We start from the raw sequence: 70,526 nt of genomic DNA, 5'->3' as shown, positions 1-70,526 counted from the left end.
AAGGGTCAGAGACCGATCAGCGCAGTAAATGATAAGAAAGCAGTCGGTGGTACCTCTTTGGGTGAATGTATTGTGCTTTTCCAGCACTGCAGCTGCGTGAAGTCCCAGAAGAGTTGTCTTCAGTGATCACCTGTGTCTGTGACTTTGCCACTGCGCCGATATGCGCCGAGGTACCTCGAGGGAGCTGTCCATCAAAGTGGGGTACAGGACGGGATAGCTTGCATAGCCTAGTGTGTGTGGGGAGGGGCCAAACTGGCGAGGCTTCTGTGCGTGTGCACTTGCCTCTTGTTTATGAAGGGTCAGAGACCGATTAGCGCAGCAAATGAGGAGAAAGCAGTCGGTGGTACCTCTTTGGGTGAATGTATTGTGCTTTTCCAGCACTGCAGCTGCGTAAAGGCCCAGAAGAGTTGTCTCGAGTGACCACGTTTGTCTGTAACTTTGCCACCGCGCCGTTTGGCGCCAAGGTCCCTCGAGTGAGCTGTCCATCACAGTGGTGGAAAGGGCGGGATAGGTTGCATAGCCTAGTGTGTGTGGGGAGGGGTTAAACTGGCGAGGCTTCTGTGCGAGTTCACATGCCTCTTGTTTATGAAGGGTCAGAGACAGATCAGCGCAGTAAATGATAAGAAAGCAGTAGGTGGTACCTCTTTGGGTGAATGTATTGTGCTTTTCAAACACTACAGCTGCGTATAGGCCCAGAAGAGTTGTCTCGAGTGACCACGTGTGTCTGTAACTTTGCCACCGCGCCGTTTGGCGCCAAGGTCCCTTGAGTGAGCTGTCCATCACAGTGGGGGAAAGGGCGGGAAGATGTTGCATAGCCTAGTGTGTGGGGCGGGGCCAAACGGGCGGGGCTTCTGTACAGTTCACATGCCTCTTGTTTATAAAGGGTCAGAGACCATCAGAGCATCAGATGAGGAGAAATCAGCCTCCTGGTCACTGGAAGTACAGGAGGATTGCGCTCGAGAAACTCGTGGATGCCTAGACCTCCATCACGGATTACAGCTAATTGTAGACTGTAGCCTCGACCTTGCTCACTAGGTTCTTGGGCTGATTATAATGTTTTACTGAAGTTTAGCTTCAACCGGGGCACGTGCTGTTTCTTTTGTATCTGTAAGTGCTTCCTGTTGAGGTTTAATTTTTGAAACAGGAGCATCGTGCCAAAATGAATCCTGCCTGCATATTTATCCACGAAGATGCCACCATGTTGTGCCATACCTCTACTCAACTGGAGTACTTTCTACTGGGTAGTCAGTAAGTGCTACCTCGTTGGGTAAATGTATGGTGCTTTTCCTACACTACAGCTGCGTAAAGGCCCAGAAGAGAAGTCTTCAGTGATCACCTGTGTCTGTGACTTTGCCACTGCGCTGATAGGCGCCTAGGTACCTCGAGTGAGCTGTCCATCACAGTGGGGGAAAGGGCGGGATAGGTTGCATAGCCTAGTCAGTGACTTTGCCACTGCGCTGATCGGCGCCGAGGTACCTCGAGTGAGCTGTCCATCACAGTGGGGAAAAGGGCGGGATAGGTTGCATAGCCTAGTCTGTGTGGGGAGGGGTTAAACTGGCGAGGCTTCTGTGCGAGTTCACATGCCTCTTGTTTATGAAGGGTCAGAGACCGATCAGCGCAGTAAATGATAAGAAAGCAGTCGGTGGTACCTCTTTGGGTGAATGTATTGTGCTTTTCCAGCACTGCAGCTGCGTGAAGTCCCAGAAGAGTTGTCTTCAGTGATCACCTGTGTCTGTGACTTTGCCACTGCGCCGATATGCGCCGAGGTACCTCGAGGGAGCTGTCCATCAAAGTGGGGTACAGGACGGGATAGCTTGCATAGCCTAGTGTGTGTGGGGAGGGGCCAAACTGGCGAGGCTTCTGTGCGTGTGCACTTGCCTCTTGTTTATGAAGGGTCAGAGACCGATTAGCGCAGCAAATGAGGAGAAAGCAGTCGGTGGTACCTCTTTGGGTGAATGTATTGTGCTTTTCAAACACTACAGCTGCGTATAGGCCCAGAAGAGTTGTCTCGAGTGACCACGTGTGTCTGTAACTTTGCCACCGCGCCGTTTGGCGCCAAGGTCCCTTGAGTGAGCTGTCCATCACAGTGGGGGAAAGGGCGGGAAGATATTGCATAGCCTAGTGTGTGGGGCGGGGCCAAACGGGCGGGGCTTCTGTGCAGTTCACATGCCTCTTGTTTATAAAGGGTCAGAGACCATCAGAGCATCAGATGAGGAGAAATCAGCCTCCTGGTCACTGGAAGTACAGGAGGATTGCGCTCGAGAAACTCGTGGATGCCTAGACTTCCATCATGGATTACAGCTAATTGTAGACTGTAGCCTCGACCTTGCTCACTAGGTTCTTGGGCGGATTATAATGCGTTACTGAAGTTTAGCTTCATCCGGGGCACGTGCTGTTTCTTTTGTATCTGTAAGTGCTTCCTGTTGAGGTTTAATTTTTGAAACAGGAGCATCGTGCCAAAATTAATCATGCCTGCATATTTATCCACGAAGATGCCACCTTGTTGTGCCATTCCTCTACTCAACTGGAGTACTTTCTACTGGGTAGTCAGTAAGTGCTACTTCGTTGGGTAAATGTATGGTGCTTTTCATACACTACAGCTGCGTAAAGGCCCAGAAGAGAAGTCTTCAGTGATCACCTGTGTCTGTGACTTTGCCACTGCGCTGATAGGCGCCTAGGTACCTCGAGTGAGCTGTCCATCACAGTGGGGGAAAGGGCGGGATAGGTTGCATAGCCTAGTCAGTGACTTTGCCACTGCGCTGATCGGCGCCGAGGTACCTCGAGTGAGCTGTCCATCACAGTGGGGAAAAGGGCGGGATAGGTTGCATAGCCTAGTCTGTGTGGGGAGGGGTTAAACTGGCGAGGCTTCTGTGCGAGTTCACATGCCTCTTGTTTATGAAGGGTCAGAGACCGATCAGCGCAGTAAATGATAAGAAAGCAGTCGGTGGTACCTCTTTGGGTGAATGTATTGTGCTTTTCCAGCACTGCAGCTGCGTGAAGTCCCAGAAGAGTTGTCTTCAGTGATCACCTGTGTCTGTGACTTTGCCACTGCGCCGATATGCGCCGAGGTACCTCGAGGGAGCTGTCCATCAAAGTGGGGTACAGGACGGGATAGCTTGCATAGCCTAGTGTGTGTGGGGAGGGGCCAAACTGGCGAGGCTTCTGTGCGTGTGCACTTGCCTCTTGTTTATGAAGGGTCAGAGACCGATTAGCGCAGCAAATGAGGAGAAAGCAGTCGGTGGTACCTCTTTGGGTGAATGTATTGTGCTTTTCCAGCACTGCAGCTGCGTAAAGGCCCAGAAGAGTTGTCTCGAGTGACCACGTGTGTCTGTAACTTTGCCACCGCGCCGTTTGGCGCCAAGGTCCCTCGAGTGAGCTGTCCATCACAGTGGTGGGAAGGGCGGGATAGGTTGCATAGCCTAGTGTGTGTGGGGAGGGGTTAAACTGGCGAGGCTTCTGTGCGAGTTCACATGCCTCTTGTTTATGAAGGGTCAGAGACAGATCAGCGCAGTAAATGATAAGAAAGCAGTAGGTGGTACCTCTTTGGGTGAATGTATTGTGCTTTTCAAACACTACAGCTGCGTATAGGCCCAGAAGAGTTGTCTCGAGTGACCACGTGTGTCTGTAACTTTGCCACCGCGCCGTTTGGCGCCAAGGTCCCTTGAGTGAGCTGTCCATCACAGTGGGGGAAAGGGCGGGAAGATGTTGCATAGCCTAGTGTGTGGGGCGGGGCCAAACGGGCGGGGCTTCTGTACAGTTCACATGCCTCTTGTTTATAAAGGGTCAGAGACCATCAGAGCATCAGATGAGGAGAAATCAGCCTCCTGGTCACTGGAAGTACAGGAGGATTGCGCTCGAGAAACTCGTGGATGCCTAGACCTCCATCACGGATTACAGCTAATTGTAGACTGTAGCCTCGACCTTGCTCACTAGGTTCTTGGGCTGATTATAATGCGTTACTGAAGTTTAGCTTCATCCGGGGCACGTGCTGTTTCTTTTGTATCTGTAAGTGCTTCCTGTTGAGGTTTAATTTTTGAAACAGGAGCATCGTGCCAAAATTAATCATGCCTGCATATTTATCCACGAAGATGCCACCTTGTTGTGCCATTCCTCTACTCAACTGGAGTACTTTCTACTGGGTAGTCAGTAAGTGCTACCTCGTTGGGTAAATGTATGGTGCTTTTCCTACACTACAGCTGCGTAAAGGCCCAGAAGAGAAGTCTTCAGTGATCACCTGTGTCTGTGACTTTGCCACTGCGCTGATAGGCGCCTAGGTACCTCGAGTGAGCTGTCCATCACAGTGGGGGAAAGGGCGGGATAGGTTGCATAGCCTAGTCAGTGACTTTGCCACTGCGCTGATCGGCGCCGAGGTACCTCGAGTGAGCTGTCCATCACAGTGGGGAAAAGGGCGGGATAGGTTGCATAGCCTAGTCTGTGTGGGGAGGGGTTAAACTGGCGAGGCTTCTGTGCGAGTTCACATGCCTCTTGTTTATGAAGGGTCAGAGACCGATCAGCGCAGTAAATGATAAGAAAGCAGTCGGTGGTACCTCTTTGGGTGAATGTATTGTGCTTTTCCAGCACTGCAGCTGCGTGAAGTCCCAGAAGAGTTGTCTTCAGTGATCACCTGTGTCTGTGACTTTGCCACTGCGCCGATATGCGCCGAGGTACCTCGAGGGAGCTGTCCATCAAAGTGGGGTACAGGACGGAATAGCTTGCATAGCCTAGTGTGTGTGGGGAGGGGCCAAACTGGCGAGGCTTCTGTGCGTGTGCACTTGCCTCTTGTTTATGAAGGGTCAGAGACCGATTAGCGCAGCAAATGAGGAGAAAGCAGTCGGTGGTACCTCTTTGGGTGAATGTATTGTGCTTTTCCAGCACTGCAGCTGCGTAAAGGCCCAGAAGAGTTGTCTCGAGTGACCACGTGTGTCTGTAACTTTGCCACCGCGCCGTTTGGCGCCAAGGTCCCTCGAGTGAGCTGTCCATCACAGTGGTGGGAAGGGCGGGATAGGTTGCATAGCCTAGTGTGTGTGTGGGAAGGGGTTAAACTGGCGAGGCTTCTGTGCGAGTTCACATGCCTCTTGTTTATGAAGGGTCAGAGACAGATCAGCGCAGTAAATGATAAGAAAGCAGTAGGTGGTACCTCTTTGGGTGAATGTATTGTGCTTTTCAAACACTACAGCTGCGTATAGGCCCAGAAGAGTTGTCTCGAGTGACCACGTGTGTCTGTAACTTTGCCACCGCGCCGTTTGGCGCCAAGGTCCCTTGAGTGAGCTGTCCATCACAGTGGGGGAAAGGGCGGGAAGATGTTGCATAGCCTAGTGTGTGGGGCGGGGCCAAACGGGCGGGGCTTCTGTACAGTTCACATGCCTCTTGTTTATAAAGGGTCAGAGACCATCAGAGCATCAGATGAGGAGAAATCAGCCTCCTGGTCACTGGAAGTACAGGAGGATTGCGCTCGAGAAACTCGTGGATGCCTAGACCTCCATCACGGATTACAGCTAATTGTAGACTGTAGCCTCGACCTTGCTCACTAGGTTCTTGGGCTGATTATAATGTTTTACTGAAGTTTAGCTTCAACCGGGGCACGTGCTGTTTCTTTTGTATCTGTAAGTGCTTCCTGTTGAGGTTTAATTTTTGAAACAGGAGCATCGTGCCAAAATGAATCCTGCCTGCATATTTATCCACGAAGATGCCACCATGTTGTGCCATACCTCTACTCATCTGGAGTACTTTCTACTGGGTAGTCAGTAAGTGCTACCTCGTTGGGTAAATGTATGGTGCTTTTCCTACACTACAGCTGCGTAAAGGCCCAGAAGAGAAGTCTTCAGTGATCACCTGTGTCTGTGACTTTGCCACTGCGCTGATAGGCGCCTAGGTACCTCGAGTGAGCTGTCCATCACAGTGGGGGAAAGGGCGGGATAGGTTGCATAGCCTAGTCTGTGTGGGGAGGGGTTAAACTGGCGAGGCTTCTGTGCGAGTTCACATGCCTCTTGTTTATGAAGGGTCAGAGACCGATCAGCTCAGTAAATGATAAGAAAGCAGTCGGTGGTACCTCTTTGGGTGAATGTATTGTGCTTTTCCAGCACTGCAGCTGCGTAAAGGCCCAGAAGAGAAGTCTTCAGTGATCACCTGTGTCTGTGACTTTGCCACTGCGCTGATAGGCGCCTGGGTACCTCGAGTGAGCTGTCCATCACAGTGGGGGAAAGGGCAGAATAGGTTGCATAGCCTAGTCAGTGACTTTGCCACTGCGCTGATAGGCGCCGAGGTACCCCGAGTGAGCTGTCCATCACAGTGGGGGAAAGGGCGGGATAGGTTGCATAGCCTAGTCTGTGTGGGGAGGGGTTAAACTGGCGAGGCTTCTGTGCGAGTTCACATGCCTCTTGTTTATGAAGGGTCAGAGACCGATCAGCTCAGTAAATGATAAGAAAGCAGTCGGTGGTACCTCTTTGGGTGAATGTATTGTGCTTTTCCAGCACTGCAGCTGCGTAAAGGCCAGAAGAGTTGTATTCAGGGATCACCTGTGTCTGTAACGTTGCCACTGCGCCGATAGGCGCCGAGGTACCTCGAGTGAGCTGTCCATCACAGTGGGGGAAAGGGCGGGATAGGTTGCATAGCCTAGTGTGTGTGGGGAGGGGCCAAATTGGCGAGGCTTCTGTGTGTGTGCACTTGCCTCTTGTTTATGAAGGGTCAGAGACCGATTAGCGCAGCAAATGAGGAGAAAACAGTCGGTGGTACCTCTTTGGGTGAATGTATTGTGCTTTTCCAGCACTGCAGCTGCGTATAGGCCCAGAAGAGTTGTCTCGAGTGACCACGTGTGTCTGTAACTTTGCCACCGCGCCGTTTGGCGCCAAGGTCCCTCGAGTGAGCTGTCCATCACAGTGGGGGAAAGGGCGGGAAGATGTTGCATAGCCTAGTGTGTGGGGCGGGGCCAAACGGGCGGGGCTTCTGTGCAGTTCACATGCCTCTTGTTTATAAAGGGTCAGAGACCATCAGAGCATCAGATGAGGAGAAAGCAGTCGGTGGTACCTCTTTGGGTGAATGTATTGTGCTTTTCAAACACTACAGCTGCGTATAGGCCCAGAAGAGTTGTCTCGAGTGACCACGTGTGTCTGTAACTTTGCCACCGCGCCGTTTGGCGCCAAGGTCCCTTGAGTGAGCTGTCCATCACAGTGGGGGAAAGGGCGGGAAGATATTGCATAGCCTAGTGTGTGGGGCGGGGCCAAACGGGCGGGGCTTCTGTGCAGTTCACATGCCTCTTGTTTATAAAGGGTCAGAGACCATCAGAGCATCAGATGAGGAGAAATCAGCCTCCTGGTCACTGGAAGTACAGGAGGATTGCGCTCGAGAAACTCGTGGATGCCTAGACTTCCATCATGGATTACAGCTAATTGTAGACTGTAGCCTCGACCTTGCTCACTAGGTTCTTGGGCTGATTATAATGCGTTACTGAAGTTTAGCTTCATCCGGGGCACGTGCTGTTTCTTTTGTATCTGTAAGTGCTTCCTGTTGAGGTTTAATTTTTGAAACAGGAGCATCGTGCCAAAATGAATCCTGCCTGCATATTTATCCACGAAGATGCCACCATGTTGTGCCATACCTCTACTCAACTGGAGTACTTTCTACTGGGTAGTCAGTAAGTGCTACCTCGTTGGGTAAATGTATGGTGCTTTTCCTACACTACAGCTGCGTAAAGGCCCAGAAGAGAAGTCTTCAGTGATCACCTGTGTCTGTGACTTTGCCACTGCGCTGATAGGCGCCTAGGTACCTCGAGTGAGCTGTCCATCACAGTGGGGGAAAGGGCGGGATAGGTTGCATAGCCTAGTCAGTGACTTTGCCACTGCGCTGATCGGCGCCGAGGTACCTCGAGTGAGCTGTCCATCACAGTGGGGAAAAGGGCGGGATAGGTTGCATAGCCTAGTCTGTGTGGGGAGGGGTTAAACTGGCGAGGCTTCTGTGCGAGTTCACATGCCTCTTGTTTATGAAGGGTCAGAGACCGATCAGCGCAGTAAATGATAAGAAAGCAGTCGGTGGTACCTCTTTGGGTGAATGTATTGTGCTTTTCCAGCACTGCAGCTGCGTGAAGTCCCAGAAGAGTTGTCTTCAGTGATCACCTGTGTCTGTGACTTTGCCACTGCGCCGATATGCGCCGAGGTACCTCGAGGGAGCTGTCCATCAAAGTGGGGTACAGGACGGAATAGCTTGCATAGCCTAGTGTGTGTGGGGAGGGGCCAAACTGGCGAGGCTTCTGTGCGTGTGCACTTGCCTCTTGTTTATGAAGGGTCAGAGACCGATTAGCGCAGCAAATGAGGAGAAAGCAGTCGGTGGTACCTCTTTGGGTGAATGTATTGTGCTTTTCCAGCACTGCAGCTGCGTAAAGGCCCAGAAGAGTTGTCTCGAGTGACCACGTGTGTCTGTAACTTTGCCACCGCGCCGTTTGGCGCCAAGGTCCCTCGAGTGAGCTGTCCATCACAGTGGTGGGAAGGGCGGGATAGGTTGCATAGCCTATGTGTGGTCTGTGTAGTCTGTGTGGGGAGGGGTTAAACTGGCGAGGCTTCTGTGCGTGTTCACTTGCCTTCTGGGCCTCTAAAGGCCCAGAAGAGAAGTCTTCAGTGATCACCTGTGTCTGTGACTTTGCCACTGCGCTGATAGGCGCCTAGGTACCTCGAGTGAGCTGTCCATCACAGTGGGGGAAAGGGCGGGATAGGTTGCATAGCCTAGTCAGTGACTTTGCCACTGCGCTGATCGGCGCCGAGGTACCTCGAGTGAGCTGTCCATCACAGTGGGGAAAAGGGCGGGATAGGTTGCATAGCCTAGTCTGTGTGGGGAGGGGTTAAACTGGCGAGGCTTCTGTGCGAGTTCACATGCCTCTTGTTTATGAAGGGTCAGAGACCGATCAGCGCAGTAAATGATAAGAAAGCAGTCGGTGGTACCTCTTTGGGTGAATGTATTGTGCTTTTCCAGCACTGCAGCTGCGTGAAGTCCCAGAAGAGTTGTCTTCAGTGATCACCTGTGTCTGTGACTTTGCCACTGCGCCGATATGCGCCGAGGTACCTCGAGGGAGCTGTCCATCAAAGTGGGGTACAGGACGGAATAGCTTGCATAGCCTAGTGTGTGTGGGGAGGGGCCAAACTGGCGAGGCTTCTGTGCGTGTGCACTTGCCTCTTGTTTATGAAGGGTCAGAGACCGATTAGCGCAGCAAATGAGGAGAAAGCAGTCGGTGGTACCTCTTTGGGTGAATGTATTGTGCTTTTCCAGCACTGCAGCTGCGTAAAGGCCCAGAAGAGTTGTCTCGAGTGACCACGTGTGTCTGTAACTTTGCCACCGCGCCGTTTGGCGCCAAGGTCCCTCGAGTGAGCTGTCCATCACAGTGGGGGAAAGGGCGGGAAGAGGTTGCATAGCCTAGTGTGTGGGGCGGGGCCAAACGGGCGGGGCTTCTGTACGAGTTCACATGCCTCTTGTTTATAAAGGGTCAGAGACCATCAGAGCATCAGACGAGGAGAAATCAGCCTCCTGGTCACTGGAAGTACAGGAGGATTGCGCTCGAGAAACTCGTGGATGCCTAGACCTCCATCACGGATTACAGCTAATTGTAGACTGTAGCCTCGACCTTGCTCACTAGGTTCTTGGGCTGATTATAATGCGTTACTGAAGTTTAGCTTCATCCGGGGCACCTGCTGTTTCTTTTGTATCTGTAAGTGCTTCCTGTTGAGGTTTAATTTTTGAAACAGGAGCATCGTGCCAAAATGAATCCTGCCTGCATATTTATCCACGAAGATGCCACCATGTTGTGCCATACCTCTACTCAACTGGAGTACTTTCTACTGGGTAGTCAGTAAGTGCTACCTCGTTGGGTAAATGTATGGTGCTTTTCCTACACTGCAGCTGCGTAAAGGCCCAGAAGAGAAGTCTTCAGTGATCACCTGTGTCTGTGACTTTGCCACTGCGCTGATAGGCGCCGAGGTACCTCGAGTGAGCTGTCCATCACAGTGGGGGAATGGGCGGGATAGGTTGCATAGCCTAGTGTGTGTGGGGAGGGGCCAAATTGGCGAGGCTTCTGTGTGTGTGCACTTGCCTCTTGTTTATGAAGGGTCAGAGACCGATTAGCGCAGCAAATGAGGAGAAAGCAGTCAGCAGTCGGTGGTACCTCTTTGGGTGAATGTATTGTGCTTTTCAAACACTACAGCTGCGTATAGGCCCAGAAGAGTTGTCTCGAGTGACCACGTGTGTCTGTAACTTTGCCATCGCGCCGTTTGGCGCCAAGGTCCCTTGAGTGAGCTGTCCATCACAGTGGCGGAAAGGGCGGGAAGATATTGCATAGCCTAGTGTGTGGGGCGGGGCCAAACGGGCGGGGCTTCTGTGCAGTTCACATGCCTCTTGTTTATAAAGGGTCAGAGACCATCAGAGCATCAGATGAGGAGAAAGCAGTCGGTGGTACCTCTTTGGGTGAATGTATTGTGCTTTTCAAACACTACAGCTGCGTATAGGCCCAGAAGAGTTGTCTCGAGTGACCACGTGTGTCTGTAACTTTGCCACCGCGCCGTTTGGCGCCAAGGTCCCTTGAGTGAGCTGTCCATCACAGTGGGGGAAAGGGCGGGAAGATATTGCATAGCCTAGTGTGTGGGGCGGGGCCAAACGGGCGGGGCTTCTGTGCAGTTCACATGCCTCTTGTTTATAAAGGGTCAGAGACCATCAGAGCATCAGATGAGGAGAAATCAGCCTCCTGGTCACTGGAAGTACAGGAGGATTGCGCTCGAGAAACTCGTGGATGCCTAGACTTCCATCATGGATTACAGCTAATTGTAGACTGTAGCCTCGACCTTGCTCACTAGGTTCTTGGGCTGATTATAATGCGTTACTGAAGTTTAGCTTCATCCGGGGCACGTGCTGTTTCTTTTGTATCTGTAAGTGCTTCCTGTTGAGGTTTAATTTTTGAAACAGGAGCATCGTGCCAAAATGAATCCTGCCTGCATATTTATCCACGAAGATGCCACCATGTTGTGCCATACCTCTACTCAACTGGAGTACTTTCTACTGGGTAGTCAGTAAGTGCTACCTCGTTGGGTAAATGTATGGTGCTTTTCCTACACTACAGCTGCGTAAAGGCCCAGAAGAGAAGTCTTCAGTGATCACCTGTGTCTGTGACTTTGCCACTGCGCTGATAGGCGCCTAGGTACCTCGAGTGAGCTGTCCATCACAGTGGGGGAAAGGGCGGGATAGGTTGCATAGCCTAGTCAGTGACTTTGCCACTGCGCTGATCGGCGCCGAGGTACCTCGAGTGAGCTGTCCATCACAGTGGGGAAAAGGGCGGGATAGGTTGCATAGCCTAGTCTGTGTGGGGAGGGGTTAAACTGGCGATGCTTCTGTGCGAGTTCACTTGCCTCTTGTTTATGAAGGGTCAGAGACCGATCAGCGCAGTAAATGATAAGAAAGCAGTCGGTGGTACCTCTTTGGGTGAATGTATTGTGCTTTTCCAGCACTGCAGCTGCGTGAAGTCCCAGAAGAGTTGTCTTCAGTGATCACCTGTGTCTGTGACTTTGCCACTGCGCCGATATGCGCCGAGGTACCTCGAGGGAGCTGTCCATCAAAGTGGGGTACAGGACGGAATAGCTTGCATAGCCTAGTGTGTGTGGGGAGGGGCCAAACTGGCGAGGCTTCTGTGCGTGTGCACTTGCCTCTTGTTTATGAAGGGTCAGAGACCGATTAGCGCAGCAAATGAGGAGAAAGCAGTTGGTGGTACCTCTTTGGGTGAATGTATTGTGCTTTTCCAGCACTGCAGCTGCGTAAAGGCCCAGAAGAGTTGTCTCGAGTGACCACGTGTGTCTGTAACTTTGCCACCGCGCCGTTTGGCGCCAAGGTCCCTCGAGTGAGCTGTCCATCACAGTGGTGGGAAGGGCGGGATAGGTTGCATAGCCTAGTGTGTGTGGGGAGGGGTTAAACTGGCGAGGCTTCTGTGCGAGTTCACATGCCTCTTGTTTATGAAGGGTCAGAGACAGATCAGCGCAGTAAATGATAAGAAAGCAGTAGGTGGTACCTCTTTGGGTGAATGTATTGTGCTTTTCAAACACTACAGCTGCGTATAGGCCCAGCAGAGTTGTCTCGAGTGACCACGTGTGTCTGTAACTTTGCCACCGCGCCGTTTGGCGCCAAGGTCCCTTGAGTGAGCTGTCCATCACAGTGGGGGAAAGGGCGGGAAGATGTTGCATAGCCTAGTGTGTGGGGCGGGGCCAAACGGGCGGGGCTTCTGTACAGTTCACATGCCTCTTGTTTATAAAGGGTCAGAGACCATCAGAGCATCAGATGAGGAGAAATCAGCCTCCTGGTCACTGGAAGTACAGGAGGATTGCGCTCGAGAAACTCGTGGATGCCTAGACCTCCATCACGGATTACAGCTAATTGTAGACTGTAGCCTCGACCTTGCTCACTAGGTTCTTGGGCTGATTATAATGTTTTACTGAAGTTTATCTTCAACCGGGGCACGTGCTGTTTCTTTTGTATCTGTAAGTGCTTCCTGTTGAGGTTTAATTTTTGAAACAGGAGCATCGTGCCAAAATGAATCCTGCCTGCATATTTATCCACGAAGATGCCACCATGTTGTGCCATACCTCTACTCAACTGGAGTACTTTCTACTGGGTAGTCAGTAAGTGCTACCTCGTTGGGTAAATGTATGGTGCTTTTCCTACACTACAGCTGCGTAAAGGCCCAGAAGAGAAGTCTTCAGTGATCACCTGTGTCTGTGACTTTGCCACTGCGCTGATAGGCGCCTAGGTACCTCGAGTGAGCTGTCCATCACAGTGGGGGAAAGGGCGGGATAGGTTGCATAGCCTAGTCTGTGTGGGGAGGGGTTAAACTGGCGAGGCTTCTGTGCGAGTTCACATGCCTCTTGTTTATGAAGGGTCAGAGACCGATCAGCTCAGTAAATGATAAGAAAGCAGTCGGTGGTACCTCTTTGGGTGAATGTATTGTGCTTTTCCAGCACTGCAGCTGCGTAAAGGCCCAGAAGAGAAGTCTTCAGTGATCACCTGTGTCTGTGACTTTGCCACTGCGCTGATAGGCGCCTGGGTACCTCGAGTGAGCTGTCCATCACAGTGGGGGAAAGGGCAGAATAGGTTGCATAGCCTAGTCAGTGACTTTGCCACTGCGCTGATAGGCGCCGAGGTACCCCGAGTGAGCTGTCCATCACAGTGGGGGAAAGGGCGGGATAGGTTGCATAGCCTAGTCTGTGTGGGGAGGGGTTAAACTGGCGAGGCTTCTGTGCGAGTTCACATGCCTCTTGTTTATGAAGGGTCAGAGACCGATCAGCTCAGTAAATGATAAGAAAGCAGTCGGTAGTACCTCTTTGGGTGAATGTATTGTGCTTTTCCAGCACTGCAGCTGCGTAAAGGCCAGAAGAGTTGTATTCAGGGATCACCTGTGTCTGTAACGTTGCCACTGCGCCGATAGGCGCCGAGGTACCTCGAGTGAGCTGTCCATCACAGTGGGGGAAAGGGCGGGATAGGTTGCATAGCCTAGTGTGTGTGGGGAGGGGCCAAATTGGCGAGGCTTCTGTGTGTGTGCACTTGCCTCTTGTTTATGAAGGGTCAGAGACCGATTAGCGCAGCAAATGAGGAGAAAGCAGTCGGTGGTACCTCTTTGGGTGAATGTATTGTGCTTTTCAAACACTACAGCTGCGTATAGGCCCAGAAGAGTTGTCTCGAGTGACCACGTGTGTCTGTAACTTTGCCACCGCGCCGTTTGGCGCCAAGGTCCCTTGAGTGAGCTGTCCATCAGAGTGGGGGAAAGGGCGGGAAGATATTGCATAGCCTAGTGTGTGGGGCGGGGCCAAACGGGCGGGGCTTCTGTGCAGTTCACATGCCTCTTGTTTATAAAGGGTCAGAGACCATCAGAGCATCAGATGAGGAGAAATCAGCCTCCTGGTCACTGGAAGTACAGGAGGATTGCGCTCGAGAAACTCGTGGATGCCTAGACTTCCATCATGGATTACAGCTAATTGTAGACTGTAGCCTCGACCTTGCTCACTAGGTTCTTGGGCTGATTATAATGCGTTACTGAAGTTTAGCTTCATCCGGGGCACGTGCTGTTTCTTTTGTATCTGTAAGTGCTTCCTGTTGAGGTTTAATTTTTGAAACAGGAGCATCGTGCCAAAATGAATCCTGCCTGCATATTTATCCACGAAGATGCCACCATGTTGTGCCATACCTCTACTCAACTGGAGTACTTTCTACTGGGTAGTCAGTAAGTGCTACCTCGTTGGGTAAATGTATGGTGCTTTTCCTACACTACAGCTGCGTAAAGGCCCAGAAGAGAAGTCTTCAGTGATCACCTGTGTCTGTGACTTTGCCACTGCGCTGATAGGCGCCTAGGTACCTCGAGTGAGCTGTCCATCACAGTGGGGGAAAGGGCGGGATAGGTTGCATAGCCTAGTCAGTGACTTTGCCACTGCGCTGATCGGCGCCGAGGTACCTCGAGTGAGCTGTCCATCACAGTGGGGAAAAGGGCGGGATAGGTTGCATAGCCTAGTCTGTGTGGGGAGGGGTTAAACTGGCGAGGCTTCTGTGCGAGTTCACATGCCTCTTGTTTATGAAGGGTCAGAGACCGATCAGCGCAGTAAATGATAAGAAAGCAGTCGGTGGTACCTCTTTGGGTGAATGTATTGTGCTTTTCCAGCACTGCAGCTGCGTGAAGTCCCAGAAGAGTTGTCTTCAGTGATCACCTGTGTCTGTGACTTTGCCACTGCGCCGATATGCGCCGAGGTACCTCGAGGGAGCTGTCCATCAAAGTGGGGTACAGGACGGGATAGCTTGCATAGCCTAGTGTGTGTGGGGAGGGGCCAAACTGGCGAGGCTTCTGTGCGTGTGCACTTGCCTCTTGTTTATGAAGGGTCAGAGACCGATTAGCGCAGCAAATGAGGAGAAAGCAGTCGGTGGTACCTCTTTGGGTGAATGTATTGTGCTTTTCCAGCACTGCAGCTGCGTAAAGGCCCAGAAGAGTTGTCTCGAGTGACCACGTTTGTCTGTAACTTTGCCACCGCGCCGTTTGGCACCAAGGTCCCTCGAGTGAGCTGTCCATCACAGTGGTGGAAAGGGCGGGATAGGTTGCATAGCCTAGTGTGTGTGGGGAGGGGTTAAACTGGCGAGGCTTCTGTGCGAGTTCACATGCCTCTTGTTTATGAAGGGTCAGAGACAGATCAGCGCAGTAAATGATAAGAAAGCAGTAGGTGGTACCTCTTTGGGTGAATGTATTGTGCTTTTCAAACACTACAGCTGCGTATAGGCCCAGAAGAGTTGTCTCGAGTGACCACGTGTGTCTCTAACTTTGCCACCGCGCCGTTTGGCGCCAAGGTCCCTTGAGTGAGCTGTCCATCACAGTGGGGGAAAGGGCGGGAAGATGTTGCATAGCCTAGTGTGTGGGGCGGGGCCAAACGGGCGGGGCTTCTGTACAGTTCACATGCCTCTTGTTTATAAAGGGTCAGAGACCATCAGAGCATCAGATGAGGAGAAATCAGCCTCCTGGTCACTGGAAGTACAGGAGGATTGCGCTCGAGAAACTCGTGGAAGCCTAGACCTCCTTCACGGATTACAGCTAATTGTAGACTGTAGCCTCGACCTTGCTCACTAGGTTCTTGGGCTGATTATAATGCGTTACTGAAGTTTAGCTTCAACCGGGGCACGTGCTGTTTCTTTTGTATCTGTAAGTGCTTCCTGTTGAGGTTTAATTTTTGAAACAGGAGCATCGTGCCAAAATGAATCCTGCCTGCATATTTATCCACGAAGATGCCACCATGTTGTGCCATACCTCTACTCAACTGGAGTACTTTCTACTGGGTAGTCAGTAAGTGCTACCTCGTTGGGTAAATGTATGGTGCTTTTCCTACACTACAGCTGCGTAAAGGCCCAGAAGAGAAGTCTTCAGTGATCACCTGTGTCTGTGACTTTGCCACTGCGCTGATAGGCGCCTAGGTACCTCGAGTGAGCTGTCCATCACAGTGGGGGAAAGGGCGGGATAGGTTGCATAGCCTAGTCTGTGTGGGGAGGGGTTAAACTGGCGAGGCTTCTGTGCGAGTTCACATGCCTCTTGTTTATGAAGGGTCAGAGACCGATCAGCTCAGTAAATGATAAGAAAGCAGTCGGTGGTACCTCTTTGGGTGAATGTATTGTGCTTTTCCAGCACTGCAGCTGCGTAAAGGCCCAGAAGAGAAGTCTTCAGTGATCACCTGTGTCTGTGACTTTGCCACTGCGCTGATAGGCGCCTGGGTACCTCGAGTGAGCTGTCCATCACAGTGGGGGAAAGGGCAGAATAGGTTGCATAGCCTAGTCAGTGACTTTGCCACTGCGCTGATAGGCGCCGAGGTACCCCGAGTGAGCTGTCCATCACAGTGGGGGAAAGGGCGGGATAGGTTGCATAGCCTAGTCTGTGTGGGGAGGGGTTAAACTGGCGAGGCTTCTGTGCGAGTTCACATGCCTCTTGTTTATGAAGGGTCAGAGACCGATCAGCTCAGTAAATGATAAGAAAGCAGTCGGTGGTACCTCTTTGGGTGAATGTATTGTGCTTTTCCAGCACTGCAGCTGCGTAAAGGCCAGAAGAGTTGTATTCAGGGATCACCTGTGTCTGTAACGTTGCCACTGCGCCGATAGGCGCCGAGGTACCTCGAGTGAGCTGTCCATCACAGTGGGGGAAAGGGCGGGATAGGTTGCATAGCCTAGTGTGTGTGGGGAGGGGCCAAATTGGCGAGGCTTCTGTGTGTGTGCACTTGCCTCTTGTTTATGAAGGGTCAGAGACCGATTAGCGCAGCAAATGAGGAGAAAGCAGTCGGTGGTACCTCTTTGGGTGAATGTATTGTGCTTTTCAAACACTACAGCTGCGTATAGGCCCAGAAGAGTTGTCTCGAGTGACCACGTGTGTCTGTAACTTTGCCACCGCGCCGTTTGGCGCCAAGGTCCCTTGAGTGAGCTGTCCATCACAGTGGGGGAAAGGGCGGGAAGATATTGCATAGCCTAGTGTGTGGGGCGGGGCCAAACGGGCGGGGCTTCTGTGCAGTTCACATGCCTCTTGTTTATAAAGGGTCAGAGACCATCAGAGCATCAGATGAGGAGAAATCAGCCTCCTGGTCACTGGAAGTACAGGAGGATTGCGCTCGAGAAACTCGTGGATGCCTAGACTTCCATCATGGATTACAGCTAATTGTAGACTGTAGCCTCGACCTTGCTCACTAGGTTCTTGGGCTGATTATAATGCGTTACTGAAGTTTAGCTTCATCCGGGGCACGTGCTGTTTCTTTTGTATCTGTAAGTGCTTCCTGTTGAGGTTTAATTTTTGAAACAGGAGCATCGTGCCAAAATTAATCATGCCTGCATATTTATCCACGAAGATGCCACCTTGTTGTGCCATTCCTCTACTCAACTGGAGTACTTTCTACTGGGTAGTCAGTAAGTGCTACCTCGTTGGGTAAATGTATGGTGCTTTTCCTACACTACAGCTGCGTAAAGGCCCAGAAGAGAAGTCTTCAGTGATCACCTGTTTCTGTGACTTTGCCACTGCGCTGATAGGCGCCTAGGTACCTCGAGTGAGCTGTCCATCACAGTGGGGGAAAGGGCGGGATAGGTTGCATAGCCTAGTCAGTGACTTTGCCACTGCGCTGATCGGCGCCGAGGTACCTCGAGTGAGCTGTCCATCACAGTGGGGAAAAGGGCGGGATAGGTTGCATAGCCTAGTCTGTGTGGGGAGGGGTTAAACTGGCGAGGCTTCTGTGCGAGTTCACATGCCTCTTGTTTATGAAGGGTCAGAGACCGATCAGCGCAGTAAATGATAAGAAAGCAGTCGGTGGTACCTCTTTGGGTGAATGTATTGTGCTTTTCCAGCACTGCAGCTGCGTGAAGTCCCAGAAGAGTTGTCTTCAGTGATCACCTGTGTCTGTGACTTTGCCACTGCGCCGATATGCGCCGAGGTACCTCGAGGGAGCTGTCCATCAAAGTGGGGTACAGGACGGGATAGCTTGCATAGCCTAGTGTGTGTGGGGAGGGGCCAAACTGGCGAGGCTTCTGTGCGTGTGCACTTGCCTCTTGTTTATGAAGGGTCAGAGACCGATTAGCGCAGCAAATGAGGAGAAAGCAGTCGGTGGTACCTCTTTGGGTGAATGTATTGTGCTTTTCCAGCACTGCAGCTGCGTAAAGGCCCAGAAGAGTTGTCTCGAGTGACCACGTGTGTCTGTAACTTTGCCACCGCGCCCTTTGGCGCCAAGGTCCCTCGAGTGAGCTGTCCATCACAGTGGTGGGAAGGGCGGGATAGGTTGCATAGCCTAGTGTGTGTGGGGAGGGGTTAAACTGGCGAGGCTTCTGTGCGAGTTCACATGCCTCTTGCTTATGAAGGGTCAGAGACAGATCAGCGCAGTAAATGATAAGAAAGCAGTAGGTGGTACCTCTTTGGGTGAATGTATTGTGCTTTTCAAACACTAAAGCTGCTTATAGGCCCAGAAGAGTTGTCTCGAGTGACCACGTGTGTCTGTAACTTTGCCACCGCGCCGTTTGGCGCCAAGGTCCCTTGAGTGAGCTGTCCATCACAGTGGGGGAAAGGGCGGGAAGATGTTGCATAGCCTAGTGTGTGGGGCGGGGCCAAACGGGCGGGGCTTCTGTACAGTTCACATGCCTCTTGTTTATAAAGGGTCAGAGACCATCAGAGCATCAGATGAGGAGAAATCAGCCTCCTGGTCACTGGAAGTACAGGAGGATTGCGCTCGAGAAACTCGTGGATGCCTAGACCTCCATCACGGATTACAGCTAATTGTAGACTGTAGCCTCGACCTTGCTCACTAGGTTCTTGGGCTGATTATAATGTTTTACTGAAGTTTAGCTTCAACCGGGGCACGTGCTGTTTCTTTTGTATCTGTAAGTGCTTCCTGTTGAGGTTTAATTTTTGAAACAGGAGCATCGTGCCAAAATGAATCCTGCCTGCATATTTATCCACGAAGATGCCACCATGTTGTGCCATACCTCTACTCATCTGGAGTACTTTCTACTGGGTAGTCAGTAAGTGCTACCTCGTTGGGTAAATGTATGGTGCTTTTCCTACACTACAGCTGCGTAAAGGCCCAGAAGAGAAGTCTTCAGTGATCACCTGTGTCTGTGACTTTGCCACTGCGCTGATAGGCGCCTAGGTACCTCGAGTGAGCTGTCCATCACAGTGGGGGAAAGGGCGGGATAGGTTGCATAGCCTAGTCTGTGTGGGGAGGGGTTAAACTGGCGAGGCTTCTGTGCGAGTTCACATGCCTCTTGTTTATGAAGGGTCAGAGACCGATCAGCTCAGTAAATGATAAGAAAGCAGTCGGTGGTACCTCTTTGGGTGAATGTATTGTGCTTTTCCAGCACTGCAGCTGCGTAAAGGCCCAGAAGAGAAGTCTTCAGTGATCACCTGTGTCTGTGACTTTGCCACTGCGCTGATAGGCGCCTGGGTACCTCGAGTGAGCTGTCCATCACAGTGGGGGAAAGGGCAGAATAGGTTGCATAGCCTAGTCAGTGACTTTGCCACTGCGCTGATAGGCGCCGAGGTACCCCGAGTGAGCTGTCCATCACAGTGGGGGAAAGGGCGGGATAGGTTGCATAGCCTAGTCTGTGTGGGGAGGGGTTAAACTGGCGAGGCTTCTGTGCGAGTTCACATGCCTCTTGTTTATGAAGGGTCAGAGGCCGATCAGCTCAGTAAATGATAAGAAAGCAGTCGGTGGTACCTCTTTGGGTGAATGTATTGTGCTTTTCCAGCACTGCAGCTGCGTAAAGGCCAGAAGAGTTGTATTCAGGGATCACCTGTGTCTGTAACGTTGCCACTGCGCCGATAGGCGCCGAGGTACCTCGAGTGAGCTGTCCATCACAGTGGGGGAAAGGGCGGGATAGGTTGCATAGCCTAGTGTGTGTGGGGAGGGGCCAAATTGGCGAGGCTTCTGTGTGTGTGCACTTGCCTCTTGTTTATGAAGGGTCAGAGACCGATTAGCGCAGCAAATGAGGAGAAAGCAGTCGGTGGTACCTCTTTGGGTGAATGTATTGTGCTTTTCCAGCACTGCAGCTGCGTAAAGGCCCAGAAGAGAAGTCTTCAGTGATCACCTGTGTCTGTGACTTTGCCACTGCGCTGATAGGCGCCTAGGTACCTCGAGTGAGCTGTCCATCACAGTGGGGGAAAGGGCGGGATAGGTTGCATAGCCTAGTCTGTGTGGGGAGGGGTTAAACTGGCGAGGCTTCTGTGCGAGTTCACATGCCTCTTGTTTATGAAGGGTCAGAGACCGATCAGCTCAGTAAATGATAAGAAAGCAGTCGGTGGTACCTCTTTGGGTGAATGTATTGTGCTTTTCCAGCACTGCAGCTGCGTAAAGGCCCAGAAGAGAAGTCTTCAGTGATCACCTGTGTCTGTGACTTTGCCACTGCGCTGATAGGCGCCTGGGTACCTCGAGTGAGCTGTCCATCACAGTGGGGGAAAGGGCAGAATAGGTTGCATAGCCTAGTCAGTGACTTTGCCACTGCGCTGATAGGCGCCGAGGTACCCCGAGTGAGCTGTCCATCACAGTGGGGGAAAGGGCGGGATAGGTTGCATAGCCTAGTCTGTGTGGGGAGGGGTTAAACTGGCGAGGCTTCTGTGCGAGTTCACATGCCTCTTGTTTATGAAGGGTCAGAGGCCGATCAGCTCAGTAAATGATAAGAAAGCAGTCGGTGGTACCTCTTTGGGTGAATGTATTGTGCTTTTCCAGCACTGCAGCTGCGTAAAGGCCAGAAGAGTTGTATTCAGGGATCACCTGTGTCTGTAACGTTGCCACTGCGCCGATAGGCGCCGAGGTACCTCGAGTGAGCTGTCCATCACAGTGGGGGAAAGGGCGGGATAGGTTGCATAGCCTAGTGTGTGTGGGGAGGGGCCAAATTGGCGAGGCTTCTGTGTGTGTGCACTTGCCTCTTGTTTATGAAGGGTCAGAGACCGATTAGCGCAGCAAATGAGGAGAAAGCAGTCGGTGGTACCTCTTTGGGTGAATGTATTGTGCTTTTCCAGCACTGCAGCTGCGTAAAGGCCCAGAAGAGAAGTCTTCAGTGATCACCTGTGTCTGTGACTTTGCCACTGCGCTGATAGGCGCCTGGGTACCTCGAGTGAGCTGTCCATCACAGTGGGGGAAAGGGCAGAATAGGTTGCATAGCCTAGTCAGTGACTTTGCCACTGCGCTGATAGGCGCCGAGGTACCCCGAGTGAGCTGTCCATCACAGTGGGGGAAAGGGCGGGATAGGTTGCATAGCCTAGTCTGTGTGGGGAGGGGTTAAACTGGCGAGGCTTCTGTGCGAGTTCACATGCCTCTTGTTTATGAAGGGTCAGAGACCGATCAGCTCAGTAAATGATAAGAAAGCAGTCGGTGGTACCTCTTTGGGTGAATGTATTGTGCTTTTCCAGCACTGCAGCTGCGTAAAGACCAGAAGAGTTGTATTCAGGGATCACCTGTGTCTGTAACGTTGCCACTGCGCCGATAGGCGCCGAGGTACCTCGAGTGAGCTGTCCATCACAGTGGGGGAAAGGGCGGGATAGGTTGCATAGCCTAGTGTGTGGGGAGGGGCCAAATTGGCGAGGCTTCTGTGTGTGTGCACTTGCCTCTTGTTTATGAAGGGTCAGAGACCGATTAGCGCAGCAAATGAGGAGAAAGCAGTCGGTGGTACCTCTTTGGGTGAATGTATTGTGCTTTTCAAACACTACAGCTGCGTATAGGCCCAGAAGAGTTGTCTCGAGTGACCACGTGTGTCTGTAACTTTGCCACCGCGCCGTTTGGCGCCAAGGTCCCTTGAGTGAGCTGTCCATCACAGTGGGGGAAAGGGCGGGAAGATATTGCATAGCCTAGTGTGTGGGGCGGGGCCAAACGGGCGGGGCTTCTGTGCAGTTCACATGCCTCTTGTTTATAAAGGGTCAGAGACCATCAGAGCATCAGATGAGGAGAAATCAGCCTCCTGGTCACTGGAAGTACAGGAGGATTGCGCTCGAGAAACTCGTGGATGCCTAGACTTCCATCATGGATTACAGCTAATTGTAGACTGTAGCCTCGACCTTGCTCACTAGGTTCTTGGGCTGATTATAATGCGTTACTGAAGTTTAGCTTCATCCGGGGCACGTGCTGTTTCTTTTGTATCTGTAAGTGCTTCCTGTTGAGGTTTAATTTTTGAAACAGGAGCATCGTGCCAAAATGAATCCTGCCTGCATATTTATCCACGAAGATGCCACCATGTTGTGCCATACCTCTACTCAACTGGAGTACTTTCTACTGGGTAGTCAGTAAGTGCTACCTCGTTGGGTAAATGTATGGTGCTTTTCCTACACTACAGCTGCGTAAAGGCCCAGAAGAGAAGTCTTCAGTGATCACCTGTGTCTGTGACTTTGCCACTGCGCTGATAGGCGCCTAGGTACCTCGAGTGAGCTGTCCATCACAGTGGGGGAAAGGGCGGGATAGGTTGCATAGCCTAGTCTGTGTGGGGAGGGGTTAAACTGGCGAGGCTTCTGTGCGAGTTCACATGCCTCTTGTTTATGAAGGGTCAGAGACCGATCAGCTCAGTAAATGATAAGAAAGCAGTCGGTGGTACCTCTTTGGGTGAATGTATTGTGCTTTTCCAGCACTGCAGCTGCGTAAAGGCCCAGAAGAGAAGTCTTCAGTGATCACCTGTGTCTGTGACTTTGCCACTGCGCTGATAGGCGCCTGGGTACCTCGAGTGAGCTGTCCATCACAGTGGGGGAAAGGGCAGAATAGGTTGCATAGCCTAGTCAGTGACTTTGCCACTGCGCTGATAGGCGCCGAGGTACCCCGAGTGAGCTGTCCATCACAGTGGGGGAAAGGGCGGGATAGGTTGCATAGCCTAGTCTGTGTGGGGAGGGGTTAAACTGGCGAGGCTTCTGTGCGAGTTCACATGCCTCTTGTTTATGAAGGGTCAGAGACCGATCAGCTCAGTAAATGATAAGAAAGCAGTCGGTGGTACCTCTTTGGGTGAATGTATTGTGCTTTTCCAGCACTGCAGCTGCGTAAAGGCCAGAAGAGTTGTATTCAGGGATCACCTGTGTCTGTAACGTTGCCACTGCGCCGATAGGCGCCGAGGTACCTCGAGTGAGCTGTCCATCACAGTGGGGGAAAGGGCGGGATAGGTTGCATAGCCTAGTGTGTGGGGAGGGGCCAAATTGGCGAGGCTTCTGTGTGTGTGCACTTGCCTCTTGTTTATGAAGGGTCAGAGACCGATTAGCGCACCAAATGAGGAGAAAGCAGTCGGTGGTACCTCTTTGGGTGAATGTATTGTGCTTTTCAAACACTACAGCTGCGTATAGGCCCAGAAGAGTTGTCTCGAGTGACCACGTGTGTCTGTAACTTTGCCACCGCGCCGTTTGGCGCCAAGGTCCCTTGAGTGAGCTGTCCATCACAGTGGGGGAAAGGGCGGAAGATATTGCATAGCCTAGTGTGTGGGGCGGGGCCAAACGGGCGGGGCTTCTGTGCAGTTCACATGCCTCTTGTTTATAAAGGGTCAGAGACCATCAGAGCATCAGATGAGGAGAAATCAGCCTCCTGGTCACTGGAAGTACAGGAGGATTGCGCTCGAGAAACTCGTGGATGCCTAGACTTCCATCATGGATTACAGCTAATTGTAGACTGTAGCCTCGACCTTGCTCACTAGGTTCTTGGGCTGATTATAATGCGTTACTGAAGTTTAGCTTCATCCGGGGCACGTGCTGTTTCTTTTGTATCTGTAAGTGCTTCCTGTTGAGGTTTAATTTTTGAAACAGGAGCATCGTGCCAAAATGAATCCTGCCTGCATATTTATCCACGAAGATGCCACCATGTTGTGCCATACCTCTACTCAACTGGAGTACTTTCTACTGGGTAGTCAGTAAGTGCTACCTCGTTGGGTAAATGTATGGTGCTTTTCCTACACTACAGCTGCGTAAAGGCCCAGAAGAGAAGTCTTCAGTGATCACCTGTGTCTGTGACTTTGCCACTGCGCTGATAGGCGCCTAGGTACCTCGAGTGAGCTGTCCATCACAGTGGGGGAAAGGGCGGGATAGGTTGCATAGCCTAGTCTGTGTGGGGAGGGGTTAAACTGGCGAGGCTTCTGTGCGAGTTCACATGCCTCTTGTTTATGAAGGGTCAGAGACCGATCAGCTCAGTAAATGATAAGAAAGCAGTCGGTGGTACCTCTTTGGGTGAATGTATTGTGCTTTTCCAGCACTGCAGCTGCGTAAAGGCCCAGAAGAGAAGTCTTCAGTGATCACCTGTGTCTGTGACTTTGCCACTGCGCTGATAGGCGCCTGGGTACCTCGAGTGAGCTGTCCATCACAGTGGGGGAAAGGGCAGAATAGGTTGCATAGCCTAGTCAGTGACTTTGCCACTGCGCTGATAGGCGCCGAGGTACCCCGAGTGAGCTGTCCATCACAGTGGGGGAAAGGGCGGGATAGGTTGCATAGCCTAGTCTGTGTGGGGAGGGGTTAAACTGGCGAGGCTTCTGTGCGAGTTCACATGCCTCTTGTTTATGAAGGGTCAGAGACCGATCAGCTCAGTAAATGATAAGAAAGCAGTCGGTGGTACCTCTTTGGGTGAATGTATTGTGCTTTTCCAGCACTGCAGCTGCGTAAAGACCAGAAGAGTTGTATTCAGGGATCACCTGTGTCTGTAACGTTGCCACTGCGCCGATAGGCGCCGAGGTACCTCGAGTGAGCTGTCCATCACAGTGGGGGAAAGGGCGGGATAGGTTGCATAGCCTAGTGTGTGGGGAGGGGCCAAATTGGCGAGGCTTCTGTGTGTGTGCACTTGCCTCTTGTTTATGAAGGGTCAGAGACCGATTAGCGCAGCAAATGAGGAGAAAGCAGTCGGTGGTACCTCTTTGGGTGAATGTATTGTGCTTTTCAAACACTACAGCTGCGTATAGGCCCAGAAGAGTTGTCTCGAGTGACCACGTGTGTCTGTAACTTTGCCACCGCGCCGTTTGGCGCCAAGGTCCCTTGAGTGAGCTGTCCATCACAGTGGGGGAAAGGGCGGGAAGATATTGCATAGCCTAGTGTGTGGGGCGGGGCCAAACGGGCGGGGCTTCTGTGCAGTTCACATGCCTCTTGTTTATAAAGGGTCAGAGACCATCAGAGCATCAGATGAGGAGAAATCAGCCTCCTGGTCACTGGAAGTACAGGAGGATTGCGCTCGAGAAACTCGTGGATGCCTAGACTTCCATCATGGATTACAGCTAATTGTAGACTGTAGCCTCGACCTTGCTCACTAGGTTCTTGGGCTGATTATTATGCGTTACTGAAGTTTAGCTTCATCCGGGGCACGTGCTGTTTCTTTTGTATCTGTAAGTGCTTCCTGTTGAGGTTTAATTTTTGAAACAGGAGCATCGTGCCAAAATGAATCCTGCCTGCATATTTATCCACGAAGATGCCACCATGTTGTGCCATACCTCTACTCAACTGGAGTACTTTCTACTGGGTAGTCAGTAAGTGCTACCTCGTTGGGTAAATGTATGGTGCTTTTCCTACACTACAGCTGCGTAAAGGCCCAGAAGAGAAGTCTTCAGTGATCACCTGTGTCTGTGACTTTGCCACTGCGCTGATAGGCGCCTAGGTACCTCGAGTGAGCTGTCCATCACAGTGGGGGAAAGGGCGGGATAGGTTGCATAGCCTAGTCTGTGTGGGGAGGGGTTAAACTGGCGAGGCTTCTGTGCGAGTTCACATGCCTCTTGTTTATGAAGGGTCAGAGACCGATCAGCTCAGTAAATGATAAGAAAGCAGTCGGTGGTACCTCTTTGGGTGAATGTATTGTGCTTTTCCAGCACTGCAGCTGCGTAAAGGCCCAGAAGAGAAGTCTTCAGTGATCACCTGTGTCTGTGACTTTGCCACTGCGCTGATAGGCGCCTGGGTACCTCGAGTGAGCTGTCCATCACAGTGGGGGAAAGGGCAGAATAGGTTGCATAGCCTAGTCAGTGACTTTGCCACTGCGCTGATAGGCGCCGAGGTACCCCGAGTGAGCTGTCCATCACAGTGGGGGAAAGGGCGGGATAGGTTGCATAGCCTAGTCTGTGTGGGGAGGGGTTAAACTGGCGAGGCTTCTGTGCGAGTTCACATGCCTCTTGTTTATGAAGGGTCAGAGACCGATCAGCTCAGTAAATGATAAGAAAGCAGTCGGTGGTACCTCTTTGGGTGAATGTATTGTGCTTTTCCAGCACTGCAGCTGCGTAAAGGCCAGAAGAGTTGTATTCAGGGATCACCTGTGTCTGTAACGTTGCCACTGCGCCGATAGGCGCCGAGGTACCTCGAGTGAGCTGTCCATCACAGTGGGGGAAAGGGCGGGATAGGTTGCATAGCCTAGTGTGTGTGGGGAGGGGCCAAATTGGCGAGGCTTCTGTGTGTGTGCACTTGCCTCTTGTTTATGAAGGGTCAGAGACCGATTAGCGCAGCAAATGAGGAGAAAGCAGTCGGTGGTACCTCTTTGGGTGAATGTATTGTGCTTTTCAAACACTACAGCTGCGTATAGGCCCAGAAGAGTTGTCTCGAGTGACCACGTGTGTCTGTAACTTTGCCACCGCGCCGTTTGGCGCCAAGGTCCCTTGAGTGAGCTGTCCATCACAGTGGGGGAAAGGGCGGGAAGATATTGCATAGCCTAGTGTGTGGGGCGGGGCCAAACGGGCGGGGCTTCTGTGCAGTTCACATGCCTCTTGTTTATAAAGGGTCAGAGACCATCAGAGCATCAGATGAGGAGAAATCAGCCTCCTGGTCACTGGAAGTACAGGAGGATTGCGCTCGAGAAACTCGTGGATGCCTAGACTTCCATCATGGATTACAGCTAATTGTAGACTGTAGCCTCGACCTTGCTCACTAGGTTCTTGGGCTGATTATAATGCGTTACTGAAGTTTAGCTTCATCCGGGGCACGTGCTGTTTCTTTTGTATCTGTAAGTGCTTCCTGTTGAGGTTTAATTTTTGAAACAGGAGCATCGTGCCAAAATTAATCATGCCTGCATATTTATCCACGAAGATGCCACCTTGTTGTGCCATTCCTCTACTCAACTGGAGTACTTTCTACTGGGTAGTCAGTAAGTGCTACCTCGTTGGGTAAATGTATGGTGCTTTTCCTACACTACAGCTGCGTAAAGGCCCAGAAGAGAAGTCTTCAGTGATCACCTGTTTCTGTGACTTTGCCACTGCGCTGATAGGCGCCTAGGTACCTCGAGTGAGCTGTCCATCACAGTGGGGGAAAGGGCGGGATAGGTTGCATAGCCTAGTCAGTGACTTTGCCACTGCGCTGATCGGCGCCGAGGTACCTCGAGTGAGCTGTCCATCACAGTGGGGAAAAGGGCGGGATAGGTTGCATAGCCTAGTCTGTGTGGGGAGGGGTTAAACTGGCGAGGCTTCTGTGCGAGTTCACATGCCTCTTGTTTATGAAGGGTCAGAGACCGATCAGCGCAGTAAATGATAAGAAAGCAGTCGGTGGTACCTCTTTGGGTGAATGTATTGTGCTTTTCCAGCACTGCAGCTGCGTGAAGTCCCAGAAGAGTTGTCTTCAGTGATCACCTGTGTCTGTGACTTTGCCACTGCGCCGATATGCGCCGAGGTACCTCGAGGGAGCTGTCCATCAAAGTGGGGTACAGGACGGGATAGCTTGCATAGCCTAGTGTGTGTGGGGAGGGGCCAAACTGGCGAGGCTTCTGTGCGTGTGCACTTGCCTCTTGTTTATGAAGGGTCAGAGACCGATTAGCGCAGCAAATGAGGAGAAAGCAGTCGGTGGTACCTCTTTGGGTGAATGTATTGTGCTTTTCCAGCACTGCAGCTGCGTAAAGGCCCAGAAGAGTTGTCTCGAGTGACCACGTTTGTCTGTAACTTTGCCACCGCGCCGTTTGGCGCCAAGGTCCCTCGAGTGAGCTGTCCATCACAGTGGTGGAAAGGGCGGGATAGGTTGCATAGCCTAGTGTGTGTGGGGAGGGGTTAAACTGGCGAGGCTTCTGTGCGAGTTCACATGCCTCTTGTTTATGAAGGGTCAGAGACAGATCAGCGCAGTAAATGATAAGAAAGCAGTAGGTGGTACCTCTTTGGGTGAATGTATTGTGCTTTTCAAACACTACAGCTGCGTATAGGCCCAGAAGAGTTGTCTCGAGTGACCACGTGTGTCTGTAACTTTGCCACCGCGCCGTTTGGCGCCAAGGTCCCTTGAGTGAGCTGTCCATCACAGTGGGGGAAAGGGCGGGAAGATGTTGCATAGCCTAGTGTGTGGGGCGGGGCCAAACGGGCGGGGCTTCTGTACAGTTCACATGCCTCTTGTTTATAAAGGGTCAGAGACCATCAGAGCATCAGATGAGGAGAAATCAGCCTCCTGGTCACTGGAAGTACAGGAGGATTGCGCTCGAGAAACTCGTGGATGCCTAGACCTCCATCACGGATTACACCTAATTGTAGACTGTAGCCTCGACCTTGCTCACTAGGTTCTTGGGCTGATTATAATGTTTTACTGAACTTTAGCTTCAACCGGGGCACGTGCTGTTTCTTTTGTATCTGTAAGTGCTTCCTGTTGAGGTTTAATTTTTGAAACAGGAGCATCGTGCCAAAATGAATCCTGCCTGCATATTTATCCACGAAGATGCCACCATGTTGTGCCATACCTCTACTCAACTGGAGTACTTTCTACTGGGTAGTCAGTAAGTGCTACCTCGTTGGGTAAATGTATGGTGCTTTTCCTACACTACAGCTGCGTAAAGGCCCAGAAGAGAAGTCTTCAGTGATCACCTGTGTCTGTGACTTTGCCACTGCGCTGATAGGCGCCTGGGTACCTCGAGTGAGCTGTCCATCACAGTGGGGGAAAGGGCAGAATAGGTTGCATAGCCTAGTCAGTGACTTTGCCACTGCGCTGATAGGCGCCGAGGTACCCCGAGTGAGCTGTCCATCACAGTGGGGGAAAGGGCGGGATAGGTTGCATAGCCTAGTCTGTGTGGGGAGGGGTTAAACTGGCGAGGCTTCTGTGCGAGTTCACATGCCTCTTGTTTATGAAGGGTCAGAGACCGATCAGCTCAGTAAATGATAAGAAAGCAGTCGGTGGTACCTCTTTGGGTGAATGTATTGTGCTTTTCCAGCACTGCAGCTGCGTAAAGGCCAGAAGAGTTGTATTCAGGGATCACCTGTGTCTGTAACGTTGCCACTGCGCCGATAGGCGCCGAGGTACCTCGAGTGAGCTGTCCATCACAGTGGGGGAAAGGGCGGGATAGGTTGCATAGCCTAGTGTGTGTGGGGAGGGGCCAAATTGGCGAGGCTTCTGTGTGTGTGCACTTGCCTCTTGTTTATGAAGGGTCAGAGACCGATTAGCGCAGCAAATGAGGAGAAAGCAGTCGGTGGTACCTCTTTGGGTGAATGTATTGTGCTTTTCAAACACTACAGCTGCGTATAGGCCCAGAAGAGTTGTCTCGAGTGACCACGTGTGTCTGTAACTTTGCCACCGCGCCGTTTGGCGCCAAGGTCCCTTGAGTGAGCTGTCCATCACAGTGGCGGAAAGGGCGGGAAGATATTGCATAGCCTAGTGTGTGGGGCGGGGCCAAACGGGCGGGGCTTCTGTGCAGTTCACATGCCTCTTGTTTATAAAGGGTCAGAGACCATCAGAGCATCAGATGAGGAGAAATCAGCCTCCTGGTCACTGGAAGTACAGGAGGATTGCGCTCGAGAAACTCGTGGATGCCTAGACTTCCATCATGGATTACAGCTAATTGTAGACTGTAGCCTCGACCTTGCTCACTAGGTTCTTGGGCTGATTATAATGCGTTATTGAAGTTTAGCTTCATCCGGGGCACGTGCTGTTTCTTTTGTATCTGTAAGTGCTTCCTGTTGAGGTTTAATTTTTGAAACAGGAGCATCGTGCCAAAATTAATCATGCCTGCATATTTATCCACGAAGATGCCACCTTGTTGTGCCATTCCTCTACTCAACTGGAGTACTTTCTACTGGGTAGTCAGTAAGTGCTACCTCGTTGGGTAAATGTATGGTGCTTTTCCTACACTACAGCTGCGTAAAGGCCCAGAAGAGAAGTCTTCAGTGATCACCTGTGTCTGTGACTTTGCCACTGCGCTGATAGGCGCCTAGGTACCTCGAGTGAGCTGTCCATCACAGTGGGGGAAAGGGCGGGATAGGTTGCATAGCCTAGTGTGTGTGGGGAGGGGCCAAATTGGCGAGGCTTCTGTGTGTGTGCACTTGCCTCTTGTTTATGAAGGGTCAGAGACCGATTAGCGCAGCAAATGAGGAGAAAGCAGTCGGTGGTACCTCTTTGGGTGAATGTATTGTGCTTTTCAAACACTACAGCTGCGTATAGGCCCAGAAGAGTTGTCTCGAGTGACCACGTGTGTCTGTAACTTTGCCACCGCGCCGTTTGGCGCCAAGGTCCCTTGAGTGAGCTGTCCATCACAGTGGGGGAAAGGGCGGGAAGATATTGCATAGCCTAGTGTGTGGGGCGGGGCCAAACGGGCGGGGCTTCTGTGCAGTTCACATGCCTCTTGTTTATAAAGGGTCAGAGACCATCAGAGCATCAGATGAGGAGAAATCAGCCTCCTGGTCACTGGAAGTACAGGAGGATTGCGCTCGAGAAACTCGTGGATGCCTAGACTTCCATCATGGATTACAGCTAATTGTAGACTGTAGCCTCGACCTTGCTCACTAGGTTCTTGGGCTGATTATAATGCGTTACTGAAGTTTAGCTTCATCCGGGGCACGTGCTGTTTCTTTTGTATCTGTAAGTGCTTCCTGTTGAGGTTTAATTTTTGAAACAGGAGCATCGTGCCAAAATTAATCATGCCTGCATATTTATCCACGAAGATGCCACCTTGTTGTGCCATTCCTCTACTCAACTGGAGTACTTTCTACTGGGTAGTCAGTAAGTGCTACCTCGTTGGGTAAATGTATGGTGCTTTTCCTACACTACAGCTGCGTAAAGGCCCAGAAGAGAAGTCTTCAGTGATCACCTGTTTCTGTGACTTTGCCACTGCGCTGATAGGCGCCTAGGTACCTCGAGTGAGCTGTCCATCACAGTGGGGGAAAGGGCGGGATAGGTTGCATAGCCTAGTCAGTGACTTTGCCACTGCGCTGATCGGCGCCGAGGTACCTCGAGTGAGCTGTCCATCACAGTGGGGAAAAGGGCGGGATAGGTTGCATAGCCTAGTCTGTGTGGGGAGGGGTTAAACTGGCGAGGCTTCTGTGCGAGTTCACATGCCTCTTGTTTATGAAGGGTCAGAGACCGATCAGCGCAGTAAATGATAAGAAAGCAGTCGGTGGTACCTCTTTGGGTGAATGTATTGTGCTTTTCCAGCACTGCAGCTGCGTGAAGTCCCAGAAGAGTTGTCTTCAGTGATCACCTGTGTCTGTGACTTTGCCACTGCGCCGATATGCGCCGAGGTACCTCGAGGGAGCTGTCCATCAAAGTGGGGTACAGGACGGGATAGCTTGCATAGCCTAGTGTGTGTGGGGAGGGGCCAAACTGGCGAGGCTTCTGTGCGTGTGCACTTGCCTCTTGTTTATGAAGGGTCAGAGACCGATTAGCGCAGCAAATGAGGAGAAAGCAGTCGGTGGTACCTCTTTGGGTGAATGTATTGTGCTTTTCCAGCACTGCAGCTGCGTAAAGGCCCAGAAGAGTTGTCTCGAGTGACCACGTGTGTCTGTAACTTTGCCACCGCGCCCTTTGGCGCCAAGGTCCCTCGAGTGAGCTGTCCATCACAGTGGTGGGAAGGGCGGGATAGGTTGCATAGCCTAGTGTGTGTGGGGAGGGGTTAAACTGGCGAGGCTTCTGTGCGAGTTCACATGCCTCTTGTTTATGAAGGGTCAGAGACAGATCAGCGCAGTAAATGATAAGAAAGCAGTAGGTGGTACCTCTTTGGGTGAATGTATTGTGCTTTTCAAACACTAAAGCTGCTTATAGGCCCAGAAGAGTTGTCTCGAGTGACCACGTGTGTCTGTAACTTTGCCACCGCGCCGTTTGGCGCCAAGGTCCCTTGAGTGAGCTGTCCATCACAGTGGGGGAAAGGGCGGGAAGATGTTGCATAGCCTAGTGTGTGGGGCGGGGCCAAACGGGCGGGGCTTCTGTACAGTTCACATGCCTCTTGTTTATAAAGGGTCAGAGACCATCAGAGCATCAGATGAGGAGAAATCAGCCTCCTGGTCACTGGAAGTACAGGAGGATTGCGCTCGAGAAACTCGTGGATGCCTAGACCTCCATCACGGATTACAGCTAATTGTAGACTGTAGCCTCGACCTTGCTCACTAGGTTCTTGGGCTGATTATAATGTTTTACTGAAGTTTAGCTTCAACCGGGGCACGTGCTGTTTCTTTTGTATCTGTAAGTGCTTCCTGTTGAGGTTTAATTTTTGAAACAGGAGCATCGTGCCAAAATGAATCCTGCCTGCATATTTATCCACGAAGATGCCACCATGTTGTGCCATACCTCTACTCATCTGGAGTACTTTCTACTGGGTAGTCAGTAAGTGCTACCTCGTTGGGTAAATGTATGGTGCTTTTCCTACACTACAGCTGCGTAAAGGCCCAGAAGAGAAGTCTTCAGTGATCACCTGTGTCTGTGACTTTGCCACTGCGCTGATAGGCGCCTAGGTACCTCGAGTGAGCTGTCCATCACAGTGGGGGAAAGGGCGGGATAGGTTGCATAGCCTAGTCTGTGTGGGGAGGGGTTAAACTGGCGAGGCTTCTGTGCGAGTTCACATGCCTCTTGTTTATGAAGGGTCAGAGACCGATCAGCTCAGTAAATGATAAGAAAGCAGTCGGTGGTACCTCTTTGGGTGAATGTATTGTGCTTTTCCAGCACTGCAGCTGCGTAAAGGCCCAGAAGAGAAGTCTTCAGTGATCACCTGTGTCTGTGACTTTGCCACTGCGCTGATAGGCGCCTGGGTACCTCGAGTGAGCTGTCCATCACAGTGGGGGAAAGGGCAGAATAGGTTGCATAGCCTAGTCAGTGACTTTGCCACTGCGCTGATAGGCGCCGAGGTACCCCGAGTGAGCTGTCCATCACAGTGGGGGAAAGGGCGGGATAGGTTGCATAGCCTAGTCTGTGTGGGGAGGGGTTAAACTGGCGAGGCTTCTGTGCGAGTTCACATGCCTCTTGTTTATGAAGGGTCAGAGGCCGATCAGCTCAGTAAATGATAAGAAAGCAGTCGGTGGTACCTCTTTGGGTGAATGTATTGTGCTTTTCCAGCACTGCAGCTGCGTAAAGGCCAGAAGAGTTGTATTCAGGGATCACCTGTGTCTGTAACGTTGCCACTGCGCCGATAGGCGCCGAGGTACCTCGAGTGAGCTGTCCATCACAGTGGGGGAAAGGGCGGGATAGGTTGCATAGCCTAGTGTGTGTGGGGAGGGGCCAAATTGGCGAGGCTTCTGTGTGTGTGCACTTGCCTCTTGTTTATGAAGGGTCAGAGACCGATTAGCGCAGCAAATGAGGAGAAAGCAGTCGGTGGTACCTCTTTGGGTGAATGTATTGTGCTTTTCCAGCACTGCAGCTGCGTAAAGGCCCAGAAGAGAAGTCTTCAGTGATCACCTGTGTCTGTGACTTTGCCACTGCGCTGATAGGCGCCTGGGTACCTCGAGTGAGCTGTCCATCACAGTGGGGGAAAGGGCAGAATAGGTTGCATAGCCTAGTCAGTGACTTTGCCACTGCGCTGATAGGCGCCGAGGTACCCCGAGTGAGCTGTCCATCACAGTGGGGGAAAGGGCGGGATAGGTTGCATAGCCTAGTCTGTGTGGGGAGGGGTTAAACTGGCGAGGCTTCTGTGCGAGTTCACATGCCTCTTGTTTATGAAGGGTCAGAGACCGATCAGCTCAGTAAATGATAAGAAAGCAGTCGGTGGTACCTCTTTGGGTGAATGTATTGTGCTTTTCCAGCACTGCAGCTGCGTAAAGACCAGAAGAGTTGTATTCAGGGATCACCTGTGTCTGTAACGTTGCCACTGCGCCGATAGGCGCCGAGGTACCTCGAGTGAGCTGTCCATCACAGTGGGGGAAAGGGCGGGATAGGTTGCATAGCCTAGTGTGTGGGGAGGGGCCAAATTGGCGAGGCTTCTGTGTGTGTGCACTTGCCTCTTGTTTATGAAGGGTCAGAGACCGATTAGCGCAGCAAATGAGGAGAAAGCAGTCGGTGGTACCTCTTTGGGTGAATGTATTGTGCTTTTCAAACACTACAGCTGCGTATAGGCCCAGAAGAGTTGTCTCGAGTGACCACGTGTGTCTGTAACTTTGCCACCGCGCCGTTTGGCGCCAAGGTCCCTTGAGTGAGCTGTCCATCACAGTGGGGGAAAGGGCGGGAAGATATTGCATAGCCTAGTGTGTGGGGCGGGGCCAAACGGGCGGGGCTTCTGTGCAGTTCACATGCCTCTTGTTTATAAAGGGTCAGAGACCATCAGAGCATCAGATGAGGAGAAATCAGCCTCCTGGTCACTGGAAGTACAGGAGGATTGCGCTCGAGAAACTCGTGGATGCCTAGACTTCCATCATGGATTACAGCTAATTGTAGACTGTAGCCTCGACCTTGCTCACTAGGTTCTTGGGCTGATTATAATGCGTTACTGAAGTTTAGCTTCATCCGGGGCACGTGCTGTTTCTTTTGTATCTGTAAGTGCTTCCTGTTGAGGTTTAATTTTTGAAACAGGAGCATCGTGCCAAAATGAATCCTGCCTGCATATTTATCCACGAAGATGCCACCATGTTGTGCCATACCTCTACTCAACTGGAGTACTTTCTACTGGGTAGTCAGTAAGTGCTACCTCGTTGGGTAAATGTATGGTGCTTTTCCTACACTACAGCTGCGTAAAGGCCCAGAAGAGAAGTCTTCAGTGATCACCTGTGTCTGTGACTTTGCCACTGCGCTGATAGGCGCCTAGGTACCTCGAGTGAGCTGTCCATCACAGTGGGGGAAAGGGCGGGATAGGTTGCATAGCCTAGTCTGTGTGGGGAGGGGTTAAACTGGCGAGGCTTCTGTGCGAGTTCACATGCCTCTTGTTTATGAAGGGTCAGAGACCGATCAGCTCAGTAAATGATAAGAAAGCAGTCGGTGGTACCTCTTTGGGTGAATGTATTGTGCTTTTCCAGCACTGCAGCTGCGTAAAGGCCCAGAAGAGAAGTCTTCAGTGATCACCTGTGTCTGTGACTTTGCCACTGCGCTGATAGGCGCCTGGGTACCTCGAGTGAGCTGTCCATCACAGTGGGGGAAAGGGCAGAATAGGTTGCATAGCCTAGTCAGTGACTTTGCCACTGCGCTGATAGGCGCCGAGGTACCCCGAGTGAGCTGTCCATCACAGTGGGGGAAAGGGCGGGATAGGTTGCATAGCCTAGTCTGTGTGGGGAGGGGTTAAACTGGCGAGGCTTCTGTGCGAGTTCACATGCCTCTTGTTTATGAAGGGTCAGAGACCGATCAGCTCAGTAAATGATAAGAAAGCAGTCGGTGGTACCTCTTTGGGTGAATGTATTGTGCTTTTCCAGCACTGCAGCTGCGTAAAGGCCAGAAGAGTTGTATTCAGGGATCACCTGTGTCTGTAACGTTGCCACTGCGCCGATAGGCGCCGAGGTACCTCGAGTGAGCTGTCCATCACAGTGGGGGAAAGGGCGGGATAGGTTGCATAGCCTAGTGTGTGGGGAGGGGCCAAATTGGCGAGGCTTCTGTGTGTGTGCACTTGCCTCTTGTTTATGAAGGGTCAGAGACCGATTAGCGCACCAAATGAGGAGAAAGCAGTCGGTGGTACCTCTTTGGGTGAATGTATTGTGCTTTTCAAACACTACAGCTGCGTATAGGCCCAGAAGAGTTGTCTCGAGTGACCACGTGTGTCTGTAACTTTGCCACCGCGCCGTTTGGCGCCAAGGTCCCTTGAGTGAGCTGTCCATCACAGTGGGGGAAAGGGCGGGAAGATATTGCATAGCCTAGTGTGTGGGGCGGGGCCAAACGGGCGGGGCTTCTGTGCAGTTCACATGCCTCTTGTTTATAAAGGGTCAGAGACCATCAGAGCATCAGATGAGGAGAAATCAGCCTCCTGGTCACTGGAAGTACAGGAGGATTGCGCTCGAGAAACTCGTGGATGCCTAGACTTCCATCATGGATTACAGCTAATTGTAGACTGTAGCCTCGACCTTGCTCACTAGGTTCTTGGGCTGATTATAATGCGTTACTGAAGTTTAGCTTCATCCGGGGCACGTGCTGTTTCTTTTGTATCTGTAAGTGCTTCCTGTTGAGGTTTAATTTTTGAAACAGGAGCATCGTGCCAAAATGAATCCTGCCTGCATATTTATCCACGAAGATGCCACCATGTTGTGCCATACCTCTACTCAACTGGAGTACTTTCTACTGGGTAGTCAGTAAGTGCTACCTCGTTGGGTAAATGTATGGTGCTTTTCCTACACTACAGCTGCGTAAAGGCCCAGAAGAGAAGTCTTCAGTGATCACCTGTGTCTGTGACTTTGCCACTGCGCTGATAGGCGCCTAGGTACCTCGAGTGAGCTGTCCATCACAGTGGGGGAAAGGGCGGGATAGGTTGCATAGCCTAGTCTGTGTGGGGAGGGGTTAAACTGGCGAGGCTTCTGTGCGAGTTCACATGCCTCTTGTTTATGAAGGGTCAGAGACCGATCAGCTCAGTAAATGATAAGAAAGCAGTCGGTGGTACCTCTTTGGGTGAATGTATTGTGCTTTTCCAGCACTGCAGCTGCGTAAAGGCCCAGAAGAGAAGTCTTCAGTGATCACCTGTGTCTGTGACTTTGCCACTGCGCTGATAGGCGCCTGGGTACCTCGAGTGAGCTGTCCATCACAGTGGGGGAAAGGGCAGAATAGGTTGCATAGCCTAGTCAGTGACTTTGCCACTGCGCTGATAGGCGCCGAGGTACCCCGAGTGAGCTGTCCATCACAGTGGGGGAAAGGGCGGGATAGGTTGCATAGCCTAGTCTGTGTGGGGAGGGGTTAAACTGGCGAGGCTTCTGTGCGAGTTCACATGCCTCTTGTTTATGAAGGGTCAGAGACCGATCAGCTCAGTAAATGATAAGAAAGCAGTCGGTGGTACCTCTTTGGGTGAATGTATTGTGCTTTTCCAGCACTGCAGCTGCGTAAAGACCAGAAGAGTTGTATTCAGGGATCACCTGTGTCTGTAACGTTGCCACTGCGCCGATAGGCGCCGAGGTACCTCGAGTGAGCTGTCCATCACAGTGGGGGAAAGGGCGGGATAGGTTGCATAGCCTAGTGTGTGGGGAGGGGCCAAATTGGCGAGGCTTCTGTGTGTGTGCACTTGCCTCTTGTTTATGAAGGGTCAGAGACCGATTAGCGCAGCAAATGAGGAGAAAGCAGTCGGTGGTACCTCTTTGGGTGAATGTATTGTGCTTTTCAAACACTACAGCTGCGTATAGGCCCAGAAGAGTTGTCTCGAGTGACCACGTGTGTCTGTAACTTTGCCACCGCGCCGTTTGGCGCCAAGGTCCCTTGAGTGAGCTGTCCATCACAGTGGGGGAAAGGGCGGGAAGATATTGCATAGCCTAGTGTGTGGGGCGGGGCCAAACGGGCGGGGCTTCTGTGCAGTTCACATGCCTCTTGTTTATAAAGGGTCAGAGACCATCAGAGCATCAGATGAGGAGAAATCAGCCTCCTGGTCACTGGAAGTACAGGAGGATTGCGCTCGAGAAACTCGTGGATGCCTAGACTTCCATCATGGATTACAGCTAATTGTAGACTGTAGCCTCGACCTTGCTCACTAGGTTCTTGGGCTGATTATTATGCGTTACTGAAGTTTAGCTTCATCCGGGGCACGTGCTGTTTCTTTTGTATCTGTAAGTGCTTCCTGTTGAGGTTTAATTTTTGAAACAGGAGCATCGTGCCAAAATGAATCCTGCCGGCATATTTATCCACGAAGATGCCACCATGTTGTGCCATACCTCTACTCAACTGGAGTACTTTCTACTGGGTAGTCAGTAAGTGCTACCTCGTTGGGTAAATGTATGGTGCTTTTCCTACACTACAGCTGCGTAAAGGCCCAGAAGAGAAGTCTTCAGTGATCACCTGTGTCTGTGACTTTGCCACTGCGCTGATAGGCGCCTAGGTACCTCGAGTGAGCTGTCCATCACAGTGGGGGAAAGGGCGGGATAGGTTGCATAGCCTAGTCTGTGTGGGGAGGGGTTAAACTGGCGAGGCTTCTGTGCGAGTTCACATGCCTCTTGTTTATGAAGGGTCAGAGACCGATCAGCTCAGTAAATGATAAGAAAGCAGTCGGTGGTACCTCTTTGGGTGAATGTATTGTGCTTTTCCAGCACTGCAGCTGCGTAAAGGCCCAGAAGAGAAGTCTTCAGTGATCACCTGTGTCTGTGACTTTGCCACTGCGCTGATAGGCGCCTGGGTACCTCGAGTGAGCTGTCCATCACAGTGGGGGAAAGGGCAGAATAGGTTGCATAGCCTAGTCAGTGACTTTGCCACTGCGCTGATAGGCGCCGAGGTACCCCGAGTGAGCTGTCCATCACAGTGGGGGAAAGGGCGGGATAGGTTGCATAGCCTAGTCTGTGTGGGGAGGGGTTAAACTGGCGAGGCTTCTGTGCGAGTTCACATGCCTCTTGTTTATGAAGGGTCAGAGACCGATCAGCTCAGTAAATGATAAGAAAGCAGTCGGTGGTACCTCTTTGGGTGAATGTATTGTGCTTTTCCAGCACTGCAGCTGCGTAAAGGCCAGAAGAGTTGTATTCAGGGATCACCTGTGTCTGTAACGTTGCCACTGCGCCGATAGGCGCCGAGGTACCTCGAGTGAGCTGTCCATCACAGTGGGGGAAAGGGCGGGATAGGTTGCATAGCCTAGTGTGTGTGGGGAGGGGCCAAATTGGCGAGGCTTCTGTGTGTGTGCACTTGCCTCTTGTTTATGAAGGGTCAGAGACCGATTAGCGCAGCAAATGAGGAGAAAGCAGTCGGTGGTACCTCTTTGGGTGAATGTATTGTGCTTTTCAAACACTACAGCTGCGTATAGGCCCAGAAGAGTTGTCTCGAGTGACCACGTGTGTCTGTAACTTTGCCACCGCGCCGTTTGGCGCCAAGGTCCCTTGAGTGAGCTGTCCATCACAGTGGGGGAAAGGGCGGGAAGATATTGCATAGCCTAGTGTGTGGGGCGGGGCCAAACGGGCGGGGCTTCTGTGCAGTTCACATGCCTCTTGTTTATAAAGGGTCAGAGACCATCAGAGCATCAGATGAGGAGAAATCAGCCTCCTGGTCACTGGAAGTACAGGAGGATTGCGCTCGAGAAACTCGTGGATGCCTAGACTTCCATCATGGATTACAGCTAATTGTAGACTGTAGCCTCGACCTTGCTCACTAGGTTCTTGGGCTGATTATAATGCGTTACTGAAGTTTAGCTTCATCCGGGGCACGTGCTGTTTCTTTTGTATCTGTAAGTGCTTCCTGTTGAGGTTTAATTTTTGAAACAGGAGCATCGTGCCAAAATTAATCATGCCTGCATATTTATCCACGAAGATGCCACCTTGTTGTGCCATTCCTCTACTCAACTGGAGTACTTTCTACTGGGTAGTCAGTAAGTGCTACCTCGTTGGGTAAATGTATGGTGCTTTTCCTACACTACAGCTGCGTAAAGGCCCAGAAGAGAAGTCTTCAGTGATCACCTGTTTCTGTGACTTTGCCACTGCGCTGATAGGCGCCTAGGTACCTCGAGTGAGCTGTCCATCACAGTGGGGGAAAGGGCGGGATAGGTTGCATAGCCTAGTCAGTGACTTTGCCACTGCGCTGATCGGCGCCGAGGTACCTCGAGTGAGCTGTCCATCACAGTGGGGAAAAGGGCGGGATAGGTTGCATAGCCTAGTCTGTGTGGGGAGGGGTTAAACTGGCGAGGCTTCTGTGCGAGTTCACATGCCTCTTGTTTATGAAGGGTCAGAGACCGATCAGCGCAGTAAATGATAAGAAAGCAGTCGGTGGTACCTCTTTGGGTGAATGTATTGTGCTTTTCCAGCACTGCAGCTGCGTGAAGTCCCAGAAGAGTTGTCTTCAGTGATCACCTGTGTCTGTGACTTTGCCACTGCGCCGATATGCGCCGAGGTACCTCGAGGGAGCTGTCCATCAAAGTGGGGTACAGGACGGGATAGCTTGCATAGCCTAGTGTGTGTGGGGAGGGGCCAAACTGGCGAGGCTTCTGTGCGTGTGCACTTGCCTCTTGTTTATGAAGGGTCAGAGACCGATTAGCGCAGCAAATGAGGAGAAAGCAGTCGGTGGTACCTCTTTGGGTGAATGTATTGTGCTTTTCCAGCACTGCAGCTGCGTAAAGGCCCAGAAGAGTTGTCTCGAGTGACCACGTTTGTCTGTAACTTTGCCACCGCGCCGTTTGGCGCCAAGGTCCCTCGAGTGAGCTGTCCATCACAGTGGTGGAAAGGGCGGGATAGGTTGCATAGCCTAGTGTGTGTGGGGAGGGGTTAAACTGGCGAGGCTTCTGTGCGAGTTCACATGCCTCTTGTTTATGAAGGGTCAGAGACAGATCAGCGCAGTAAATGATAAGAAAGCAGTAGGTGGTACCTCTTTGGGTGAATGTATTGTGCTTTTCAAACACTACAGCTGCGTATAGGCCCAGAAGAGTTGTCTCGAGTGACCACGTGTGTCTGTAACTTTGCCACCGCGCCGTTTGGCGCCAAGGTCCCTTGAGTGAGCTGTCCATCACAGTGGGGGAAAGGGCGGGAAGATGTTGCATAGCCTAGTGTGTGGGGCGGGGCCAAACGGGCGGGGCTTCTGTACAGTTCACATGCCTCTTGTTTATAAAGGGTCAGAGACCATCAGAGCATCAGATGAGGAGAAATCAGCCTCCTGGTCACTGGAAGTACAGGAGGATTGCGCTCGAGAAACTCGTGGATGCCTAGACCTCCATCACGGATTACACCTAATTGTAGACTGTAGCCTCGACCTTGCTCACTAGGTTCTTGGGCTGATTATAATGTTTTACTGAACTTTAGCTTCAACCGGGGCACGTGCTGTTTCTTTTGTATCTGTAAGTGCTTCCTGTTGAGGTTTAATTTTTGAAACAGGAGCATCGTGCCAAAATGAATCCTGCCTGCATATTTATCCACGAAGATGCCACCATGTTGTGCCATACCTCTACTCAACTGGAGTACTTTCTACTGGGTAGTCAGTAAGTGCTACCTCGTTGGGTAAATGTATGGTGCTTTTCCTACACTACAGCTGCGTAAAGGCCCAGAAGAGAAGTCTTCAGTGATCACCTGTGTCTGTGACTTTGCCACTGCGCTGATAGGCGCCTGGGTACCTCGAGTGAGCTGTCCATCACAGTGGGGGAAAGGGCAGAATAGGTTGCATAGCCTAGTCAGTGACTTTGCCACTGCGCTGATAGGCGCCGAGGTACCCCGAGTGAGCTGTCCATCACAGTGGGGGAAAGGGCGGGATAGGTTGCATAGCCTAGTCTGTGTGGGGAGGGGTTAAACTGGCGAGGCTTCTGTGCGAGTTCACATGCCTCTTGTTTATGAAGGGTCAGAGACCGATCAGCTCAGTAAATGATAAGAAAGCAGTCGGTGGTACCTCTTTGGGTGAATGTATTGTGCTTTTCCAGCACTGCAGCTGCGTAAAGGCCAGAAGAGTTGTATTCAGGGATCACCTGTGTCTGTAACGTTGCCACTGCGCCGATAGGCGCCGAGGTACCTCGAGTGAGCTGTCCATCACAGTGGGGGAAAGGGCGGGATAGGTTGCATAGCCTAGTGTGTGTGGGGAGGGGCCAAATTGGCGAGGCTTCTGTGTGTGTGCACTTGCCTCTTGTTTATGAAGGGTCAGAGACCGATTAGCGCAGCAAATGAGGAGAAAGCAGTCGGTGGTACCTCTTTGGGTGAATGTATTGTGCTTTTCAAACACTACAGCTGCGTATAGGCCCAGAAGAGTTGTCTCGAGTGACCACGTGTGTCTGTAACTTTGCCACCGCGCCGTTTGGCGCCAAGGTCCCTTGAGTGAGCTGTCCATCACAGTGGCGGAAAGGGCGGGAAGATATTGCATAGCCTAGTGTGTGGGGCGGGGCCAAACGGGCGGGGCTTCTGTGCAGTTCACATGCCTCTTGTTTATAAAGGGTCAGAGACCATCAGAGCATCAGATGAGGAGAAATCAGCCTCCTGGTCACTGGAAGTACAGGAGGATTGCGCTCGAGAAACTCGTGGATGCCTAGACTTCCATCATGGATTACAGCTAATTGTAGACTGTAGCCTCGACCTTGCTCACTAGGTTCTTGGGCTGATTATAATGCGTTACTGAAGTTTAGCTTCATCCGGGGCACGTGCTGTTTCTTTTGTATCTGTAAGTGCTTCCTGTTGAGGTTTAATTTTTGAAACAGGAGCATCGTGCCAAAATTAATCATGCCTGCATATTTATCCACGAAGATGCCACCTTGTTGTGCCATTCCTCTACTCAACTGGAGTACTTTCTACTGGGTAGTCAGTAAGTGCTACCTCGTTGGGTAAATGTATGGTGCTTTTCCTACACTACAGCTGCGTAAAGGCCCAGAAGAGAAGTCTTCAGTGATCACCTGTGTCTGTGACTTTGCCACTGCGCTGATAGGCGCCTAGGTACCTCGAGTGAGCTGTCCATCACAGTGGGGGAAAGGGCGGGATAGGTTGCATAGCCTAGTCAGTGACTTTGCCACTGCGCTGATCGGCGCCGAGGTACCTCGAGTGAGCTGTCCATCACAGTGGGGAAAAGGGCGGGATAGGTTGCATAGCCTAGTCTGTGTGGGGAGGGGTTAAACTGGCGAGGCTTCTGTGCGAGTTCACATGCCTCTTGTTTATGAAGGGTCAGAGACCGATCAGCGCAGTAAATGATAAGAAAGCAGTCGGTGGTACCTCTTTAGGTGAATGTATTGTGCTTTTCCAGCACTGCAGCTGCGTGAAGTCCCAGAAGAGTTGTCTTCAGTGATCACCTGTGTCTGTGACTTTGCCACTGCGCCGATATGCGCCGAGGTACCTCGAGGGAGCTGTCCATCAAAGTGGGGTACAGGACGGGATAGCTTGCATAGCCTAGTGTGTGTGGGGAGGGGCCAAACTGGCGAGGCTTCTGTGCGTGTGCACTTGCCTCTTGTTTATGAAGGGTCAGAGACCGATTAGCGCAGCAAATGAGGAGAAAGCAGTCGGTGGTACCTCTTTGGGTGAATGTATTGTGCTTTTCAAACACTACAGCTGCGTATAGGCCCAGAAGAGTTGTCTCGAGTGACCACGTGTGTCTGTAACTTTGCCACCGCGCCGTTTGGCGCCAAGGTCCCTTGAGTGAGCTGTCCATCACAGTGGGGGAAAGGGCGGGAAGATATTGCATAGCCTAGTGTGTGGGGCGGGGCCAAACGGGCGGGGCTTCTGTGCAGTTCACATGCCTCTTGTTTATAAAGGGTCAGAGACCATCAGAGCATCAGATGAGGAGAAATCAGCCTCCTGGTCACTGGAAGTACAGGAGGATTGCGCTCGAGAAACTCGTGGATGCCTAGACTTCCATCATGGATTACAGCTAATTGTAGACTGTAGCCTCGACCTTGCTCACTAGGTTCTTGGGCTGATTATAATGCGTTACTGAAGTTTAGCTTCATCCGGGGCACGTGCTGTTTCTTTTGTATCTGTAAGTGCTTCCTGTTGAGGTTTAATTTTTGAAACAGGAGCATCGTGCCAAAATGAATCCTGCCTGCATATTTATCCACGAAGATGCCACCATGTTGTGCCATACCTCTACTCAACTGGAGTACTTTCTACTGGGTAGTCAGTAAGTGCTACCTCGTTGGGTAAATGTATGGTGCTTTTCCTACACTACAGCTGCGTAAAGGCCCAGAAGAGAAGTCTTCAGTGATCACCTGTGTCTGTGACTTTGCCACTGCGCTGATAGGCGCCTAGGTACCTCGAGTGAGCTGTCCATCACAGTGGGGGAAAGGGCGGGATAGGTTGCATAGCCTAGTCAGTGACTTTGCCACTGCGCTGATCGGCGCCGAGGTACCTCGAGTGAGCTGTCCATCACAGTGGGGAAAAGGGCGGGATAGGTTGCATAGCCTAGTCTGTGTGGGGAGGGGTTAAACTGGCGAGGCTTCTGTGCGAGTTCACATGCCTCTTGTTTATGAAGGGTCAGAGACCGATCAGCGCAGTAAATGATAAGAAAGCAGTCGGTGGTACCTCTTTGGGTGAATGTATTGTGCTTTTCCAGCACTGCAGCTGCGTGAAGTCCCAGAAGAGTTGTCTTCAGTGATCACCTGTGTCTGTGACTTTGCCACTGCGCCGATATGCGCCGAGGTACCTCGAGGGAGCTGTCCATCAAAGTGGGGTACAGGACGGGATAGCTTGCATAGCCTAGTGTGTGTGGGGAGGGGCCAAACTGGCGAGGCTTCTGTGCGTGTGCACTTGCCTCTTGTTTATGAAGGGTCAGAGACCGATTAGCGCAGCAAATGAGGAGAAAGCAGTCGGTGGTACCTCTTTGGGTGAATGTATTGTGCTTTTCCAGCACTGCAGCTGCGTAAAGGCCCAGAAGAGTTGTCTCGAGTGACCACGTTTGTCTGTAACTTTGCCACCGCGCCGTTTGGCGCCAAGGTCCCTCGAGTGAGCTGTCCATCACAGTGGTGGAAAGGGCGGGATAGGTTGCATAGCCTAGTGTGTGTGGGGAGGGGTTAAACTGGCGAGGCTTCTGTGCGAGTTCACATGCCTCTTGTTTATGAAGGGTCAGAGACAGATCAGCGCAGTAAATGATAAGAAAGCAGTAGGTGGTACCTCTTTGGGTGAATGTATTGTGCTTTTCAAACACTACAGCTGCGTATAGGCCCAGAAGAGTTGTCTCGAGTGACCACGTGTGTCTGTAACTTTGCCACCGCGCCGTTTGGCGCCAAGGTCCCTTGAGTGAGCTGTCCATCACAGTGGGGGAAAGGGCGGGAAGATGTTGCATAGCCTAGTGTGTGGGGCGGGGCCAAACGGGCGGGGCTTCTGTACAGTTCACATGCCTCTTGTTTATAAAGGGTCAGAGACCATCAGAGCATCAGATGAGGAGAAATCAGCCTCCTGGTCACTGGAAGTACAGGAGGATTGCGCTCGAGAAACTCGTGGATGCCTAGACCTCCATCACGGATTACAGCTAATTGTAGACTGTAGCCTCGACCTTGCTCACTAGGTTCTTGGGCTGATTATAATGTTTTACTGAAGTTTAGCTTCAACCGGGGCACGTGCTGTTTCTTTTGTATCTGTAAGTGCTTCCTGTTGAGGTTTAATTTTTGAAACAGGAGCATCGTGCCAAAATGAATCCTGCCTGCATATTTATCCACGAAGATGCCACCATGTTGTGCCATACCTCTACTCAACTGGAGTACTTTCTACTGGGTAGTCAGTAAGTGCTACCTCGTTGGGTAAATGTATGGTGCTTTTCCTACACTACAGCTGCGTAAAGGCCCAGAAGAGAAGTCTTCAGTGATCACCTGTGTCTGTGACTTTGCCACTGCGCTGATAGGCGCCTAGGTACCTCGAGTGAGCTGTCCATCACAGTGGGGGAAAGGGCGGGATAGGTTGCATAGCCTAGTCTGTGTGGGGAGGGGTTAAACTGGCGAGGCTTCTGTGCGAGTTCACATGCCTCTTGTTTATGAAGGGTCAGAGACCGATCAGCTCAGTAAATGATAAGAAAGCAGTCGGTGGTACCTCTTTGGGTGAATGTATTGTGCTTTTCCAGCACTGCAGCTGCGTAAAGGCCCAGAAGAGAAGTCTTCAGTGATCACCTGTGTCTGTGACTTTGCCACTGCGCTGATAGGCGCCTGGGTACCTCGAGTGAGCTGTCCATCACAGTGGGGGAAAGGGCAGAATAGGTTGCATAGCCTAGTCAGTGACTTTGCCACTGCGCTGATAGGCGCCGAGGTACCCCGAGTGAGCTGTCCATCACAGTGGGGGAAAGGGCGGGATAGGTTGCATAGCCTAGTCTGTGTGGGGAGGGGTTAAACTGGCGAGGCTTCTGTGCGAGTTCACATGCCTCTTGTTTATGAAGGGTCAGAGACCGATCAGCTCAGTAAATGATAAGAAAGCAGTCGGTGGTACCTCTTTGGGTGAATGTATTGTGCTTTTCCAGCACTGCAGCTGCGTAAAGGCCAGAAGAGTTGTATTCAGGGATCACCTGTGTCTGTAACGTTGCCACTGCGCCGATAGGCGCCGAGGTACCTCGAGTGAGCTGTCCATCACAGTGGGGGAAAGGGCGGGATAGGTTGCATAGCCTAGTGTGTGTGGGGAGGGAGGGGCCAAATTGGCGAGGCTTCTGTGTGTGTGCACTTGCCTCTTGTTTATGAAGGGTCAGAGACCGATTAGCGCAGCAAATGAGGAGAAAGCAGTCGGTGGTACCTCTTTGGGTGAATGTATTGTGCTTTTCAAACACTACAGCTGCGTATAGGCCCAGAAGAGTTGTCTCGAGTGACCACGTGTGTCTGTAACTTTGCCACCGCGCCGTTTGGCGCCAAGGTCCCTTGAGTGAGCTGTCCATCACAGTGGGGGAAAGGGCGGGAAGATATTGCATAGCCTAGTGTGTGGGGCGGGGCCAAACGGGCGGGGCTTCTGTGCAGTTCACATGCCTCTTGTTTATAAAGGGTCAGAGACCATCAGAGCATCAGATGAGGAGAAATCAGCCTCCTGGTCACTGGAAGTACAGGAGGATTGCGCTCGAGAAACTCGTGGATGCCTAGACTTCCATCATGGATTACAGCTAATTGTAGACTGTAGCCTCGACCTTGCTCACTAGGTTCTTGGGCGGATTATAATGCGTTACTGAAGTTTAGCTTCATCCGGGGCACGTGCTGTTTCTTTTGTATCTGTAAGTGCTTCCTGTTGAGGTTTAATTTTTGAAACAGGAGCATCGTGCCAAAATTAATCATGCCTGCATATTTATCCACGAAGATGCCACCTTGTTGTGCCATTCCTCTACTCAACTGGAGTACTTTCTACTGGGTAGTCAGTAAGTGCTACTTCGTTGGGTAAATGTATGGTGCTTTTCCTACACTACAGCTGCGTAAAGGCCCAGAAGAGAAGTCTTCAGTGATCACCTGTGTCTGTGACTTTGCCACTGCGCTGATAGGCGCCTAGGTACCTCGAGTGAGCTGTCCATCACAGTGGGGGGAAAGGGCGGGATAGGTTGCATAGCCTAGTCAGTGACTTTGCCACTGCGCTGATCGGCGCCGAGGTACCTCGAGTGAGCTGTCCATCACAGTGGGGAAAAGGGCGGGATAGGTTGCATAGCCTAGTCTGTGTGGGGAGGGGTTAAACTGGCGAGGCTTCTGTGCGAGTTCACATGCCTCTTGTTTATGAAGGGTCAGAGACCGATCAGCGCAGTAAATGATAAGAAATTAGTCATTGGTACCTCTTTGGGTGAATGTATTGTGCTTTTCCAGCACTGCAGCTGCGTGAAGTCCCAGAAGAGTTGTCTTCAGTGATCACCTGTGTCTGTGACTTTGCCACTGCGCCGATATGCGCCGAGGTACCTCGAGGGAGCTGTCCATCAAAGTGGGGTACAGGACGGGATAGCTTGCATAGCCTAGTGTGTGTGGGGAGGGGCCAAACTGGCGAGGCTTCTGTGCGTGTGCACTTGCCTCTTGTTTATGAAGGGTCAGAGACCGATTAGCGCAGCAAATGAGGAGAAAGCAGTCGGTGGTACCTCTTTGGGTGAATGTATTGTGCTTTTCCAGCACTGCAGCTGCGTAAAGGCCCAGAAGAGTTGTCTCGAGTGACCACGTGTGTCTGTAACTTTGCCACCGCGCCGTTTGGCGCCAAGGTCCCTCGAGTGAGCTGTCCATCACAGTGGTGGGAAGGGCGGGATAGGTTGCATAGCCTAGTGTGTGTGGGGAGGGGTTAAACTGGCGAGGCTTCTGTGCGAGTTCACATGCCTCTTGTTTATGAAGGGTCAGAGACAGATCAGCGCAGTAAATGATAAGAAAGCAGTAGGTGGTACCTCTTTGGGTGAATGTATTGTGCTTTTCAAACACTACAGCTGCGTATAGGCCCAGAAGAGTTGTCTCGAGTGACCACGTGTGTCTGTAACTTTGCCACCGCGCCGTTTGGCGCCAAGGTCCCTTGAGTGAGCTGTCCATCACAGTGGGGGAAAGGGCGGGAAGATGTTGCATAGCCTAGTGTGTGGGGCGGGGCCAAACGGGCGGGGCTTCTGTACAGTTCACATGCCTCTTGTTTATAAAGGGTCAGAGACCATCAGAGCATCAGATGAGGAGAAATCAGCCTCCTGGTCACTGGAAGTTCAGGAGGATTGCGCTCGAGAAACTCGTGGATGCCTAGACCTCCATCACGGATTACAGCTAATTGTAGACTGTAGCCTCGACCTTGCTCACTAGGTTCTTGGGCTGATTATAATGCGTTACTGAAGTTTAGCTTCATCCGGGGCACGTGCTGTTTCTTTTGTATCTGTAAGTGCTTCCTGTTGAGGTTTAATTTTTGAAACAGGAGCATCGTGCCAAAATTAATCATGCCTGCATATTTATCCACGAAGATGCCACCTTGTTGTGCCATTCCTCTACTCAACTGGAGTACTTTCTACTGGGTAGTCAGTAAGTGCTACCTCGTTGGGTAAATGTATGGTGCTTTTCCTACACTACAGCTGCGTAAAGGCCCAGAAGAGAAGTCTTCAGTGATCACCTGTGTCTGTGACTTTGCCACTGCGCTGATAGGCGCCTAGGTACCTCGAGTGAGCTGTCCATCACAGTGGGGGAAAGGGCGGGATAGGTTGCATAGCCTAGTCAGTGACTTTGCCACTGCGCTGATCGGCGCCGAGGTACCTCGAGTGAGCTGTCCATCACAGTGGGGAAAAGGGCGGGATAGGTTGCATAGCCTAGTCTGTGTGGGGAGGGGTTAAACTGGCGAGGCTTCTGTGCGAGTTCACATGCCTCTTGTTTATGAAGGGTCAGAGACCGATCAGCGCAGTAAATGATAAGAAAGCAGTCGGTGGTACCTCTTTGGGTGAATGTATTGTGCTTTTCCAGCACTGCAGCTGCGTGAAGTCCCAGAAGAGTTGTCTTCAGTGATCACCTGTGTCTGTGACTTTGCCACTGCGCCGATATGCGCCGAGGTACCTCGAGGGAGCTGTCCATCAAAGTGGGGTACAGGACGGGATAGCTTGCATAGCCTAGTGTGTGTGGGGAGGGGCCAAACTGGCGAGGCTTCTGTGCGTGTGCACTTGCCTCTTGTTTATGAAGGGTCAGAGACCGATTAGCGCAGCAAATGAGGAGAAAGCAGTCGGTGGTACCTCTTTGGGTGAATGTATTGTGCTTTTCCAGCACTGCAGCTGCGTAAAGGCCCAGAAGAGTTGTCTCGAGTGACCACGTGTGTCTGTAACTTTGCCACCGCGCCGTTTGGCGCCAAGGTCCCTCGAGTGAGCTGTCCATCACAGTGGTGGGAAGGGCGGGATAGGTTGCATAGCCTAGTGTGTGTGGGGAGGGGTTAAACTGGCGAGGCTTCTGTGCGAGTTCACATGCCTCTTGTTTATGAAGGGTCAGAGACAGATCAGCGCAGTAAATGATAAGAAAGCAGTAGGTGGTACCTCTTTGGGTGAATGTATTGTGCTTTTCAAACACTACAGCTGCGTATAGGCCCAGAAGAGTTGTCTCGAGTGACCACGTGTGTCTGTAACTTTGCCACCGCGCCGTTTGGCGCCAAGGTCCCTTGAGTGAGCTGTCCATCACAGTGGGGGAAAGGGCGGGAAGATGTTGCATAGCCTAGTGTGTGGGGCGGGGCCAAACGGGCGGGGCTTCTGTACAGTTCACATGCCTCTTGTTTATAAAGGGTCAGAGACCATCAGAGCATCAGATGAGGAGAAATCAGCCTCCTGGTCACTGGAAGTACAGGAGGATTGCGCTCGAGAAACTCGTGGATGCCTAGACCTCCATCACGGATTACAGCTAATTGTAGACTGTAGCCTCGACCTTGCTCACTAGGTTCTTGGGCTGATTATAATGTTTTACTGAAGTTTAGCTTCAACCGGGGCACGTGCTGTTTCTTTTGTATCTGTAAGTGCTTCCTGTTGAGGTTTAATTTTTGAAACAGGAGCATCGTGCCAAAATGAATCCTGCCTGCATATTTATCCACGAAGATGCCACCATGTTGTGCCATACCTCTACTCATCTGGAGTACTTTCTACTGGGTAGTCAGTAAGTGCTACCTCGTTGGGTAAATGTATGGTGCTTTTCCTACACTACAGCTGCGTAAAGGCCCAGAAGAGAAGTCTTCAGTGATCACCTGTGTCTGTGACTTTGCCACTGCGCTGATAGGCGCCTAGGTACCTCGAGTGAGCTGTCCATCACAGTGGGGGAAAGGGCGGGATAGGTTGCATAGCCTAGTCTGTGTGGGGAGGGGTTAAACTGGCGAGGCTTCTGTGCGAGTTCACATGCCTCTTGTTTATGAAGGGTCAGAGACCGATCAGCTCAGTAAATGATAAGAAAGCAGTCGGTGGTACCTCTTTGGGTGAATGTATTGTGCTTTTCCAGCACTGCAGCTGCGTAAAGGCCCAGAAGAGAAGTCTTCAGTGATCACCTGTGTCTGTGACTTTGCCACTGCGCTGATAGGCGCCTGGGTACCTCGAGTGAGCTGTCCATCACAGTGGGGGAAAGGGCAGAATAGGTTGCATAGCCTAGTCAGTGACTTTGCCACTGCGCTGATAGGCGCCGAGGTACCCCGAGTGAGCTGTCCATCACAGTGGGGGAAAGGGCGGGATAGGTTGCATAGCCTAGTCTGTGTGGGGAGGGGTTAAACTGGCGAGGCTTCTGTGCGAGTTCACATGCCTCTTGTTTATGAAGGGTCAGAGACCGATCAGCTCAGTAAATGATAAGAAAGCAGTCGGTGGTACCTCTTTGGGTGAATGTATTGTGCTTTTCCAGCACTGCAGCTGCGTAAAGGCCAGAAGAGTTGTATTCAGGGATCACCTGTGTCTGTAACGTTGCCACTGCGCCGATAGGCGCCGAGGTACCTCGAGTGAGCTGTCCATCACAGTGGGGGAAAGGGCGGGATAGGTTGCATAGCCTAGTGTGTGTGGGGAGGGGCCAAATTGGCGAGGCTTCTGTGTGTGTGCACTTGCCTCTTGTTTATGAAGGGTCAGAGACCGATTAGCGCAGCAAATGAGGAGAAAGCAGTCGGTGGTACCTCTTTGGGTGAATGTATTGTGCTTTTCCAGCACTGCAGCTGCGTATAGGCCCAGAAGAGTTGTCTCGAGTGACCACGTGTGTCTGTAACTTTGCCACCGCGCCGTTTGGCGCCAAGGTCCCTCGAGTGAGCTGTCCATCACAGTGGTGGGAAGGGCGGGATAGGTTGCATAGCCTAGTGTGTGTGGGGAGGGGTTAAACTGGCGAGGCTTCTGTGCGAGTTCACATGCCTCTTGTTTATGAAGGGTCAGAGACAGATCAGCGCAGTAAATGATAAGAAAGCAGTAGGTGGTACCTCTTTGGGTGAATGTATTGTGCTTTTCCAGCACTGCAGCTGCGTAAAGGCCCAGAAGAGAAGTCTTCAGTGATCACCTGTGTCTGTGACTTTGCCACTGCGCTGATAGGCGCCTGGGTACCTCGAGTGAGCTGTCCATCACAGTGGGGGAAAGGGCAGAATAGGTTGCATAGCCTAGTCAGTGACTTTGCCACTGCGCTGATAGGCGCCGAGGTACCCCGAGTGAGCTGTCCATCACAGTGGGGGAAAGGGCGTGATAGGTTGCATAGCCTAGTCTGTGTGGGGAGGGGTTAAACTGGCGAGGCTTCTGTGCGAGTTCACATGCCTCTTGTTTATGAAGGGTCAGAGACCGATCAGCTCAGTAAATGATAAGAAAGCAGTCGGTGGTACCTCTTTGGGTGAATGTATTGTGCTTTTCCAGCACTGCAGCTGCGTAAAGGCCAGAAGAGTTGTATTCAGGGATCACCTGTGTCTGTAACGTTGCCACTGCGCCGATAGGCGCCGAGGTACCTCGAGTGAGCTGTCCATCACAGTGGGGGAAAGGGCGGGATAGGTTGCATAGCCTAGTGTGTGTGGGGAGGGGCCAAATTGGCGAGGCTTCTGTGTGTGTGCACTTGCCTCTTGTTTATGAAGGGTCAGAGACCGATTAGCGCAGCAAATGAGGAGAAAGCAGTCGGTGGTACCTCTTTGGGTGAATGTATTGTGCTTTTCAAACACTACAGCTGCGTATAGGCCCAGAAGAGTTGTCTCGAGTGACCACGTGTGTCTGTAACTTTGCCACCGCGCCGTTTGGCGCCAAGGTCCCTTGAGTGAGCTGTCCATCACAGTGGGGGAAAGGGCGGGAAGATGTTGCATAGCCTAGTGTGTGGGGCGGGGCCAAACGGGCGGGGCTTCTGTGCAGTTCACATGCCTCTTGTTTATAAAGGGTCAGAGACCATCAGAGCATCAGATGAGGAGAAAGCAGTCGGTGGTACCTCTTTGGGTGAATGTATTGTGCTTTTCAAACACTACAGCTGCGTATAGGCCCAGAAGAGTTGTCTCGAGTGACCACGTGTGTCTGTAACTTTGCCACCGCGCCGTTTGGCGCCAAGGTCCCTTGAGTGAGCTGTCCATCACAGTGGGGGAAAGGGCGGGAAGATATTGCATAGCCTAGTGTGTGGGGCGGGGCCAAACGGGCGGGGCTTCTGTGCAGTTCACATGCCTCTTGTTTATAAAGGGTCAGAGACCATCAGAGCATCAGATGAGGAGAAATCAGCCTCCTGGTCACTGGAAGTACAGGAGGATTGCGCTCGAGAAACTCGTGGATGCCTAGACTTCCATCATGGATTACAGCTAATTGTAGACTGTAGCCTCGACCTTGCTCACTAGGTTCTTGGGCTGATTATAATGCGTTACTGAAGTTTAGCTTCATCCGGGGCACGTGCTGTTTCTTTTGTATCTGTAAGTGCTTCCTGTTGAGGTTTAATTTTTGAAACAGGAGCATCGTGCCAAAATGAATCCTGCCTGCATATTTATCCACGAAGATGCCACCATGTTGTGCCATACCTCTACTCAACTGGAGTACTTTCTACTGGGTAGTCAGTAAGTGCTACCTCGTTGGGTAAATGTATGGTGCTTTTCCTACACTACAGCTGCGTAAAGGCCCAGAAGAGAAGTCTTCAGTGATCACCTGTGTCTGTGACTTTGCCACTGCGCTGATAGGCGCCTAGGTACCTCGAGTGAGCTGTCCATCACAGTGGGGGAAAGGGCGGGATAGGTTGCATAGCCTAGTCAGTGACTTTGCCACTGCGCTGATCGGCGCCGAGGTACCTCGAGTGAGCTGTCCATCACAGTGGGGAAAAGGGCGGGATAGGTTGCATAGCCTAGTCTGTGTGGGGAGGGGTTAAACTGGCGAGGCTTCTGTGCGAGTTCACATGCCTCTTGTTTATGAAGGGTCAGAGACCGATCAGCGCAGTAAATGATAAGAAAGCAGTCGGTGGTACCTCTTTGGGTGAATGTATTGTGCTTTTCCAGCACTGCAGCTGCGTGAAGTCCCAGAAGAGTTGTCTTCAGTGATCACCTGTGTCTGTGACTTTGCCACTGCGCCGATATGCGCCGAGGTACCTCGAGGGAGCTGTCCATCAAAGTGGGGTACAGGACGGAATAGCTTGCATAGCCTAGTGTGTGTGGGGAGGGGCCAAACTGGCGAGGCTTCTGTGCGTGTGCACTTGCCTCTTGTTTATGAAGGGTCAGAGACCGATTAGCGCAGCAAATGAGGAGAAAGCAGTCGGTGGTACCTCTTTGGGTGAATGTATTGTGCTTTTCCAGCACTGCAGCTGCGTAAAGGCCCAGAAGAGTTGTCTCGAGTGACCACGTGTGTCTGTAACTTTGCCACCGCGCCGTTTGGCGCCAAGGTCCCTCGAGTGAGCTGTCCATCACAGTGGGGGAAAGGGCGGGAAGAGGTTGCATAGCCTAGTGTGTGGGGCGGGGCCAAACGGGCGGGGCTTCTGTACGAGTTCACATGCCTCTTGTTTATAAAGGGTCAGAGACCATCAGAGCATCAGACGAGGAGAAATCAGCCTCCTGGTCACTGGAAGTACAGGAGGATTGCGCTCGAGAAACTCGTGGATGCCTAGACCTCCATCACGGATTACAGCTAATTGTAGACTGTAGCCTCGACCTTGCTCACTAGGTTCTTGGGCTGATTATAATGCGTTACTGAAGTTTAGCTTCATCCGGGGCACCTGCTGTTTCTTTTGTATCTGTAAGTGCTTCCTGTTGAGGTTTAATTTTTGAAACAGGAGCATCGTGCCAAAATGAATCCTGCCTGCATATTTATCCACGAAGATGCCACCATGTTGTGCCATACCTCTACTCAACTGGAGTACTTTCTACTGGGTAGTCAGTAAGTGCTACCTCGTTGGGTAAATGTATGGTGCTTTTCCTACACTGCAGCTGCGTAAAGGCCCAGAAGAGAAGTCTTCAGTGATCACCTGTGTCTGTGACTTTGCCACTGCGCTGATAGGCGCCGAGGTACCTCGAGTGAGCTGTCCATCACAGTGGGGGAATGGGCGGGATAGGTTGCATAGCCTAGTGTGTGTGGGGAGGGGCCAAATTGGCGAGGCTTCTGTGTGTGTGCACTTGCCTCTTGTTTATGAAGGGTCAGAGACCGATTAGCGCAGCAAATGAGGAGAAAGCAGTCGGTGGTACCTCTTTGGGTGAATGTATTGTGCTTTTCAAACACTACAGCTGCGTATAGGCCCAGAAGAGTTGTCTCGAGTGACCACGTGTGTCTGTAACTTTGCCATCGCGCCGTTTGGCGCCAAGGTCCCTTGAGTGAGCTGTCCATCACAGTGGCGGAAAGGGCGGGAAGATATTGCATAGCCTAGTGTGTGGGGCGGGGCCAAACGGGCGGGGCTTCTGTGCAGTTCACATGCCTCTTGTTTATAAAGGGTCAGAGACCATCAGAGCATCAGATGAGGAGAAAGCAGTCGGTGGTACCTCTTTGGGTGAATGTATTGTGCTTTTCAAACACTACAGCTGCGTATAGGCCCAGAAGAGTTGTCTCGAGTGACCACGTGTGTCTGTAACTTTGCCACCGCGCCGTTTGGCGCCAAGGTCCCTTGAGTGAGCTGTCCATCACAGTGGGGGAAAGGGCGGGAAGATATTGCATAGCCTAGTGTGTGGGGCGGGGCCAAACGGGCGGGGCTTCTGTGCAGTTCACATGCCTCTTGTTTATAAAGGGTCAGAGACCATCAGAGCATCAGATGAGGATAAATCAGCCTCCTGGTCACTGGAAGTACAGGAGGATTGCGCTCGAGAAACTCGTGGATGCCTAGACTTCCATCATGGATTACAGCTAATTGTAGACTGTAGCCTCGACCTTGCTCACTAGGTTCTTGGGCTGATTATAATGCGTTACTGAAGTTTAGCTTCATCCGGGGCACGTGCTGTTTCTTTTGTATCTGTAAGTGCTTCCTGTTGAGGTTTAATTTTTGAAACAGGAGCATCGTGCCAAAATGAATCCTGCCTGCATATTTATCCACGAAGATGCCACCATGTTGTGCCATACCTCTACTCAACTGGAGTACTTTCTACTGGGTAGTCAGTAAGTGCTACCTCGTTGGGTAAATGTATGGTGCTTTTCCTACACTACAGCTGCGTAAAGGCCCAGAAGAGAAGTCTTCAGTGATCACCTGTGTCTGTGACTTTGCCACTGCGCTGATAGGCGCCTAGGTACCTCGAGTGAGCTGTCCATCACAGTGGGGGAAAGGGCGGGATAGGTTGCATAGCCTAGTCTGTGTGGGGAGGGGTTAAACTGGCGAGGCTTCTGTGCGAGTTCACATGCCTCTTGTTTATGAAGGGTCAGAGACCGATCAGCTCAGTAAATGATAAGAAAGCAGTCGGTGGTACCTCTTTGGGTGAATGTATTGTGCTTTTCCAGCACTGCAGCTGCGTAAAGGCCCAGAAGAGAAGTCTTCAGTGATCACCTGTGTCTGTGACTTTGCCACTGCGCTGATAGGCGCCTGGGTACCTCGAGTGAGCTGTCCATCACAGTGGGGGAAAGGGCAGAATAGGTTGCATAGCCTAGTCAGTGACTTTGCCACTGCGCTGATAGGCGCCGAGGTACCCCGAGTGAGCTGTCCATCACAGTGGGGGAAAGGGCGGGATAGGTTGCATAGCCTAGTCTGTGTGGGGAGGGGTTAAACTGGCGAGGCTTCTGTGCGAGTTCACATGCCTCTTGTTTATGAAGGGTCAGAGACCGATCAGCTCAGTAAATGATAAGAAAGCAGTCGGTGGTACCTCTTTGGGTGAATGTATTGTGCTTTTCCAGCACTGCAGCTGCGTAAAGGCCAGAAGAGTTGTATTCAGGGATCACCTGTGTCTGTAACGTTGCCACTGCGCCGATAGGCGCCGAGGTACCTCGAGTGAGCTGTCCATCACAGTGGGGGAAAGGGCGGGATAGGTTGCATAGCCTAGTGTGTGGGGAGGGGCCAAATTGGCGAGGCTTCTGTGTGTGTGCACTTGCCTCTTGTTTATGAAAGGTCAGAGACCGATTAGCGCAGCAAATGAGGAGAAAGCAGTCGGTGGTACCTCTTTGGGTGAATGTATTGTGCTTTTCAAACACTACAGCTGCGTATAGGCCCAGAAGAGTTGTCTCGAGTGACCACGTGTGTCTGTAACTTTGCCACCGCGCCGTTTGGCGCCAAGGTCCCTTGAGTGAGCTGTCCATCACAGTGGGGGAAAGGGCGGGAAGATATTGCATAGCCTAGTGTGTGGGGCGGGGCCAAACGGGCGGGGCTTCTGTGCAGTTCACATGCCTCTTGTTTATAAAGGGTCAGAGACCATCAGAGCATCAGATGAGGAGAAATCAGCCTCCTGGTCACTGGAAGTACAGGAGGATTGCGCTCGAGAAACTCGTGGATGCCTAGACTTCCATCATGGATTACAGCTAATTGTAGACTGTAGCCTCGACCTTGCTCACTAGGTTCTTGGGCTGATTATAATGCGTTACTGAAGTTTAGCTTCATCCGGGGCACGTGCTGTTTCTTTTGTATCTGTAAGTGCTTCCTGTTGAGGTTTAATTTTTGAAACAGGAGCATCGTGCCAAAATGAATCCTGCCTGCATATTTATCCACGAAGATGCCACCATGTTGTGCCATACCTCTACTCAACTGGAGTACTTTCTACTGGGTAGTCAGTAAGTGCTACCTCGTTGGGTAAATGTATGGTGCTTTTCCTACACTACAGCTGCGTAAAGGCCCAGAAGAGAAGTCTTCAGTGATCACCTGTGTCTGTGACTTTGCCACTGCGCTGATAGGCGCCTAGGTACCTCGAGTGAGCTGTCCATCACAGTGGGGGAAAGGGCGGGATAGGTTGCATAGCCTAGTCTGTGTGGGGAGGGGTTAAACTGGCGAGGCTTCTGTGCGAGTTCACATGCCTCTTGTTTATGAAGGGTCAGAGACCGATCAGCTCAGTAAATGATAAGAAAGCAGTCGGTGGTACCTCTTTGGGTGAATGTATTGTGCTTTTCCAGCACTGCAGCTGCGTAAAGGCCCAGAAGAGAAGTCTTCAGTGATCACCTGTGTCTGTGACTTTGCCACTGCGCTGATAGGCGCCTGGGTACCTCGAGTGAGCTGTCCATCACAGTGGGGGAAAGGGCAGAATAGGTTGCATAGCCTAGTCAGTGACTTTGCCACTGCGCTGATAGGCGCCGAGGTACCCCGAGTGAGCTGTCCATCACAGTGGGGGAAAGGGCGGGATAGGTTGCATAGCCTAGTCTGTGTGGGGAGGGGTTAAACTGGCGAGGCTTCTGTGCGAGTTCACATGCCTCTTGTTTATGAAGGGTCAGAGACCGATCAGCTCAGTAAATGATAAGAAAGCAGTCGGTGGTACCTCTTTGGGTGAATGTATTGTGCTTTTCCAGCACTGCAGCTGCGTAAAGGCCAGAAGAGTTGTATTCAGGGATCACCTGTGTCTGTAACGTTGCCACTGCGCCGATAGGCGCCGAGGTACCTCGAGTGAGCTGTCCATCACAGTGGGGGAAAGGGCGGGATAGGTTGCATAGCCTAGTGTGTGGGGAGGGGCCAAATTGGCGAGGCTTCTGTGTGTGTGCACTTGCCTCTTGTTTATGAAGGGTCAGAGACCGATTAGCGCAGCAAATGAGGAGAAAGCAGTCGGTGGTACCTCTTTGGGTGAATGTATTGTGCTTTTCAAACACTACAGCTGCGTATAGGCCCAGAAGAGTTGTCTCGAGTGACCACGTGTGTCTGTAACTTTGCCACCGCGCCGTTTGGCGCCAAGGTCCCTTGAGTGAGCTGTCCATCACAGTGGGGGAAAGGGCGGGAAGATATTGCATAGCCTAGTGTGTGGGGCGGGGCCAAACGGGCGGGGCTTCTGTGCAGTTCACATGCCTCTTGTTTATAAAGGGTCAGAGACCATCAGAGCATCAGATGAGGAGAAATCAGCCTCCTGGTCACTGGAAGTACAGGAGGATTGCGCTCGAGAAACTCGTGGATGCCTAGACTTCCATCATGGATTACAGCTAATTGTAGACTGTAGCCTCGACCTTGCTCACTAGGTTCTTGGGCTGATTATAATGCGTTACTGAAGTTTAGCTTCATCCGGGGCACGTGCTGTTTCTTTTGTATCTGTAAGTGCTTCCTGTTGAGGTTTAATTTTTGAAACAGGGGCATCGTGCCAAAATGAATCCTGCCTGCATATTTATCCACGAAGATGCCACCATGTTGTGCCATACCTCTACTCAACTGGAGTACTTTCTACTGGGTAGTCAGTAAGTGCTACCTCGTTGGGTAAATGTATGGTGCTTTTCCTACACTACAGCTGCGTAAAGGCCCAGAAGAGAAGTCTTCAGTGATCACCTGTGTCTGTGACTTTGCCACTGCGCTGATAGGCGCCTAGGTACCTCGAGTGAGCTGTCCATCACAGTGGGGGAAAGGGCGGGATAGGTTGCATAGCCTAGTCAGTGACTTTGCCACTGCGCTGATCGGCGCCGAGGTACCTCGAGTGAGCTGTCCATCACAGTGGGGAAAAGGGCGGGATAGGTTGCATAGCCTAGTCTGTGTGGGGAGGGGTTAAACTGGCGAGGCTTCTGTGCGAGTTCACATGCCTCTTGTTTATGAAGGGTCAGAGACCGATCAGCGCAGTAAATGATAAGAAAGCAGTCGGTGGTACCTCTTTGGGTGAATGTATTGTGCTTTTCCAGCACTGCAGCTGCGTGAAGTCCCAGAAGAGTTGTCTTCAGTGATCACCTGTGTCTGTGACTTTGCCACTGCGCCGATATGCGCCGAGGTACCTCGAGGGAGCTGTCCATCAAAGTGGGGTACAGGACGGGATAGCTTGCATAGCCTAGTGTGTGTGGGGAGGGGCCAAACTGGCGAGGCTTCTGTGCGTGTGCACTTGCCTCTTGTTTATGAAGGGTCAGAGACCGATTAGCGCAGCAAATGAGGAGAAAGCAGTCGGTGGTACCTCTTTGGGTGAATGTATTGTGCTTTTCCAGCACTGCAGCTGCGTAAAGGCCCAGAAGAGTTGTCTCGAGTGACCACGTTTGTCTGTAACTTTGCCACCGCGCCGTTTGGCGCCAAGGTCCCTCGAGTGAGCTGTCCATCACAGTGGTGGAAAGGGCGGGATAGGTTGCATAGCCTAGTGTGTGTGGGGAGGGGTTAAACTGGCGAGGCTTCTGTGCGAGTTCACATGCCTCTTGTTTATGAAGGGTCAGAGACAGATCAGCGCAGTAAATGATAAGAAAGCAGTAGGTGGTACCTCTTTGGGTGAATGTATTGTGCTTTTCAAACACTACAGCTGCGTATAGGCCCAGAAGAGTTGTCTCGAGTGACCACGTGTGTCTGTAACTTTGCCACCGCGCCGTTTGGCGCCAAGGTCCCTTGAGTGAGCTGTCCATCACAGTGGGGGAAAGGGCGGGAAGATGTTGCATAGCCTAGTGTGTGGGGCGGGGCCAAACGGGCGGGGCTTCTGTGCAGTTCACATGCCTCTTGTTTATAAAGGGTCAGAGACCATCAGAGCATCAGATGAGGAGAAATCAGCCTCCTGGTCACTGGAAGTACAGGAGGATTGCGCTCGAGAAACTCGTGGATGCCTAGACTTCCATCATGGATTACAGCTAATTGTAGACTGTAGCCTCGACCTTGCTCACTAGGTTCTTGGGCTGATTATAATGCGTTACTGAAGTTTAGCTTCATCCGGGGCACGTGCTGTTTCTTTTGTATCTGTAAGTGCTTCCTGTTGAGGTTTAATTTTTGAAACAGGAGCATCGTGCCAAAATGAATCCTGCCTGCATATTTATCCACGAAGATGCCACCATGTTGTGCCATACCTCTACTCAACTGGAGTACTTTCTACTGGGTAGTCAGTAAGTGCTACCTCGTTGGGTAAATGTATGGTGCTTTTCCTACACTACAGCTGCGTAAAGGCCCAGAAGAGAAGTCTTCAGTGATCACCTGTGTCTGTGACTTTGCCACTGCGCTGATAGGCGCCTAGGTACCTCGAGTGAGCTGTCCATCACAGTGGGGGAAAGGGCGGGATAGGTTGCATAGCCTAGTCTGTGTGGGGAGGGGTTAAACTGGCGAGGCTTCTGTGCGAGTTCACATGCCTCTTGTTTATGAAGGGTCAGAGACCGATCAGCTCAGTAAATGATAAGAAAGCAGTCGGTGGTACCTCTTTGGGTGAATGTATTGTGCTTTTCCAGCACTGCAGCTGCGTAAAGGCCCAGAAGAGAAGTCTTCAGTGATCACCTGTGTCTGTGACTTTGCCACTGCGCTGATAGGCGCCTGGGTACCTCGAGTGAGCTGTCCATCACAGTGGGGGAAAGGGCAGAATAGGTTGCATAGCCTAGTCAGTGACTTTGCCACTGCGCTGATAGGCGCCGAGGTACCCCGAGTGAGCTGTCCATCACAGTGGGGGAAAGGGCGGGATAGGTTGCATAGCCTAGTCTGTGTGGGGAGGGGTTAAACTGGCGAGGCTTCTGTGCGAGTTCACATGCCTCTTGTTTATGAAGGGTCAGAGACCGATCAGCTCAGTAAATGATAAGAAAGCAGTCGGTGGTACCTCTTTGGGTGAATGTATTGTGCTTTTCCAGCACTGCAGCTGCGTAAAGGCCAGAAGAGTTGTATTCAGGGATCACCTGTGTCTGTAACGTTGCCACTGCGCCGATAGGCGCCGAGGTACCTCGAGTGAGCTGTCCATCACAGTGGGGGAAAGGGCGGGATAGGTTGCATAGCCTAGTGTGTGTGGGGAGGGGCCAAATTGGCGAGGCTTCTGTGTGTGTGCACTTGCCGCTTGTTTATGAAGGGTCAGAGACCGATTAGCGCAGCAAATGAGGAGAAAGCAGTCGGTGGTACCTCTTTGGGTGAATGTATTGTGCTTTTCAAACACTACAGCTGCGTATAGGCCCAGAAGAGTTGTCTCGAGTGACCACGTGTGTCTGTAACTTTGCCACCGCGCCGTTTGGCGCCAAGGTCCCTTGAGTGAGCTGTCCATCACAGTGGCGGAAAGGGCGGGAAGATATTGCATAGCCTAGTGTGTGGGGCGGGGCCAAACGGGCGGGGCTTCTGTGCAGTTCACATGCCTCTTGTTTATAAAGGGTCAGAGACCATCAGAGCATCAGATGAGGAGAAATCAGCCTCCTGGTCACTGGAAGTACAGGAGGATTGCGCTCGATAAACTCGTGGATGCCTAGACTTCCATCATGGATTACAGCTAATTGTAGACTGTAGCCTCGACCTTGCTCACTAGGTTCTTGGGCGGATTATAATGCGTTACTGAAGTTTAGCTTCATCCGGGGCACGTGCTGTTTCATCTGTAAGTGCTTCCTGTTGAGGTTTAATTGTTGAAACAGGAGCATCGTGCCAAAATTAATCATGCCTGCATATTTATCCACGAAGATGCCACCTTGTTGTGCCATTCCTCTACTCAACTGGAGTACTTTCTACTGGGTAGTCAGAAAGTGCTACCTCGTTGGGTAAATGTATGGTGCTTTTCCTACACTACAGCTGCGTAAAGGCCCAGAAGAGAAGTCTTCAGTGATCACCTGTGTCTGTGACTTTGCCACTGCGCTGATAGGCGCCTAGGTACCTCGAGTGAACTGTCCATCACAGTGGGGGAAAGGGCGGGATAGGTTGCATAGCCTAGTCAGTGACTTTGCCACTGCGCTGATCGGCGCCGAGGTACCTCGAGTGAGCTGTCCATCACAGTGGGGAAAAGGGCGGGATAGGTTGCATAGCCTAGTCTGTGTGGGGAGGGGTTAAACTGGCGAGGCTTCTGTGCGAGTTCACATGCCTCTTGTTTATGAAGGGTCAGAGACCGATCAGCGCAGTAAATGATAAGAAAGCAGTCGGTGGTACCTCTTTGGGTGAATGTATTGTGCTTTTCCAGCACTGCAGCTGCGTGAAGTCCCAGAAGAGTTGTCTTCAGTGATCACCTGTGTCTGTGACTTTGCCACTGCGCCGATATGCGCCGAGGTACCTCGAGGGAGCTGTCCATCAAAGTGGGGTACAGGACGGGATAGCTTGCATAGCCTAGTGTGTGTGGGGAGGGGCCAAACTGGCGAGGCTTCTGTGCGTGTGCACTTGCCTCTTGTTTATGAAGGGTCAGAGACCGATTAGCGCAGCAAATGAGGAGAAAGCAGTCGGTGGTACCTCTTTGGGTGAATGTATTGTGCTTTTCCAGCACTGCAGCTGCGTAAAGGCCCAGAAGAGTTGTCTCGAGTGACCACGTGTGTCTGTAACTTTGCCACCGCGCCGTTTGGCGCCAAGGTCCCTCGAGTGAGCTGTCCATCACAGTGGTGGGAAGGGCGGGATAGGTTGCATAGCCTAGTGTGTGTGGGGAGGGGTCAAACTGGCGAGGCTTCTGTGCGAGTTCACATGCCTCTTGTTTATGAAGGGTCAGAGACAGATCAGCGCAGTAAATGATAAGAAAGCAGTAGGTGGTACCTCTTTGGGTGAATGTATTGTGCTTTTCAAACACTACAGCTGCGTATAGGCCCAGAAGAGTTGTCTCGAGTGACCACGTGTGTCTGTAACTTTGCCACCGCGCCGTTTGGCGCCAAGGTCCCTTGAGTGAGCTGTCCATCACAGTGGGGGAAAGGGCGGGAAGAGGTTGCATAGCCTAGTGTGTGGGGCGGGGCCAAACGGGCGGGGCTTCTGTACAGTTCACATGCCTCTTGTTTATAAAGGGTCAGAGACCATCAGAGCATCAGATGAGGAGAAATCAGCCTCCTGGTCACTGGAAGTACAGGAGGATTGCGCTCGAGAAACTCGTGGATGCCTAGACCTCCATCACGGATTACAGCTAATTGTAGACTGTAGCCTCGACCTTGCTCACTAGGTTCTTGGGCTGATTATAATGCGTTACTGAAGTTTAGCTTCATCCGGGGCACGTGCTGTTTCTTTTGTATCTGTAAGTGCTTCCTGTTGAGGTTTAATTTTTGAAACAGGAGCATCGTGCCAAAATTAATCATGCCTGCATATTTATCCACGAAGATGCCACCTTGTTGTGCCATTCCTCTACTCAACTGGAGTACTTTCTACTGGGTAGTCAGTAAGTGCTACCTCGTTGGGTAAATGTATGGTGCTTTTCCTACACTACAGCTGCGTAAAGGCCCAGAAGAGAAGTCTTCAGTGATCACCTGTGTCTGTGACTTTGCCACTGCGCTGATAGGCGCCTAGGTACCTCGAGTGAGCTGTCCATCACAGTGGGGGAAAGGGCCGGATAGGTTGCATAGCCTAGTCTGTGTGGGGAGGGGTTAAACTGGCGAGGCTTCTGTGCGAGTTCACATGCCTCTTGTTTATGAAGGGTCAGAGACCGATCAGCGCAGTAAATGATAAGAAAGCAGTCGGTGGTACCTCTTTGGGTGAATGTATTGTGCTTTTCCAGCACTGCAGCTGCGTGAAGTCCCAGAAGAGTTGTCTTCAGTGATCACCTGTGTCTGTGACTTTGCCACTGCGCCGATATGCGCCGAGGTACCTCGAGGGAGCTGTCCATCAAAGTGGGGTACAGGACGGGATAGCTTGCATAGCCTAGTGTGTGTGGGGAGGGGCCAAACTGGCGAGGCTTCTGTGCGTGTGCACTTGCCTCTTGTTTATGAAGGGTCAGAGACCGATTAGCGCAGCAAATGAGGAGAAAGCAGTCGGTGGTACCTCTTTGGGTGAATGTATTGTGCTTTTCCAGCACTGCAGCTGCGTAAAGGCCCAGAAGAGTTGTCTCGAGTGACCACGTGTGTCTGTAACTTTGCCACCGCGCCGTTTGGCGCCAAGGTCCCTCGAGTGAGCTGTCCATCACAGTGGTGGGAAGGGCGGGATAGGTTGCATAGCCTAGTGTGTGTGGGGAGGGGTTAAACTGGCGAGGCTTCTGTGCGAGTTCACATGCCTCTTGTTTATGAAGGGTCAGAGACAGATCAGCGCAGTAAATGATAAGAAAGCAGTAGGTGGTACCTCTTTGGGTGAATGTATTGTGCTTTTCAAACACTACAGCTGCGTATAGGCCCAGAAGAGTTGTCTCGAGTGACCACGTGTGTCTGTAACTTTGCCACCGCGCCGTTTGGCGCCAAGGTCCCTTGAGTGAGCTGTCCATCACAGTGGGGGAAAGGGCGGGAAGATGTTGCATAGCCTAGTGTGTGGGGCGGGGCTTCTGTACAGTTCACATGCCTCTTGTTTATAAAGGGTCAGAGACCATCAGAGCATCAGATGAGGAGAAATCAGCCTCCTGGTCACTGGAAGTACAGGAGGATTGCGCTCGAGAAACTCGTGGATGCCTAGACCTCCATCACGGATTACAGCTAATTGTAGACTGTAGCCTCGACCTTGCTCACTAGGTTCTTGGGCTGATTATAATGTTTTACTGAAGTTTAGCTTCAACCGGGGCACGTGCTGTTTCTTTTGTATCTGTAAGTGCTTCCTGTTGAGGTTTAATTTTTGAAACAGGAGCATCGTGCCAAAATGAATCCTGCCTGCATATTTATCCACGAAGATGCCACCATGTTGTGCCATACCTCTACTCATCTGGAGTACTTTCTACTGGGTAGTCAGTAAGTGCTACCTCGTTGGGTAAATGTATGGTGCTTTTCCTACACTACAGCTGCGTAAAGGCCCAGAAGAGAAGTCTTCAGTGATCACCTGTGTCTGTGACTTTGCCACTGCGCTGATAGGCGCCTAGGTACCTCGAGTGAGCTGTCCATCACAGTGGGGGAAAGGGCGGGATAGGTTGCATAGCCTAGTCTGTGTGGGGAGGGCTTAAACTGGCGAGGCTTCTGTGCGAGTTCACATGCCTCTTGTTTATGAAGGGTCAGAGACCGATCAGCTCAGTAAATGATAAGAAAGCAGTCGGTGGTACCTCTTTGGGTGAATGTATTGTGCTTTTCCAGCACTGCAGCTGCGTAAAGGCCCAGAAGAGAAGTCTTCAGTGATCACCTGTGTCTGTGACTTTGCCACTGCGCTGATAGGCGCCTGGGTACCTCGAGTGAGCTGTCCATCACAGTGGGGGAAAGGGCAGAATAGGTTGCATAGCCTAGTCAGTGACTTTGCCACTGCGCTGATAGGCGCCGAGGTACCCCGAGTGAGCTGTCCATCACAGTGGGGGAAAGGGCGGGATAGGTTGCATAGCCCAGTCTGTGTGGGGAGGGGTTAAACTGGCGAGGCTTCTGTGCGAGTTCACATGCCTCTTGTTTATGAAGGGTCAGAGACCGATCAGCTCAGTAAATGATAAGAAAGCAGTCGGTGGTACCTCTTTGGGTGAATGTATTGTGCTTTTCCAGCACTGCAGCTGCGTAAAGGCCAGAAGAGTTGTATTCAGGGATCACCTGTGTCTGTAACGTTGCCACTGCGCCGATAGGCGCCGAGGTACCTCGAGTGAGCTGTCCATCACAGTGGGGGAAAGGGCGGGATAGGTTGCATAGCCTAGTGTGTGTGGGGAGGGGCCAAATTGGCGAGGCTTCTGTGTGTGTGCACTTGCCTCTTGTTTATGAAGGGTCAGAGACCGATTAGCGCAGCAAATGAGGAGAAAGCAGTCGGTGGTACCTCTTTGGGTGAATGTATTGTGCTTTTCCAGCACTGCAGCTGCGTATAGGCCCAGAAGAGTTGTCTCGAGTGACCACGTGTGTCTGTAACTTTGCCACCGCGCCGTTTGGCGCCAAGGTCCCTCGAGTGAGCTGTCCATCACAGTGGTGGGAAGGGCGGGATAGGTTGCATAGCCTAGTGTGTGTGGGGAGGGGTTAAACTGGCGAGGCTTCTGTGCGAGTTCACATGCCTCTTGTTTATGAAGGGTCAGAGACAGATCAGCGCAGTAAATGATAAGAAAGCAGTAGGTGGTACCTCTTTGGGTGAATGTATTGTGCTTTTCCAGCACTGCAGCTGCGTAAAGGCCCAGAAGAGAAGTCTTCAGTGATCACCTGTGTCTGTGACTTTGCCACTGCGCTGATAGGCGCCTGGGTACCTCGAGTGAGCTGTCCATCACAGTGGGGGAAAGGGCAGAATAGGTTGCATAGCCTAGTCAGTGACTTTGCCACTGCGCTGATAGGCGCCGAGGTACCCCGAGTGAGCTGTCCATCACAGTGGGGGAAAGGGCGTGATAGGTTGCATAGCCTAGTCTGTGTGGGGAGGGGTTAAACTGGCGAGGCTTCTGTGCGAGTTCACATGCCTCTTGTTTATGAAGGGTCAGAGACCGATCAGCTCAGTAAATGATAAGAAAGCAGTCGGTGGTACCTCTTTGGGTGAATGTATTGTGCTTTTCCAGCACTGCAGCTGCGTAAAGGCCAGAAGAGTTGTATTCAGGGATCACCTGTGTCTGTAACGTTGCCACTGCGCCGATAGGCGCCGAGGTACCTCGAGTGAGCTGTCCATCACAGTGGGGGAAAGGGCGGGATAGGTTGCATAGCCTAGTGTGTGTGGGGAGGGGCCAAATTGGCGAGGCTTCTGTGTGTGTGCACTTGCCTCTTGTTTATGAAGGGTCAGAGACCGATTAGCGCAGCAAATGAGGAGAAAGCAGTCGGTGGTACCTCTTTGGGTGAATGTATTGTGCTTTTCAAACACTACAGCTGCGTATAGGCCCAGAAGAGTTGTCTCGAGTGACCACGTGTGTCTGTAACTTTGCCACCGCGCCGTTTGGCGCCAAGGTCCCTTGAGTGAGCTGTCCATCACAGTGGGGGAAAGGGCGGGAAGATGTTGCATAGCCTAGTGTGTGGGACGGGGCCAAACGGGCGGGGCTTCTGTGCAGTTCACATGCCTCTTGTTTATAAAGGGTCAGAGACCATCAGAGCATCAGATGAGGAGAAAGCAGTCGGTGGTACCTCTTTGGGTGAATGTATTGTGCTTTTCAAACACTACAGCTGCGTATAGGCCCAGAAGAGTTGTCTCGAGTGACCACGTGTGTCTGTAACTTTGCCACCGCGCCGTTTGGCGCCAAGGTCCCTTGAGTGAGCTGTCCATCACAGTGGGGGAAAGGGCGGGAAGATATTGCATAGCCTAGTGTGTGGGGCGGGGCCAAACGGGCGGGGCTTCTGTGCAGTTCACATGCCTCTTGTTTATAAAGGGTCAGAGACCATCAGAGCATCAGATGAGGAGAAAGCAGTCGGTGGTACCTCTTTGGGTGAATGTATTGTGCTTTTCAAACACTACAGCTGCGTATAGGCCCAGAAGAGTTGTCTCGAGTGACCACGTGTGTCTGTAACTTTGCCACCGCGCCGTTTGGCGCCAAGGTCCCTTGAGTGAGCTGTCCATCACAGTGGGGGAAAGGGCGGGAAGATATTGCATAGCCTAGTGTGTGGGGCGGGGCCAAACGGGCGGGGCTTCTGTGCAGTTCACATGCCTCTTGTTTATAAAGGGTCAGAGACCATCAGAGCATCAGATGAGGAGAAATCAGCCTCCTGGTCACTGGAAGTACAGGAGGATTGCGCTCGAGAAACTCGTGGATGCCTAGACTTCCATCATGGATTACAGCTAATTGTAGACTGTAGCCTCGACCTTGCTCACTAGGTTCTTGGGCTGATTATAATGCGTTACTGAAGTTTAGCTTCATCCGGGGCACGTGCTGTTTCTTTTGTATCTGTAAGTGCTTCCTGTTGAGGTTTAATTTTTGAAACAGGAGCATCGTGCCAAAATGAATCCTGCCTGCATATTTATCCACGAAGATGCCACCATGTTGTGCCATACCTCTACTCAACTGGAGTACTTTCTACTGGGTAGTCAGTAAGTGCTACCTCGTTGGGTAAATGTATGGTGCTTTTCCTACACTACAGCTGCGTAAAGGCCCAGAAGAGAAGTCTTCAGTGATCACCTGTGTCTGTGACTTTGCCACTGCGCTGATAGGCGCCTAGGTACCTCGAGTGAGCTGTCCATCACAGTGGGGGAAAGGGCGGGATAGGTTGCATAGCCTAGTCTGTGTGGGGAGGGGTTAAACTGGCGAGGCTTCTGTGCGAGTTCACATGCCTCTTGTTTATGAAGGGTCAGAGACCGATCAGCTCAGTAAATGATAAGAAAGCAGTCGGTGGTACCTCTTTGGGTGAATGTATTGTGCTTTTCCAGCACTGCAGCTGCGTAAAGGCCCAGAAGAGAAGTCTTCAGTGATCACCTGTGTCTGTGACTTTGCCACTGCGCTGATAGGCGCCTGGGTACCTCGAGTGAGCTGTCCATCACAGTGGGGGAAAGGGCAGAATAGGTTGCATAGCCTAGTCAGTGACTTTGCCACTGCGCTGATAGGCGCCGAGGTACCCCGAGTGAGCTGTCCATCACAGTGGGGGAAAGGGCGGGATAGGTTGCATAGCCTAGTCTGTGTGGGGAGGGGTTAAACTGGCGAGGCTTCTGTGCGAGTTCACATGCCTCTTGTTTATGAAGGGTCAGAGACCGATCAGCTCAGTAAATGATAAGAAAGCAGTCGGTGGTACCTCTTTGGGTGAATGTATTGTGCTTTTCCAGCACTGCAGCTGCGTAAAGGCCAGAAGAGTTGTATTCAGGGATCACCTGTGTCTGTAACGTTGCCACTGCGCCGATAGGCGCCGAGGTACCTCGAGTGAGCTGTCCATCACAGTGGGGGAAAGGGCGGGATAGGTTGCATAGCCTAGTGTGTGGGGAGGGGCCAAATTGGCGAGGCTTCTGTGTGTGTGCACTTGCCTCTTGTTTATGAAGGGTCAGAGACCGATTAGCGCAGCAAATGAGGAGAAAGCAGTCGGTGGTACCTCTTTGGGTGAATGTATTGTGCTTTTCAAACACTACAGCTGCGTATAGGCCCAGAAGAGTTGTCTCGAGTGACCACGTGTGTCTGTAACTTTGCCACCGCGCCGTTTGGCGCCAAGGTCCCTTGAGTGAGCTGTCCATCACAGTGGGGGAAAGGGCGGGAAGATATTGCATAGCCTAGTGTGTGGGGCGGGGCCAAACGGGCGGGGCTTCTGTGCAGTTCACATGCCTCTTGTTTATAAAGGGTCAGAGACCATCAGAGCATCAGATGAGGAGAAATCAGCCTCCTGGTCACTGGAAGTACAGGAGGATTGCGCTCGAGAAACTCGTGGATGCCTAGACTTCCATCATGGATTACAGCTAATTGTAGACTGTAGCCTCGACCTTGCTCACTAGGTTCTTGGGCTGATTATAATGCGTTACTGAAGTTTAGCTTCATCCGGGGCACGTGCTGTTTCTTTTGTATCTGTAAGTGCTTCCTGTTGAGGTTTAATTTTTGAAACAGGGGCATCGTGCCAAAATGAATCCTGCCTGCATATTTATCCACGAAGATGCCACCATGTTGTGCCATACCTCTACTCAACTGGAGTACTTTCTACTGGGTAGTCAGTAAGTGCTACCTCGTTGGGTAAATGTATGGTGCTTTTCCTACACTACAGCTGCGTAAAGGCCCAGAAGAGAAGTCTTCAGTGATCACCTGTGTCTGTGACTTTGCCACTGCGCTGATAGGCGCCTAGGTACCTCGAGTGAGCTGTCCATCACAGTGGGGGAAAGGGCGGGATAGGTTGCATAGCCTAGTCAGTGACTTTGCCACTGCGCTGATCGGCGCCGAGGTACCTCGAGTGAGCTGTCCATCACAGTGGGGAAAAGGGCGGGATAGGTTGCATAGCCTAGTCTGTGTGGGGAGGGGTTAAACTGGCGAGGCTTCTGTGCGAGTTCACATGCCTCTTGTTTATGAAGGGTCAGAGACCGATCAGCGCAGTAAATGATAAGAAAGCAGTCGGTGGTACCTCTTTGGGTGAATGTATTGTGCTTTTCCAGCACTGCAGCTGCGTGAAGTCCCAGAAGAGTTGTCTTCAGTGATCACCTGTGTCTGTGACTTTGCCACTGCGCCGATATGCGCCGAGGTACCTCGAGGGAGCTGTCCATCAAAGTGGGGTACAGGACGGGATAGCTTGCATAGCCTAGTGTGTGTGGGGAGGGGCCAAACTGGCGAGGCTTCTGTGCGTGTGCACTTGCCTCTTGTTTATGAAGGGTCAGAGACCGATTAGCGCAGCAAATGAGGAGAAAGCAGTCGGTGGTACCTCTTTGGGTGAATGTATTGTGCTTTTCCAGCACTGCAGCTGCGTAAAGGCCCAGAAGAGTTGTCTCGAGTGACCACGTTTGTCTGTAACTTTGCCACCGCGCCGTTTGGCGCCAAGGTCCCTCGAGTGAGCTGTCCATCACAGTGGTGGAAAGGGCGGGATA

Source organism: Lissotriton vulgaris, chromosome 8, assembly GCF_964263255.1.
Source record: "Lissotriton vulgaris chromosome 8, aLisVul1.2, whole genome shotgun sequence".
Taxonomy (NCBI): domain Eukaryota; kingdom Metazoa; phylum Chordata; class Amphibia; order Caudata; family Salamandridae; genus Lissotriton; species Lissotriton vulgaris.
This window is presented reverse-complemented; position numbering follows the sequence as displayed.